Raw genomic sequence first — 57,640 nt, 5'->3', positions numbered from 1 at the left:
GGTCTTATAAATCCAAGTTTTTCGTTCTTATCTGATCCTCCATCATCAGGTTCATACCAAATGACATTATACATTATTTTTATTAAATCCTTTGAGATGAGTAATTTGTTTATTTTTTTTTATTTGTTTGTGGACTGTTATCCTCATTTTCATAGTTGTTATTTCACAACGTTTCAGAATAGTTGGCTGAAACGTCATGAAACAACTATGAAGATGAGGATAACAGTCCACAAATAAATAAATAAATAGATTTTTAGTTTTGTCAGAAATGGCATCAATTCATAATTGGTTTGGAATTCCAGTACTGCTGACTGTTTTCTTTCTTTTTAAAACTAAAGCCAATAGTCATCTCCTGTGTTTGCAATAATCATTTTCCATTCTTGTTAGTTCCTCTTACATCAAGTAGCTTCACACCTTGTATGGAGCGATTGTGTGTGTGTGTGGGTGTGAGAGAGTTAGTTCCCTATAGATTTGGAAACCTCAGGGCCGATTTTTCTGAAATTTGACAAATATTCTTGATGTGTCTGGCAGTGTTCTTAAATAGGTTTTGTATTGAAATGTCTTCAATAAGTATCGATAATCAAAACCATCTGATTAAAGAAACAGTTCGGTTTTGACCAAAGTTAGCAATGTTATACAGCCTAACATCACAAGTGCATTTCAGAAGTTTTATTACAGTACAAGCACAAAAGCCCAACATCTAAAAATTAACAGTAGATTCTTTCATATGACAGAGGCACATTCGAAATGAATGTTTCCGTTTCGAGCACAATTGAACCATGATACTTAATTTTTGTATTTTTAACCATTAATTCAAGTCATTATATAAAAATAATTTTATAAAATCAACAGTAGGTTCCATACAGTGCAATGTAGACTACAATGTATTGTGAACTAAGTCACTGTGGGGAGGCATGTGAAGTTTCATCCTGGTGGACCAGAGTGGGTTCCCAACTAAAGCAAGCAATTACTCCATTTGTGAACATTTATAACTAGCTATACCTACTAGATGTTGCCTGAGAATCGCTTTCTTTTTTGTTTTACTTTCTTTTTATTTTAAACAATTCTATTTTTTTTTTTTTTTTTTTTTTTTTTAGTTTTTTGGGGTTTTTTCTTACAAAATTATTTTTCTTTCTAAATAGGATTTTGAAAGTAAAATTTAATTATTACAGTAATTTTGGTTATTAAATTATTAATTGAACGAAATTTTGATAAAACCACTAGGCTACTTATGACGTCACACTACTTTTGGCATCTACCATCCATCCATTATGATGTCACATTATTATCCAGCAACTATCATTCATTTATTATGACGTCACACTACTTTTGAAAAATTAACATTCATCTATTATGACGTCATTCATTTTCAAATAAATACTAACCATGAGACGATCCACAAATTTATTCGTACATTGAAGATCACTAATTATGTTGAGGTAATGGTTCTTTAATCTCTATTTATACAATTTAAATAGTTTTGAAAACTTTCAATGGCTAACATTTTATATTTTGTTTTTAACCTGATAAATGAAAATTTCATAAATTTAAATGAAATTTAGTGAAATTTTTGGTGTACTACCAAGTAATTGTATGAAACTATTTCAATTGTCTTAGGCTTTAGTGTGGATATGTGTGCATGCGTAAATTTCATTTTTTTTTTTTTTATCTCCATGAATTAAAATTCCAAAAACTTAAATGCAACTTAATTTAATTTTTAACGTATTTCACTGAGGAATGGTTTTAAAAAAATAATTTATATGTCTGTAAATAACAAAAAAATTAATGCTTGAACAAAGAAAGGTGACAAATTGATTTATCAAAATAAGATTGCAGAAACAGATTGCAGAAACAGATTGATTTTTTAAAAAACATAGATTACTTTGATTTTTGCTTATTGTTCTTTGTTTAATTAAATTAAATTTTTTATTAAAAAATATAATATATTTGATTTTACGAAAACAACTGGAAATTATTCAAATGTTAATTAATTTAGTTAAATTATTGTTTGCTGTTTGTTGCTTAACTAAATTGGTACTTATGCACTTATTGTACCACCCTGAAGTAATAATGTTATTATTTAGAAAGCCATTCTTAACATGGGGAGGAGAAGAGTGTTTTGTAACTATTCTGAACTTTGACAAACAATTTGATTTAAAAAATCTCCCTTGTTTCACGATTTATCTACCTTGTTTGATCTGTCGCCTTTTTTTGTACAAGCACCAAAATATTTTGTAACAATTTATATTAAATGCCTTCAATTAGTTGCATTTGGTTCTCACGATAAACACAAGTTAACTCACATTGCCATTAGGATATCTGTGCTAACAGCTAATAAATTATTAATAAAAATTTAAGATAACGATTTCAGGATTTTAAATTACATATCTAAAGACTAAAAACAAAAATAACAATGAAATATTATGACAATAATGCGATAAAAATATCCTGCCAAATCAAAAAGGTGACTTTTTTTTTACAGAAATGCTAAAGCGTAATCATTGAACAGTGTCCATATTCAAAAATATGTATATTCAACTTCCCCCATTTTGAAATAACTTTTACTTTTTATTTTAACTATTTTCCTTTAGCCTCTTGTTTTTGTAACTTTCTTCATTTTATTGGTTATATGATTACAATTTCATTAAACTGTATTTGTCAAAATAAATAAATAAAATAAAATAAAATAATGAATCTCGAAAGTTTTCATAAAACTTGAGCCGATGACGTCAAAACAAACCATGTAATCTGGTTCTTCTCACAAATAACTCGCTTGATTCAGCTATTTGATCCATGTTCGAATCTAAAAGCAGTTCTTTTTATTTTAATCCTAAACAAATATGGGTGGACTTTAAAAATCTTGCACCCCTCCCTCTTTATTTATTAATTTTTTTTTTTTCAATTTCTTCAGCGGATTATTATCGGATGGCCATGGCCACTAGTCTATCAGATTATTAAAAAAAAAAAAGAAAAAAAGTCAATGTTTAAATATTTGTATGGGTGCTCAGTTTCTAATGCAAACGTTCTAGTAAATCGATCATCCATTTTAGTACCAATCAACGTTTTTAGGCCAAATTTTGCAAATTCAACTCTTTTTTTTAAATCAGTTGTAAGAAATTATTTCTCACATCCCAAATTTTACTTCTTGCAGAGGCAAAAGAATCCACAAATACAAAATCCATACTTTTCAAACTCCAAATTTATTCAAAAGTAACAGTAATGAAAGTTTATTGGTTCTAGTAAGTCCATTTGCAAAACGGTGGCCAATTTTGCCTCCATATGCATAGAGCCAGTAGTATAAACTCCTATTTTCGGAGTGTTAGTTTTTTGTACCTCGAAAGGATCCATGTATATTCATGGAGGACTCGGCGGGAATGTTGGCGCCTATAATTAGGCATAATGCGAGTCTCTTTGGACTCTAGTTGAATTGAGATAAGATCCAATATTTGGTAAATATAATCATCAAGAAATGTTCATGAATGACATCCTGTAATTAGGATAATTTCAGCCATATAAAATTGTCTCTGTTTGCAGAGATGTGATCCTTTGTTCACCAACAGTTTGGTGATACAACGTGAAGAAATTGACGTAGCTCCCTGCATGTGGGAGTTGCTGGTTTCAGTCCATCCCTTGCCGAGTTCCTGTGTGGACTGCAAAATAAAAGCATGATACAAAAAAAAAGCGCCAAGCAAATCACCTGACTTATTCAAAATTAACCAATGACGGCCGACCACTAAACTGCCTGGGTGGCCTGAACAAAAGAGATGGCAAATGTAAATGTAATTTCTCACACAGTTTAGACTTTTCTTTTAAGATTTTAAAAAGTGAAATTAAAAAGAGCTAAACTACTTTAAAACATAATTAAATTTCCATTTTTATATAAACCCGAATCAAATGGCCATTTTTGTTTCACTACCGCTGTGCATCAAGATTACCGAAACTAGAATCAAACTATTACAGACAATAAATCTAAAGAAAAAATTATAAAGAATAAAAATAATCATTTTACAAAATAAAAAATCAGAATTTTTGAAATAATAATGAAATAAGATTACTGCCGAGAATTCCCCCTAAATTAAAATACAAAAATAAAGAAAAATCTATATGATATACGTCCCCATGACGAAATGAAAATTCCAAAAGTCAGGTAAATCGATAAAGTAGTTTTATTTTTATAAAGAAAAACCTTTTTTTAAAGCAATTAATGGGAATTTATAAAAATTTACAACAAAAATCTTGCAAATTTGAATTTTTGTTGAGTTATCTCTCATTTTTTAAAAAATTATTTTCAAAGTGACAACACGAGACAGTAACTCCTCTTTTACTCTTTATAAAATCTGATTTTTTAGTTAAAAAAAAAACTATTTGATTCACTTGATCAGTTTATGTAATTTTTTCGAATGTGATTTTTTGTTCCGTCTTACAGATTTTGCTTTATTTTTTTCATTTTTTTTTTTAATATAGGGAGAATTCTGGACAAGAACCATAAATAAATATAAGTAATTTAAAACATATTTTTATTCTTTAAATTATTTAAAACTAAGAATAAATATGATAAAGAATAAAAACAATGATTTGCATAAGAATTCTTAAATAATAATTATAAATAAATATAAATTGAATTATTAATAAATATAAAATAATTTAAAGCAAATCAAATTTTACAACTAAGCGAGTCAGTCATGCATGATGAGATCCGATGAAAATACTCAACTCAAATCGATGTGTCGAGGTAAAAAATTAGCCTCATGTTCAACACAGTCGTAAAATCGCTAAAAATCGCAAATTTGGATTTTCTTAATTAAAAAAAATCTTTAATATTTCTAAGAACAATTGTAAATATAAAGTAAATTATCAAAATATATAAGAATAATTTAAAGAATAAAAATTAAGAATAAAAAAGGGTTACTTATAAACAATGAAAATAATAATTTATAGAATGAAAATAATAAATAAGAAAATAAAGCATTTCTGCATTCTTTCTTTGATTTTCATTTTTGAAGAATTCAATTCAAGCCAAGTGGAGACAATCGCGAAATTTTCTCTGGAAATGGATGTAATCTTTTGTAAATAAACTATTCGTTGTTTTAATTTATTTTGAAATTTTAATTTATTATGAAAACTGTTTTCAAAATAGAAAAAGAAAAAAAAGAAAGAAATCACACATTCTTCCAATCGTGACTGTTTTAAATTATTTTTAAATCTTTATCTATCTGGAAACTTTGTTGTTTTAATTTATTTTTAAATTTTAATTAATTACGAAAACTGATTGTTTTCCAACATTAAAAAAAATGTTAGTCATTAAAAAAATTTCATTTAATTCAATAAATGTCAGGTAATTAATGCTGTTTATTGTGTTACTCTATTTGTTTTGATTTTCCAAAAACTTCACAAAACTTCTGTAAATTTTGTGATTGTCTTCTCTTGCTACGAATTAAACTCTTCCAAAAATGACCCCCCCCCCCCAAAAAAAGCTAAAACGCAGAAGCATCGAAAATAATATTGACTAAAATTGTCAATTTTAATCTTAATATAGACTTACCATGATTTTAAAAATCAAACTGTTTAGTCATTCAAAATGAACAACAATTCATACAAGCCCACCATGAATGCAACCAAAAGTAATCAAATGAACGAATACATATGATCACTTCATAGATTTGTGTGCTTTCTCAATAAATATTTTATTTTAAATAAATGTACAACTTTATGAACTGATTTGATTTTTAATAAGGATTTAGCAAACTTGATTACTGGAAGTGCAAACTGATAAAATATATTGGAGTCTGTTATCAGACAGGAATGAATTTGCTTTTTTTTTTCTTTCTGGTTAATATCTGTCTACCCCCAAAATATCAGTTGGTACACAAAGAACCTTATTAAAATATCAAGATTAGACAGATTTTATTGGAATGTTCTCAGCCAAAATAATATTTTAATATGACATTCAATGTTTTTAAATTTATTTTACACTTTCTTTTTTTTTATACTTTTTACAAAAGAAAGTTATTTTCCAATGTCATCAGTATATTGCAGACCTATAAACACTCATATTTCACAGTTGAATGTATATATACATTATTTTTGTATTTATTTATTTATTTATGCCTGCATTTATTTTTCAAGAATGTTGGATTGTATATATAATTCAGTATATTGACTGACTAAGCGTTAACAAAACAGTTTGTCAAAAGTGATGTTGTCAGAAATGTATACAGGGTGGAACGATAAAGTTGTCGCCCTAAAGAAAACAACACTACAGCTTCATTTTAAAACTTTTATTGCGAAAATTAATTCAGATAACTTGATTATGTAGTCGAGCACTATTCAATGTAGCCGCTTTCAGCCTCAATCACCACCTTGATGCTGGTCAGGAACTGGGAGCATGCCTTTTCTACAAGCGTCAGCAAGAGCTTGGCAAATACTCAGCAGATGGTGGCGATCAGACTGGCTTTGGTGTTGTGGGAGGTTATGTTGGTGATGTTCTCGATGCATGACCAAACGAAGTAGTCCAGTGGTTCAGGTCAGAGGAAGAAGAGGGCCTGTGAGAGAAGGGTATAAATTCGTAGCACTCCTTCTGGTGCCAAGCCTGGGTTTCTTTGGACTTGTGGGCTGGCGCAAAGTCCTACTGCCACACCCAGGGTCTAAGAACGGCCACTTCATTGTATCAGAGGATCCCCACACTCTTCAGCACATCCAAGTACACTTTGGTGTTGACTTTCAAGCCAACTTCGAAGATGCTAGGTGGAATGATGTGGTCCTCACTTGAAACCACACCAAAGACCATAAGCATGGCCGGAAACTTTGTTTTTATCACTCTGGGCACATTCTTGTTATTTGTAGCATCCCAGCAATGTATTTTGAGAGTACTGGCAATGGTCCTGTTGTCATAACTTGGATCGGTAGAAAGCATGAATTGTCCAGCAGCGTATCTCTGATCTCGCTAGTTGAACATTGTCTCACTTTCAGACATAACAGACGGCTCCTATCACTGTTGAGATTTTTACACAACTGGCTAACTAGTAGATGGTTTTCATCACATGGAAATAGAATCATATCTTTTCTATGGCGACAATTTTATTGTTCCACCCTGTAGACATGGTTACTGGAATTTATATATATATATATATATATATATATATAATGTATGTATGTGTATGATAGTTATGGAATTGATACTTCAACATTATGAAAATAGGAAAACAATTTAAATTTAGATCCAGACTAGCTATTTTTACACTCATTTTCAACAAAACTTTGTACATTTATATTTATTCTGCTTCATGGATGCATCACATATTTTGAATTTTAATGTCTATATTTGTTGCGAAAAAAGAATAAAAGCATTCTTTTCACACAATAGACGCACCACGTATTTTCAAATTTTAACTTCTATGTTTTTCTTCAAGTCAGTCAGCTTGAGAAAGTCTTTGAATAAAGATGAAATAAACATATAAACATTTTTCGTTTTTCCTTTTGTTATATATATATAGTTTTATAATTATATATATATATATATACATATATATATATATATATATATATATAACTCAAATGACCTTGTAACGATGTATATAACCCACTTTCCAGTTTACGACATCCTGCACACTGAAATATTAACGTTATTTCGAAATTATTATTTAACATGGGAAGAGTTGGGTTTAAAACAACTTAAATGTAATACAGAAATGAACGATGTAAAAAAAAAAAAAGAAAAGCAGACAGTATTAACAATTGTTTATTTGGATAATTTAAACGTGAAAAAACAAAAACAAAAGAACAATTGGGACACTGAAATATTAACGTTATTATTTCGAAATTATTATTTAACATGGGAAGAGTGGGGTTTAAAATAACTTAAACGTAATACAGAAATGAACTATGTAAAAAAAATAAAATAATAAAATAAAAGCAGATATATCAAAATTTGAATTTAACTATCATAAGTATTATGGTATCTGTTCAGTGCACGTTTACCTATAAGTATGGCCAACCACTTATAATTCAGTAACTGTAAATTTTTTTTTTTTTTTTTTTTCAAAAAATAATCAATTATAATAAACAGAACGATTCATAGAAATCGATCTATATTCTTTTTTCATTTTAATATACTTTCATAGAAATATTTCTGTTACGTCAAAAAAAACAAAACTATTTTCTTTACGTCACAAGTGTCACGCTCATACATGAATTCCATAGCTAATATAAACTACTGACCCAACGGGTCACGGGTAGTCTAGTATATATATATATATATATATATATATATATATACATACTCACAAACACACAGTAAAATGGAAATCAATTGCAAAATTCGGTACTTGTACAATTTAATCAAGACATTAAAAAAATGAAAATATCGCAAAAAGGTTATATTGTATGTATCCGTTTTGAAGTGAAAATCTCTGAAAAAAATTTAATTTAATTTGATCGAGAAGTTTGTTTTTTTTTACTGCGGAAAAAACACGTTTTTATGACAGCACATTGAAGGTAGACATCTTTGAATTTTTTAAATTTTTGTTTGGATTTTAGAAACGCCACCGGGAGATAACTCAATTTAAAGCACCGACACTCTCTCCCCATCTTTAATACTAGCCTTTCTTCCTAAAAATCGAACCTTTTGCTCAATATCATAACAAATTGTTTTTTCACTGTAGAAAAAAAAAACTACTTGATGAAATTTTTTTTTCGGAAAACTTCATTCCATAACGGATACGAACAATTTAAACTTTTTTCGATATTTTCATTTTTTAATGTCTTGATTAAACTGTACAAGTACCCCAAATTCTTTTTGAGTTAACTGTAAAGATTTACAAAGAATTTGCACAGGCTATACCAACTCGATATTTCATTATATACTGATATATATGTGTATGTGCGTGCATGTGTATTTTATCAGATTTAAATTATTTTCAAATCATATTTAAACTAAAAAGTATGCACAATGGTATCCAATTCATTTACATATATTGTATAACTGAAAATAAAACCTGTCTTGAAACAGCTGTAAACTATTTGAATACTGTTTTATGTACTTTTTATTTGGAATATGATTTGAAAAGAATCTACTCTTTAAAAATACATACATCTATTCATCTATGCAAAAGTGGGTGCGTTTTTTTTTTTATATATAATATTCGCTTACAGATGTCTTTTTTTTTTTTTTTTTTTACATAGGCATCACCACATTATCAAGGCCCAGAGGCCACTCAAGGATAAGGGTTAAAGAGTGTACAGTAGAAATTGGACAATATAGTAATCATTAGTAATAAAAATTTGGTAAATTTGATAACTTATATGGAACGGCTCATCAAGAACTTATTTACTTTAGACTTGAACACAACCATATTGTAGTCAGCCGGAAAGCAGGAAAACGGAAGACAATTCCACAGGCGTGCAGTTCTAAGAAAGAAGCTTTGTTCATGGAATCTACGTTTAGGTTTAGGCACAGATAAAGAGTGGGGGGAATTATTGATAGTGTTTACAGCTAGACGAGTGTTTCTTGTGAAAGTTTTGCGAGGGGGGACCATAGATTGAAGCTCAGTCGAACACTTTCCATGAAAATAACGATACATCAGAGACAAACTCGCAACATCTCTTCTGTGAGATAGAGGTTGCAGCTAAGAGAAAAGGACATCTCCTACGAGGCTACGAAGTCTATTTTGAACTCTATCAAGGCAGGACAAGTCCTTTCTAGCAGCTCCTGCCCAGATGTGGCAACAGTATTCCATCTTTGGACGTACCTGGCTCTTATATAGATAGAGAATAGCATCAGCAGTGAGATATTTACCGGATCGATAGAAAGATCCCACCATTTTTCCAGCGGCCTTGGCAACAGATTTGATGTACGTGTTCCATTTAAGATCAGGAGTAATGGTCAAGCCCAGAAGCTTGTCAAAACTTGAGGCCTCCTGAAGACGAGAGCCATTCATTTCAATTGATGCCAAATGTGGATTAGAATGTTGATGATGTAAAGAGAGAAGCTTGGTTTTAGATGCATTAAAAGTAACTAGCCACTCCTTTCCCCATTGTACTACGTGCTCAAGATCAGAGGAGAGAGAATTGGAGAGAACTTGGTCGTTTACTGTCTTAGATGTCTGCAAGAATTAATACCTAGTTTTGCTTTTAATTTAATTGGACTACTTTTGCGAAAATGTTCTTTAAAAAAATTATTATGATACAAAAATAATCCAATTAAATATTTCCAGACTTGGATACTTATTTTTTTTTTTCTTACATGGAGGTCACCACTTATCAAGGCCCGGAAGCCACTTGGGGATAAGGGTTATTGCGTGTACAGTAATCAATGAGATAGTATCGTAGTAATCATTAGTATTGGATATTTGATATGGTGTCTTACTTAAGAGAGCGGTTTGTCAGGAATTTGTTTATGTTGGACTTGAAGGCATCCAAGTTGTAGTCAGGTGAGAAACAGGCAAACAGAAGAGAGTTCCACAGTCATGCACTTCTAAGAAAGAAGCTCTGCTCATGGAATCTACGTTTTGATTTAGGCACAGATAAAGAGTGGGGAAAATTAATGACAGTAGTTTCAGCTAGACGGGTGTTTTTCGTGAAAAATTGGTGAGGGGGGACCAGAGATTGGAGCTCAGACGAGCACTTGCCATGGAAATAACGATAAAACAAAGACAGGCTCGCAACGTCTCTTCTGTGGGAAAGAGGCTGCAGGAAAAAGAAAAGGGCATCCCCCACTAAGCCATGAAGTCTATTTTATACTCTGTCAATGCAGGATAGGCTGCTTTTAGCAGCTCCTTCCCAGATGTGGCAGCAGTACTCCATCCTTGGACGTACTTGGCTTATACACTGATAGAGAATTGCATCAGTAGTGAGATATCTTTTGGAGCGGTAGAAAGATCCCACCATTTTCCCAGCGTCCTTGGCAACAGACCTGATGTACGTGTTCCATTTCAGATCAGGAGTAAAGGTCAAACCCAGAAACTTGTCAAAACATGGAGGGTCCCCAAGACGAGCACCATCCATTTCAATTGATGCCAGATGGGGATCAGAGCGTTTATGATGTAAAGATAAAAGCTTGGTTTTAGATGCATTAAAAGTAACCAGCCACCTCTTCCTCTTATCTACCACGTGCTCAAGATCAGAGGAGAGAGAATCAGAGAGAACTTCGTCATTTACGGCCTTTGATGTGTTGCTATAGATGGTCATGTCATCAGCATAGATGTCAACGAATGATTTAAGTATATGTTTTGGGAGATCATTGATGTAGATCAGGAAGAGAGTTGGGCCTAGGATGGACTCCTGAGAGACTCCAGCATTAATACTGTGGGCCTCTGATTTTTGCCCATCAACCACTACTCTTATGAACCTATCAGAGAGAAATGATTTAATAATTGAGAAAACATATCGTAGCTGGAAATCTTGTGAAGTAAGCCCTTATGGCATACCTTATCAAAGGCCTTCGATATGTCAAGAGTAATTGCCCTAGAAAGGAAGCCTTTACCAAGAGATTCACTAATCCTATGAGATATAACCGTTAGCACATCTGTGGTAGATCTTGCGGAGCGGAAACCATATTGCATGTCACTAAGAAGGTTGTTTCTGCTGAGGTGGTTGACTACTTCTTTATTTAATATGGATTCCAACAACTTACTCATGACACACAGGAGACTTATTGATTCGTACTGAGAGGGAGATGACTTTTCGCCTGAATTCTTAAATACAAGGCATACTGATGAGGTTTTCCGGGGTGTTGGAAAGCACTTCTCCTTAAGGCAACACTTTAACAGTTTTGTAAGTATGGGGGCAAGTTCTGGTTGGAGCTTTTTCATACGAAACAAAATGAAGCAGTTTATTCAAAGTTAAAATGAAGCAGTTTATTCAAAGTTAAAATCATAAATCAATTTTAAGACTAAGAGTCATAATAAATTTTTCGATAGCGTTATTTTATCTACGAATGACACCCATATAGACAATGCAGTAGTTCTTTGTTGAAATAGAGTGCTCGACCCATTGGCTTAATCTGGTGTTCATCTATTGGGAGCATACGTTCACCCAGCTGCTTCATCGTAACCCTGTCAGATTATATGGGCTAATCGATAAAATCCCTTCAAAACGTATTGAGATTATATGAGAAAATAAAGCTGTGTACACATTACAAATGTTTCCTTTCTGTTTCTTACGTTACACATTAGTACATTAGGGGTCATTTCGAGTTAAAAGTTTATTTACTGTAACCATCTGAACTAGAGAAAATCATGATTAAAATGTGTATGTCTCGTGTAAAAAGCTAATGAAGAATATGAAATATGGGCGACGCTCAGCAGACGTTCAGTAGACCGACAGGTGATCAAAAAGTCAGATCGAGCGTACTGGAAGTTCTAGTTCAGATGGGTACAGTAAATAAACTTTTATCTCGAAATGACCCCAATGTACTAATGTATAATATAAGAAACAGAAAAGAAACATTTGTAATGCATACACAGCTTTATTTTTTCATATAACCTCAATACGTTTTGAAGGGATTTTACCGGCTAATCTTCACATGGACTGTAAGATCAACTCCTATAATATTTTGTAACAAAACTGCTGTCAATTGAAAGAAAAACAAAAAACAAAGCCCTGCTATAAACAACAAAATATTTATTTATTCAAGTGACCTACACCATTGGGTGTAGGTTGTCAGAAGTTTAAAACATTTTCATATTCATTGGATATTAATCCAACAAGGTTGGGATTACTTTATTGCCAATCATCTGAAGCTCCTCCACCGGGGAACGCTGACAGTTCTGTTCTTAGCTATTTTTCATACCCAACCAGAGAGCCTGTATATGAGATAATCTTCACATGGATTATGGACTATAACATTTTTGTAACAAACAGGATGATCAAACGAAAAAGAAAACAAAGCCTTTTTATAAACAATAATATATGTAATTATTTGAATGACTTACACCGTTGGATGTAGGTTGTCAGAAGTTTAGACAGTGAAAAAAAGGAAGTAATGTAGTTCAGCTACTGAAAGTATTTTCTTACAGTATTATTACTCAAATTGAAGACAGGCTCACTTGGCTGTCCAGTTGACAGAAGCAGGAAAGAGGATATCTTTCTTTGTAGATTCCAGGAAGCTCTCTGTAATTTCCTAAGGGTCTGGAAGTAGTCTTTCAGGGGTTCAGTTGAAATTAATACGCCCTGAAGTCTGATTGGTCCTTATTGATCAAATCACCTTGTAGGGACTGCTCTCCATGATTTTTATCCAGACTTGCTTACTTTTGTGTATTCACAACCAACTGATATAGATCGAGCAGATGTTCCCCTATCTGCAACCTGAGCAAGCCAGTGGATGGGAATTCTTGTCTCCACACCATAAATGTGCCTATGGAGATCTAGTCGGTATGATGAAAGAATGGAGTGAGGTGATGTGAACAAGTTGGGAAGATCTGTGACACTACGATGACTAGATGATGATAACGAAGATGAAAATTAGGGTGAATTCATTTCTGTCAATAAAATCCTCAAATGCTTATTTAATCACTTAGATTTAACTATTTATGTACAACAAATTAAGGCACGACAAGGTATGACAACTGGCCACTGCTGATGATGATCATTCTCTATCAGGTGATTTAGGCACATCTTTTGAGCAACCCAATTTCCATTGTCATATTCAGGCAACTGGGCTAGTTAAACTGAAGTATCTGTTATATTTCTTGTGGTATTATTTAAAATTAGTGGTTGGAACCCAGCCTTGCCTGGACATAAAATATGCTTAAATATATTTTATTTATGCAGATTTCTCTCTATTGAATATTATATATATATATATATATATATATATATATATATATATATATAATATAAAAAAAAAAAAAAAATATATATATATATATATATATATATAGGGTGTGAAAATGTGATGAAAAGAAACCATGATATATAGGGTGTGAAAATGTGATGAAAAGAAACCAAATAAAGTTCTCGATCGCAAATGTTAAGAGCTAAAATACAAATATTTATTTAAAAATTACTTTGGAATATGCATGTATAGTTTTTAAATAAATATATAAAATCTACTTTGGAATATGTATATATAGAGCCTTATTTATAATGACAGACATTTTTTTCTAAATAAAGAGCTGTTTTTTGTGTGGCGGCGGTGATCTTGAAAACGATTGAATAATTCTCCATATTTTGTAAATATCGAAAAAATAACATTTTTTACTTAATGTGTTTAATTTTTTTATCATTTCTACTTTTTCCTTTTTTTTTTTTTTTTTTTTTTTTTTTACTAATGAGTCAATATGTATTGAGGTTAAAATCTATTTGAGGGTATAAAGATTAATGAGATGGATAGATTGTTAGTTGAATAATGAAGAACGTTATGAGAGGATGTGTTGTTACATTTTCAATGTTCTTTATATGCGGTGCATTTATGCATCCTGGTCTTTTATGTGCTTTCCATTTTTCATGCAGAAAGGACACAAGGAGACGTTTGCTGAGTTTCATGAAAGTTTTATTTTTAGAGAAAATTGACACACAGGAGAGAGAAACTTGATTAGTAAACTTATCTTCTTACTTAAATGTAAGCAGATCTTAGGGATGGTTATTATTATCTTAGCAATGCCCACTTTCTTTGTACATTATTGACCAGCAGACTTGCATTATTCAGTGTCTCTGGTTGAACTTCCATCAACAGACTTCCATTATTGGTAATCTCTTTTGCACGGTTTCCACAGATAGACTTGTTTGAAAACTTGTTCTCTCTCAGCTCAACAAAACATGACATCACTCATCATTTACGCTCATGCTTCTGTTTTGTCTAACTGATCTACCATCTCATTTAGTTTTAACCTTACACGTCATCCATTTTTAATTCAACCCTAGGAATGATTCTGTTTTGCAAATTTGGGTCATCATGACATTTACTCAGTGCGACCCTTATCAAAATCTACATGAGCTCACTTACTCGCTATTGACACTGGTAATTTTACATAACAGAAGCCACAAGTTTGAATTGAGAGAATGATTCACAGATTAAAGGTAAATAGGCCGACTTTTGCGAAGAAACCCATGTTTTAACGTATATATCTTGCTCGTTTCTGTAATTATCCATTTTGTCTGAACCAATAATTCTTCCATTAAAATAATTCTTTGCATCTGTGTGGAATTAGTGATACACTGGACTCTAGACTTGCATTGATAATTCAATAGGTCTCAAATTTCCTTACAACCCACTGCACCTTCTATGAAACCACTCAATTTGCTCTTTAATTTATCATCAAAAGTTTGACTTTTAACTTTTATGTGACCTTGACTTTGGGCCTTGATAATATCTAAAGATTAAATCAGTTCTAAGTTGAATGATATTTTGATCAAGTTTGGTGACGATTGGTCAAGCTCGGCTGCATGTAAATAAACAAAATCGATCGATAATATAACATCCTTGGTGAATGTAAAGAACATATTGATAATATCTCTAAGTTTGATTACATAAAAATTTATATTTGATGACAGCAAATTGCTACAAGCAGAATATATCCTCACAGCAATATGATATTCACTTGGAATTTTACACATGAAAGCCTTTAATGGATGAACAAGTACGTTTCTCATAAACCTATGATGTGCTAAACACACACACACACACACACAAAACATATCAATAATCTATATATATAAAAATGTAATTCTTGGTTCGTTCAAAGTCGATAGAACCATATTTCTACATTACCAATTTAATTGAAATTTTCAGAAAATTTATCTGTAAAGTCAAGGAATGTTTGCATGTTATTAAAATAAATTAAGATCGTTAAGATCGTAAATTATAAAAATATATTAAATAAAATAAAAATATTTTTCGTAACTGCGAGACTGTCCGCCATTTCATTTCCGGTAGAAATGAGCCTTTCACATACACCACACGTTGACGACAACATTTAACTATCTAATGGTAAAAAAAAAAAATTTAACTATCTAATGGGTAAAAAAAAAATTTTTTAAATCCCTATTTTTTAAATTATATATATATATATATATATATATATTTTGTACTTTAACCTTACAATTGAATAAAAAAAACATATCATAAAACTTCAATTAAACTTGGAAATATGATTTAAAAAAGAGCGCGGATCGGTAAGTGCACTAGCACCATTTGTTTATCTTAATTTTTTATTTTTAAAAGCTTTCCTGGCGAAGCCTACCTAAAATAAATTTGTCTAATTCTTAATTTCTTATGTTATAGGAAAAAAAAAAAGAAGGTAAATATGAAGAATTACTCCAACTTCGAAAATTCCTTTAAAATTACCACTCTTCTAGGCTTTCGGGGTCGCTGAAAACGAAAATAACGTTTATAATTAAGGCAAACGAGTAGTTTCCAAGATATGAAGAAATGTTAGTTTAAAAAAGTGAAGGATCACTTTTAAAGTAAAATGATCACCCACTTTGTGCCCACGATTTTTTTTTGGGGGGGGGCTTTCTTTCTACCCTTGGAAAATCCTTTAAAATTACCTGTTTAAATTGGTTGGAGGGGCGGGGGTGTTTTGGCCGTCGCAGCCGCCAAAACACCCCCCACATACAGAAAAATGCCCCTCTCTCAGGTGGTCAGAAAGTGGGTGCTCATTCTAAGTTAAATTTAGATTGAAAAGTGATCACCCACTTTTCGAAAAAGTAATTTCTTCATATCATGAAAACTTTCTTTTTGCGACGGAAACGGTTTGCAGATTCGTTTTTAGTACACTGAAATCTACAATAAAATATTTCGTTATATACGAACATGAGACGGGCCTTAAAGTAAAATAATACGGATTTTTGAGGCAGATTTGCCGTTTACTTGTATAATATCCTCAAACTAGGTAATCACTAAAAGGGACTCTTAAAAGTCGTCACATGTATCGAGCAAAAGTTTAAAACCATTGATTATATGTCAGCCTACGTCACAGTAACATATATTGAGTGAGTTCCTAACAGTATTTTGTATAGTTTTTTTTAGTTTAAACTCATTTTCCTAAAATTTCCCCAAACTTAACGTGTTCGATACAGTCTACCGCCATTTGTATTTTTCAAATATACCGATAAACACTGCATGTTTTTGAACTGATTAAACATTATGCATTACATAAAAACACTACAATCTTATCCAGTTAAGTAGAACATTTACTTTTGCCTTTGATAACATTTATTTGTTATATATTTATTTTTTGACAACTTCTTTGTCTCCGTGTTTAGTAATACAAACCCTTTTCATTTAATGTAACGGTTAGTCGACTCGAAAAACAGTGTTTATCGGTGTATTTGAAAGCTACAAATGGTGGTGGACACTGTTGATTACGTTAAGTTTGAGAAAGTGAGTTAAAACTAAAAAACTATACAAAATACTGTCACAAACCCACCAATTATGTCAGCCTATGTCATGGTAACATATTCGGTGGGTTTTTGACATTGTATTGTATAGTTTTTAGTTTTCAACTTACTTTCCCAAACTTAACGTATTCAACAGAGTCTGCAACCATTTCTGTTTTTCCAGCCGATTAAACATTTTACATTACATAAAAACAATGGAAAGATCAGTAGGAAAGTACCTGAAAGAGCTCATTTAAGGAAACAATGAGAGGAAGAAGCATCAAATTGCCAGGGAGATGGTCAGAACACCACATTCCACTAGCAAGAAAATTTTTCTGCGAGCTGGAGCGCCCCAAATGTTGAAAACTTCAAGGTGCGAGATATTAAGGAGTCTTGGAAAAGTGAAGAGCTTGAAAAAAAAGCCTTCATTGAGCAAGAATCACGTGGAAAAGCATGTTTAATGGGTTGAACAATATCTAAAGATGGATTTCAAGAACATTGTCTTAACTGATGAATGCTGAGCGATGCTGGGTGGACCAGATGGATGGTTGTCTCGTTGGGCGTTGAATAGGCACTCACGGATCCACCGACAGCAAGGTGGTGGAGGTATAATGTTTTGGGCAGAAATCAAAGGCAAGGAGATTATTGGACCATTTAGGGTGCCACAAGGAGTAAAAATTGATTCCAAGGATTATTGTTAGCTTCTTACAGACTTCTTCATTCCCTAGCTGAAAAATCAAACTTTTATGGAGAGAAAATCCTTGGTATTTCATCAGGATAACGCACCTGCACACAAGTCCCATTACACACAGAGTTGGTTAAAGGATCACAGTTTCACAGAAGCCTCGACTTAAACCTAATCGAAAATTTGTGGGCCATCATTAAGCGGGGAATTTATGCTGATCGGACGCAATTTAACACCTTGGATGCTCTCTGGAATGCAGTAATGGAAGCCTGTAGATCAATTAAGCCGTGTGAAGTCCAAAAACTTACTTTTGTCATCGACAAGTGTCTTATTAAAATCCTCAAAAATGGAGGAGGCTATGTTGACTCGTAACTGTTTCCTTTGTTTTATTTTATAGTTTACTGTGTGTTCTATTCATTTTGATTTTGTATTTGTTAAATAAAAGCATTTGGAACAGAAAAATAATCAATTTTTTACCTTTCGCATAATCTAACCTGACATTTAATATTGTACAAAAAAATTATTATTGTATAAAAAAGTAAGTTTAATCAAAAATATTTAGGGTTTGATGCATAAGGACATGATAGTCTGTATAAAAATAATATATGTTTGCATATAATATATGTTTTAAGAGTAAATAATATATATTTGCAATAATATATGTTTGAGGAGTTACATAACAAAAGTAAGGTGTTGCATAATCAAGCTGCACCCACTGTATCTTTTCAGGAATGTGCTGTGATTTTGTAATGCTGCATAGTTGAAAGCACGTTGAAATAAACAAAATTATACAAAATGGCTCATTAATCTGATGACGTAACATTTTAACATTATGTATGACGCCATAAAAAAAAAAATCCATCTATTTATAGAAAAAATATGTGTAATTTGAAGAAAGTCATCTGTATAACAGTTTCAGTTGATTGTGGAGTGTTTATACACCCATTTCTGTCATTAAAAACTCAGGTTATTGATCATCTGTAGATAAAATCATTTGGACGCTGATGTGTATAAGAAAGGTTATTAATGGAGATACCTTGGATCATTCATGAACCCAGAGGGAAGGAGATAAAAATATTTTAATATGTAGGTTGTGGAGAGAGAGAGAGAGAGAGAGAGAGAGAGAGAGAGAGAGAGAGAGAGAGAGAGAGAGAGAGAGAGAGATCACTTGTCTTGTTAAACCTAATTATATTGTACATGACATGACTGCCCTCACTGGAGCTCCTTGTGGGAACGGCCATGTTGCTTCGGTTTTCTTAATTTATCAACCAAAAAGATCCAGCACATGTTAAACTCCTTTAAACTCCTGAAAATCTTAAAGAATATTTTTTCTCATCGTGAATCCACCAAAATGGCTTTCTTTACTGTACAAATATATGTTACCATAACATGAGCTGACATATATACGGTGGATTACTGACAGTATTTTGTATAATATTTTAGTTTTAACTCATTTTCCCAAACTTAATTAATCAACAGAGAGTCCGCCGCCATTTGTATCTTTCAAATACACAGATAAACACTGTATGTTTTTCGAGCCGATTAAATATGTTACATTAAATAAAAACACTAAAAAAATTTCCAGTTAGGAAGAAAAGTAACTTATCTTGTCTTTGATAACATATTTGTTTATATATTTGTTTTTTGACAACTTTTCGAATCTATGTGTATAGTGATACAAACCCGAAGGGAGTATCTTTCTGCTTATTTTTTTTAACATTTGTTGACAAAAAATAATTTGTAAATTTTGTGCTCATGTATTTTTGTTACTGTGCTATTTTTAAAGGGTTTTTACAAGTTAAAGTTAAATTTCACAATATACATATTTTTTTAGATGAACTAGCAGTACAGTCCAGCTTTGTACAGGCCCTATGTATTGTTCATGACTTTATGTGTGTGTGTATATATATATATATATATATATATATATATATATATATTAAAAAGTTTAATCCATGTCCAAGTAACCTACATTTAAAATTTCAAGTGTTTAGACCCCAAATTTGCTGAATAGTTTGCTAGAGACTGCAAAGGTTAAATCTTTTGAACTTTGACCCCTTGGTAGCCAAATTTTCAGCCAAAAACCGATTAAAAAGCTTGCCCTATGTCTGAATACCCTTTATGTAAAATTTCAAATGTTTAGATCAAAAATTGGCTGAATAATTTGGTAGAGACCGCAGAGGTCAATTTTTTAAAACTTTGACCCCAATTTCGACCCCTTAATATTTATTGTTTTGGGCTCAAATCAAATTAAAAAGTTTGATCCATGTCCAAGTAACCTACATCTAAAATTTCAAGTGTTTAGACCCAAAATTGACGGAAGAGTTTGGTAGAGTTTTTAAAAGTCAAATCGTTGAATTTTGACCCCTTGACAACCAAATTTCTGTCCGAAAACTGATTTAAAAGATTTTCCCAAATCTCAATACCCCTTATGTCAAATCTCGAGTCTGTAGACTGAAAATTGACAGTTATTTGGTAGGGAAATGTACACACACAGACAGACACTTTCACTTTTATAGATATACTAGCATGGGTGCCCGGCGTTGCCCGAGTGTTTGGAGGTGTGTGTTCAGCAAAAAAATTAAAAAATAATAAAAAAAATAAAGGAGGAAAAGAATGGGAAAAAAACCTGACGTCTTTGCTGTTACAACCACCGCCAAACTGGAAGTGACATAGGTTTAAATTAAGACAAGACAATCAAAAAGAAGGGATGACTTTCGAAAATATCGGTGGAAAAAACGACCCCTCCCTGTAGAAAAGTGCCCATTTGAGGGCGAAGAAATGAATGTTTTTAGCCAATTTTTCAGTATTTGTCGTCTGAAGGTTCGAGCTTTAAAATGATACTGATCTTGTGAAAATTCGTCGCCTCTGTCAAAACTTTTAGGCAGACATGCAAACATACATTTATATATTGGTAGCTCAAATTTTCGACCCAAACCGATTAAAAAACTTGCCCTATCTCTGAATACCCTTTATGTAAAATTTCAAATTTTTAGACCAGAAATTATTTGAGTAATTTGGTAGAGATCGCAGAGGTCAAATTTTTTTAAACTTTGACTCCTATTATGACCCCCCTTAAAATTTATTGTTTGGGGCTCAAATCAAGTTATTAAGTTAGATCCATGTCCAAGGAACCTATATCTAAAATTTCAAGAGCGTAGACCCAAAATTGTCGGAGGAGTTTGGTAGAGTTCTCAAAGGTCAAATCGTTGAACTTTGACCCCTTAACAGCCAAATTTCTGGCCGAAAATGGATTACAAAGATTTTCCCAAATCTCAGTACCCTGTATATCAAATTTCGTGCCTGTAGACTGAAAATTGACAGAGTTATTGCATAGGGAAATGTACACAGACAGACACACACACAGACATTTTCACTTTTATAGATATACTAGCATAGGTGCCCGGCGTTGCCCAGGTATTTGTATGTGTCTGTTGAGCAAAAAAAAAAGAAGTGGTAGTAGGAAGGCAGGCTCGAACCCATACCACGAAGGAGGAAAAGAACGGGGGAAAAAAACCTGTCGTTCTTGTGGTTACGACCACCGCCAAACCTGATTTGAATTATGTTAACATTTAGGCTAGACAATCATAAGGAGAAGATAACTTTAAAAAATATCGGCGATAAAAGCGACCCCCCCCCCCGTAGAAAAGTGCCCAGTTGAAGGTGAAGATATTAATGTTTTTAGCAAATTGTTTTGCTATTTGTCGTATGAAAGGTTGGACTTTAAAACGATACTGATCTTGGTAAAATCCGTTGCCTCTGTCGAAAGTTTTAGGCAGACATGCAAACATACATACATTTATATATTGGTATCTAAAAATTTTCGACCCAAACCAATTAAAAAGCTTGCCCTATCTCTGAATACCCTTTATGTAAAATTTCATATGTTTAGACTAGAAATTGTCTGAGTAATTTGGTATAGACTGCAGAGGTCAATTTTTAAAAAACTTTGACCCATATTATAACCCCTTAAAATTCATTGTTTTGGGCTCAAATCAAGTTATTAAGTTAGATCCATGTCCAAGGAACCTATATCTAAATTTCAAGTGTTAACACCCAAAATTATCGGAAGAGTCTGGTCACATTTTTTTAAAACTTTGACCCAAATTTTAACCCCTTAATATTTATTGTTTTGGGCTCAAATCAAATTAAAAAGCTTGATCCATGTCCGAGTAACCTACATATAAAATTTCAAGTGTTTATACGCAAAATTGGTGGAAGAGTAGAGTTTTCAAAGGTCAAATCGTTGACCTTTGACCCCTTGACAGCCAAATATCTAGCTGAACCGATTAAAAAGATTTTCCCAAGTCTTAAATTCCCTTAAGTCAAATTTCGAATCTGTAGACTGAAAATTGACAGAGTAGTTTGGTATGGAAATGTACACACACACACACAAAGAGACAATTTCACTTTATATGTATATACTAGTCGTTCCGCCCGGCTTTGCTCGGGCTCTATGTACTGTTCATAACTTTATGTGCATATGTATATATTAAAATGTGTGAATATGTATGGTAATGCCTTCTATATATATAAAAGGCAAAATGTGTGTGACCATTTCGTGTATGTCTTCAAAAGGCTTTTCGAGCACACGGTCCCGGGTTCATTACTATCGCTTAAAACTGTGTATATAGGTCCTATATAATAATATCTAGGAATTAGGAAACCGCGTAGCATATAGATTTATTTACGTCGACTTTTACAAAATTATTGCTATTTTGGCTTCTCCGTGTTGATGAGGCTTTTTCGTATAAAAAGTGAAACTAATTCAAAGTTAACAACGAACAACGTTCTCGGCATTGCGCCGGGAAATGTCCAGAAGCAATCAGCTTTGATCAAATCAATGTTGTACATCAGACAATTGTTATTCAATCTGGACAATTGGGAGCTGGTTCCCCTCCCCCCAACATCTGTTGGGGAAAAAAAACAAAAAAAGTCAAACTTGGGTAAACAACTGCGTGACTTCTATTTGACCTTCTTAATTAGGTCAAATGGAAGCAGCAGAGTTAACTTTTATTGCGCACGCCTCTTTTTATAGTTTAATAAGTAAATTCAAATGTAGGTCGCGGTGGCCTAATGGGTAACGTCGCCTGGTTTTTTTTTTCACACATTAATTTCCAACTCAAGGGTACGGGTTCGATTCTCATACTTACCTACCAAAACATTTTTTTTTATTTAACCCCCCCCCCCCCCGGAGTTTTGATTTACCTCAAGACACCCGAGCATCGCCGGGTACCCCCCGCTAGTTCTATATAGAAGGTACCATAGAGAAAAGTTGGTAGAGACCGCAGTCATCAAATTCTTTTTAAACTTTGACCCCGATTTTGACCTCTTAACATTTACTGTTTTGGGCTCAAACAAAGTTATAAAGTTAGATCCATGTCCAAGTAACCTATATCTGAAATTTCAAGTGTTTAAACCCAAAATTGGCAGAGGAGTTTGGTAGAGTTTTCAAATGTCAATTCGTTGAACTTTAACCGCTTGACAGCAAAATTTCTGGTCGAAACCAGATTATAAAGATTTTCCCAAATCTCAACACCCCTTATGTCAAATTTCGAGTCTGTAGACCGAAAATTGACAGTTATTTGGTAGGGAAATGTACACAGACACACCCACACAGACACACCCCTACACACAGACATTTTCACTTTTATATATACATTAGCATTTCAACCCGGCGTTGCCCAGGTGTTTGGACGTACCACAGAGGAGGAAAAGAACGAGGGAAAAAACCTGACGTCTATGCTGTTACGACCACCATCAAGCCGGAAGTGACATTTTTTAAAATTAAGGCTAGACAATCGAAAGCAGAGGATGGCTTTCAAAAATACTGTCGAAAAAAGCGACCCCCACCTGTAGAAAAGTGCCCAGTTTAAGGTGAAGATATTAATGTTTTTAGCCAATTTTTCAATTTTTGTCGTCTGAAAGGTCGAACTTCAAAACGATACTGATCTTGAGAAAATCTGTCGCCTCTGTCGAAAGTGTTGGGCAGACATGCAAATATGTACATACATACATTTATATATTGGTAACAAATATTTTCGACCCAAACCGATGAAAAAGCTTGCTCTATCTCTGAATACCCTTTATGTAAAATTTCAAATGTTTAGACCAGAAATTGTCTGTGTAATTTGGGAGAGATCGCAGAGGTCAATTTTTTTTTTTACTTTGACCCCTATTATGACTCCTTAATACTATTGTTTTGGGCTCAAATCAAGTTATTAAGTTAGATCCATGTCCAAGGAACCTATATCTAAAATTTCAAGTGTTTAGACCCAAAATTGTCGGAGGAGTTTGGTAGAGTTCTCAAAGGTCAAATCGTTGAACTTTGACCCCTTAACAGCCAAATTTCTGGCCGAAAACCGATCACATAGATTTTCCCAAATCTCAGTACCTTGTATATCAAATTTCGAGTCTGTAGACTAAAAATTGACAGAGTTATTGCGTAGGGAAATGTACACACACACACACACACACACACACAAACACTTTTACTTTTATAGATATACTAGCATGGGTGCCCGGCGTTGCCCGGGTCTTTGGAAGTGTATGCTGAGCAAAAAAAACAAAAAACAAATAAAAAAACGGTAAATTTTTTTTAATTTGACCCTTATTATGACCCCTTAACATTTATTGATCTATGTCCAAGGAACCTATATCTAAAATTTCAAGTGTTTAGACCAAAAATTGTCGGAGGAGTTTGGTAGAGTTCTCAAAAGTCAAATGGTTAGACTTTAACCCCTTACTCCCAAATCTCAGTACCCTGTATATCAAATTTCGAGTCTGTGGACTTAAAATTGACAGAGTTATTGCGTATGGAAATGTACACAGACACACACACACACACACACACACACACACACACACACACACACACAGATACTTTCACTTTTATAGACATAAAAATAGATAGATAGATAGATAGATATACTAACAGGCCACCTGGTATTGCTTGGTCATAAAATATGCATTGATATTATATTTTAATTCATACAGAAACCGACACATGTGTATGGTAGTATTATGTTTTTTCTAAACAGTTCACTTCTTGTAAGTAAAAAAAAAATATACTTGAGCCGAGATTGAAACCAAAACCTAAAGACAGAGAGGCAAGTACGATAACTATTAGGCCAGTTTGCCACGCCTTTAAACAGTGTTTTCAAACTTTCTTATTCTTAACATAAGGAATCTGTCATGAGAACGATGCATGCATGCATGCACATTCGTGAAACAGGAAACAGATAAAAATCCGATGACTCTCACATGCCATTTTTCAACTTTGACCCCTTAACAGCCCTTTTTTTTCCAGATGAAAACTGATTAAAAAGTTTCCTACATGTTTTCCTACATCTATATATCAAATTTCAAGTTTGTAGATCAAAAATTTGTTGAGTATATAGGCTGAAAAGTGTCTTCACACACATATCTTCACTTTTATATAAGTGAATCATCTGGACTCTGAGGGTTTTTAGTATGTAACTAAAAATCTGATGTTTGCTTATTTGTCACTGCATGTATATTTTAGATGGCGGGGGAAGGGTGAATAATGTAAAGAAAGTGTAAGTGGCAAAAGAAGAAATCGGACTACTGTTTTCATCTTCAGTGTGATTTTCACAACGTTTTGGTCGATGTAACCTCTGACTTTTTTAATGTGTATTTTGTGAAACTTGGGAATGTTTCTGTCAAACTCGGGAATTTGGACAGAATTTCGAGCAGAACCTGTTATTTACTTCACGAGGGTAACATGTTCTTGTTTCATCAGTCATGACCGGATAGAGGTCCCAAGTAATTCACAATTGTATTTTTCGGTCGCCCACACTGAGGATTGAACCTTCAACCTTCAGGAGAATATCACTTTTTACAATTGATTTTTCGGATCAAGTAAAGGTTAGATTCCCCTGTAGCAGACGACAAAAATAGGTGAACACTTTAAAGGGCACCGGTTGTTCGACCTTGACATTGCCGTTAGTTGTTTGTAAACAGGTCAAATAGCAGACATGTTCGAATGTTCGCGAGCAAGATTTTTCAAAAAATATATTTACTAAACTTTCAAAGATTTAAAAGAAAAAAATATATTTACAAAACATTTTCTTTAATATTAAATGTTTACAAAACTTTTAAGGATTAAAAAAAAACAAAAAAAAAACACTTTTTTTTTTCTATTTACGCAAAACTTTTTAATGTAAGTAATAAAACGACCGTATTTAAACAAAGAAAAATATTTAAATAAATGGGTGTCTTTCTGAGTGCGTTCTTTTTATATATTTACATAACTTTTAATAAAACTATTAATAATAATAGTAATGATAATAATAATAATAATAATAATAATATAAATAAATGGTAAATTTTTACGACATGCCCCAGCATATTATAAACACTCCAACCTCCCTATGTTAAGAATGGCTTTCGGAATAACCCCCTAACCTCAAAAGCCGTTATTTAACATGGGGAGGTTGGGACGTGTTTATTCTGAAAGCCGTTCTTAACATGGGGGGGTTATACTACTCTGGGGCAGGTCGTAAAATAATACTAAATCAATAAATAAACCGAGGTTATAACTGAGAATTTCGGATGATGTCAATTAAAAAATACATAATTTTAAAAAAATTGAAATAAAATTATTATAACCAAACTTTTTATAGCAGAAACAAATATAAAATAACTGACTTGTTCGGATTTTTGCGACCAAGATTACTTTTTATATACAGTGTGTGTGTGTGTGTGTGTGTGTGTGTGTGTGTGTGTGTGTGTGTGTGTGTGTGTGTGTGTGTGTATCTTACTTCGTGCGTTTTGATACAATTCAATATTTATTTAAAGTGCTATGTATGTAGGTGGTCAGTGGAGGAGAAATCCTTCTAGATAGAGGCAATTTTTATGCATAATAAAATCACAAGTATAAACAATCGAGATTTTTAAAAATATATTTTATTCACATATCTTTTATAACTTTTATTTTTATAAAGATGAAGTGTAGTATCACAAGATACAAATCTTTATATAATTTTTATTTTTGTTAAAAAACAAAACAAAAAAAACTTGCTATTTGCTTACTTCTCTATAAAGACAAATTAAGTGCAAGTAAGTTTAGCGTTCGAAAATTTCAGTTTCTAATGTTTTGCAATTAATATAGGTCATTAATTTTATTTTTATCATAATTATCACTATTAGTTTTATTAAAGTAAAGAATAGATACCCCGTAGCAGACGACGCAGCCTGGCGGTGCCAGGCGCACAATTCAACTAACACCGGTGATTCGACCTTGACATTGGCACAAGCACATGGCGTCAGTTGTTTTTAAACACGTCAAATAGCAAACATGCTCGAATATTCACCAGCATTTTTAAAAAATATATTTACAAAACCTTTGAAGATTTAAAAGAAAAAGAATATATTAACAAAACATTTTTTTTAAATAAGTAACGAAACGAACGTATTTAAACAATTTAATATTTATATTTATATTAAGACAATTCAATATTTATTCTTTAAAACATTAACTTCAGCGACAATTAATATATTTTCAAAATAATATTTTTAAATATTACATTTTTACGAATATTCGCGAGCAAGATTAAAAAAAAAGTTCAAATAAAGACTGTTTGAATAAAACTTATAAAAAAGGGTTCATGCTATACGGTTTTGGCCATTTCTTTTTTGTGCGTTTTTGATACAATTCAATATTTATTTACAGTGCGATGTATGTCGGTGGTCAGTGAAGGAGAAATCCTTTTAGGCCGAGGCAATTTTTTATGCATAATAAAATCACAAGTATAAACAATCGAGATAAAAAATATAGTTTTATTCATATCTTTTTTTTTTATAAGTTTTATTCAAACAGTCTTTATTTGAACTTAATGGACTGTTTTTATTATTATTATTATTATTATTATTATTATTATTATTATTATTATTATTTATTAACTGTTTTATTCTTTTTATCAAACAAAAATAGAACTTTTATAATGAAATATATATTATGGACTGTTTTTCAAACATCGAAATTTTAAAATTAAAGTTTTATTTACAACAAAAAAAAAGACGCGGTGTTTTTTCTTTTCGAGATATTTTTTTTCACCATTTATTACTTTGAAATTTTATTCACCAATGAAATGATAAAAAAAACTTTTCGTTAAATATATTTTTAAAAAATTATCATAAAATATCTATAAAGTCTATTTTTATGTCTGTAAAAGTTTGTTGAAAGTTCAAATAAAGTTTATAATTTAATTGAAAAAAAAAAACACCGTCTTTTTTTTTTTTAAATCTTGCTCGCGAATATTCGTAAAAATGTAATATTTAAAAATATTATTTTGAAAATATATTAATTGTCGCTGAAGTTAATGTTTTAAAGAATAAATATTGAATTGTCTTAAAAACGCACACAGAACCCCCCAAAACACGGCACATAAAAATCAATCTTGGTCGCAAAAATCCGAAACAGAAAGAGACACCCGTTTATTTAAATATCTTTTATTTAAATACGTTCGTTTTGTTCCTTATTTTAAAAAAATGTTTTGTAAATATATACTTTTTCTTTTAAATCTTCAAAGGTTTTGTAAATATATTTTTTAAAAAATGCCGGTGAATATTCGAGCATGTTTGCTATTTGACGCATTTAAAAACAACTGACGCCATGTGCTTGTGCCAATGTCAAGGTCGAATCACCGGTGTTAGTTGAATTGTGCGCCTGGCACCGCCAGGCTGCGTCGTCTGCTACGGGGTATCTATTCTTTACTTCATCCAAGTTCTGTAAATATATTTAAAAAACGCACTCAGAAAGACACCTATTTATTTGAATATATTTGGTTACATTTACGTTCGTTTTGTTACACAAAAAGTTTTGTGTAAATAGAACAAAGTTTTTTAACCCTTAAAACTTTTGTAAATATTTAATATTAAAGAAAATGTCTTGTAAATATAACTTTTTTCTTTTAAATCTTTAAAAGTTTTGTAAATATATTTAAAAAAAATCTTGCTCGCGAACATTTGAATATGTCTGCTATTTGACCTGTTTACAAGTTTACAAACAACTAACAGCAATGTCAAGGTCGAAGAACCGGTGCCCCTTGAATTGTTCGCCTATTTTTGTCATCTGCTACGGGGTATCTAATCTTTACTTGATCCGATTTTTCCAAGTAAGCTAACCACTGCATCACAGGTCCTTACAGAAAAATCAATTGTAAATAGTGATTTTTGTCCCAAGGGTGCTCTATCCTTGTCACAAACTATTTGACTAAGATGGGCATCGACAGTTCCTCACCTAAGATAAAAATAAAATGTAATGTCCTCAGACGTACGTCTCCATCATACAGTATATTGATACTCTAAGGCTGACTGGGATAGCTTCCGTACATTTATATCAGATCTACCTCTGCCTTCCATGTTTAAAAAGGATGCGCCCTCTATAGTTTCACACCTGACAAAATGGTTAATTATAGATATAGACCATTTTATACTCTCGGAAAAATTCCAGCACAAACCTAAACGCCAGCCGTGGTTCTCTCCAGAATGTGCTGCTGCCATTGCACACAGAAATCATTTTTTCCGTTGCTTCCAACGTAACAGATGTTACGTAAAGCCACTTTCAGGACTGCCAGCAACCACTGTAAAAGAAGAATGCGAAAGATATGCTCAGTCCGTTAAATCCAAAGTGGCTGAGTAGCCGCTTGGTTCCCACCAATTTTGGCAAATAGCAAACAGAGTCCTGAACAGAAGCGTGTGCTCTATCCCAACTATCATCAATGGACCTGAGGTAATCTCGTCAGCATCAAACAAAACCAAACTCTTTGCCAAGAACTTTGCAGCTAATTCTACTCTATGCGGCAAAGGCTGCAAACCCCCAGTATTTCCTCCTCTTGGGATAGAGGACCGGCCTCTCTTCAAGACTGTCATTCGCCAAAACTGGTAGGAACCAAGCCGCTGCTCAGCTACTTGATGTACTGAGCATACAAATCTCTTGCATTCTTTGTTACTTTTTTGCAGTGGTTGCTGGCAGTCCAAAGAGTAGCTTTAGTTTCATAACACCTATTCCATTGATAGTAATGGAAATAGTGGTTTCTGTACGCAATGGCAGTAGCACATTCTGGAGTCAACTTGTGGGCGTTTGCTGGAATTTCCTGGAGGGTATGAAGCGGCCTATATCATCAATTAACCATTCCATTAGGTCTGATACTATAGAAGGCACGTTTTTTTAAACATGGAATGCAGAGATATATCTGATATAAATGTTCGAAAGTTATCCTAGTCAGCCAAAGAGTATCAACATACTGTACGATGAAGAGATACATCTGAGGACTTATTACATTTTATTTTTATCTTAACCGAAACAACTGAGTAATAAGAAGATTCCAGTGGGGACAGAACGGAAGATGAGTACAGTTCTGGGCAAGTTTTAAGAAAAAGGTCTAGAAGGCTTGCATACTGTGTCAGTGTCGGACATATAGGTGGGTTTGTGAACAATTTGTGTTAGTTCATAAGCAATAGAGAAATCATGACAGTACCTCCCTCATCATCCGTCTTGTTTGAGTGGGCTAGCCATTCAACATTGTGAATATTGAACTCGCCACAGATGTGAATGTTAGCCAAAGGATGCGCAGACAGAATGTGGTCAATTTTCTCAGAGATACTCTCAATGATAGTAATTTCATGGTTATCTATAAAAGCAATAGAGGACAAATATGAACACTGTACTGTGAGCAAGTGCTACATGGAAGCACTTATACAGCAATTTAGGATCTTCTCTGGAGATGTCACTACAATATAGAAAGCCATCTCTAATGTAAGCACATATTCTATGCCCATGACGATCTTGGGAAGGATCAAATTTTGATGTCAAGTTTGAGTATCTTTTAATCGCGAACTCATCTGGGGGAACAGTCAGTCCAATGCCAGTTTCGCACAGAAACAATAGGTCAGGTTTGGTCTCCTGCAATTGGATTTCAACCACTGTAAGGTTGGAACATATGCCCCTGATGTTGGAGAAGGAGATCTTGTAGTGCGGATTTACATTGGGAGTTAGAGTTCTGGGTTTAATCTTGTTTTGTCTTCTGAATTTTTTCATTCTGTAGTATGGAGATATGTGGAAGAGGTCAACAGTGTTGTTATAGCAGAGCAGAAAAGGTTAAAAAAAAAAAAAAAAAAAAAAAAAAAAAGTAGGAAGATTTTGCAGGCCATGTAGAGGAAAAACTGTAGGATTTACCCACTAATATGGCATTGAGAAGCTACTGCATGGTCCAGAATCCATTCTCCAAATGGTAATGCAGCAGTCTGATAGGACAGCCTTCTTGGGGGTTAATTCAAAAGGTTGACTATCAGGTGGATAACATAAGCCTAGGTAAAACGTTTACCTCCAGCAGCATTAATAGTGATATGGCCACAAAGATAGAAATAGAAAGAGAAAAATTAGGATATCTCAACTGACTGCTCATGAAAGACTACCGGCCTAGTATACAGCTTTTTCACCTCCCTTTCTCAGAAATATCATTCACTGCGAATAGGACCAGAATAAAAGGAGCAAGAGTTGCGGGACTACCAAAATCTCGTCCACAACATGTTTCCTACTCTTCTTTAAAAAAAAAAAAAAAACAAGAAAAAACAAAACTAAATATTTTTCCAAAATGAAAATCTATTGCATTTCAAGTTTTGTAGTTCAAATAATTACCTGACCAGAAATAAGTTAGTTTGTAAGTCAATCAATTTGTGAACCGGTAAGGGTCTGCAGGAAAGACAAGTCTGTATTTAGTGGGGAAAAAATTATTGAAAAGAAAAATGAATACAGCAAATAAAGAGAGTGGTTATACGTCAGTTTGACTGCCAAGTGTGTATAACGTGTGCATAACACCGACATGCATAATCGGCCAGTCTTTATAGTAAGAGGAAGAATTTGCTACTGTGGGCACCACAATACAATTTCTAAAAGCAATCGAACACATGCTAGCATATAAAATTTATGTTAAACTAATGATTGTATAGCCTTCTGGATCTGACTTATTTCCAATTCTTTCCTTCCCATTTCTTCTGCATTCCACACTATTTCTTCTGGTGGCATTGTGTCTATAGAAATACTATATATACCAAAATTCCTTATGTTTTTAGAATCGATTTTGCTGCATATTCTGAAGATTTTCCAAAAGCTTGCATTATCTCTCAGTTATAATATCCGATTCTGATCATTCATCATTTAACAAAGAACTTATATGCAGGATGATCTCTAACTATGCAATATATCAGAACTGCTTTTTTCTTATTAAATTTGTTACATTTCATTCATGAAAAAAAGGAAAACTTGAATTCACAGAGCCATGAAAAATATACTATTTGCCCCTTTTTTTCTTCTTTTTTTATAAAAATCGCTCCAGCCAAGGCATCATGTAAGAAAAAAAAAAAATAATAATATTGAAATGTCAAAAACTAGCCAACAATAAGTGTGACATGGATAGATTCTGACCCAGAAAACAGCAGTTCTTCCTGCTTTGTCAGAAACATTGCTCATGGAATGTAAAAACTAAAGGATAAAATAAGAGACGTGTGTTACAAAGCTTCTGAAAGTAAACTTAAGATCTATTTTCTGCTCTCCTTAGTTCTTTGAGACTAAATAGTTACTGTAACCATGGTTAAGTTCATTTAGGTTTTGCACTTGTGTAACCAGACGTGCGCCCCCTCGACAGATCACCAACTCCCAACATTATGCATTGTGGATTTTTCGTTCATGGCCGGATCGTCATTTTCTCGCTGGCGACTGTTGGGGGGGGGGGGGGACGCACGCATGGTTTCACAAAAGTACAAATATGAACAAAGAAAGGAAAAATACAAACGCCAATGTTCACATATAAATTGACTGTTGGACTTGTGAGTGTGTGTGTGTCTTCTCCCTGTTCTATCGATGTTACATTTGTCTATCTCTGTTTCACAGTCAACTCTGAATGTCCAACTGTAGTCGTTATCAACTCCCATCGCCATCAAGGGCATCTAGTTGTCAACTCTAAAATGTCCAACTTCCATCCGCCGCGACGGGCATCTAGATGTCAACTGACTGTTACCTCTCTCTTGGTATCTCAGGTCGCCCACCCCACTCCAGCTACCGGAAGCTGCCCTTCTGTTTTATCAGTAGGTTTCTATTGTTATTGTTTGCTACTTCCTATCTATTGTTGATTGTAGGATATTTCCGATTTCTTTGTTTATTCTATTTCCTCTTCCTTTGTCTATCCCCCCCCCTCTCAACACTTAGTGGCTCAAATCCACCTCAGGACCACTTTATAGTATCACACACCTCCCATGCCTAACTTGTCATTTATTACATAAATTACGAAAACACAAAATCATATCAACATAAATTACATAAAATTCATACATATTACATGAATAATGAAACACCAGAGACATATCCTTCACTTAAAAAAAAAAAGAACCCCCCCCCGAAATTCGGCGTATCATTTCCAACACAGGACCACAGGTGTGCACCCAACTCTGGTATTCCTGGGGTATTTGAATACCCTTAAAAAACAACTCTTCAAAGCAATTCCTTTTTTGACTGGCTCCAGACAACTGGTACAGCTTTTCATACCCAAGAGGGAAAATCAACCTTGTCCCTCAATCGAGGTAGAAAAAAAAAACAAGAGGAATTTTAACCACCTCCAAAATAATAGGCATTCCGCCATTTCGCCCCAACCTCCCAAAAATCACCAGGAGGAATTTTAACCACCTCCACAATATTTCGCCCCCCCCCCCAAAAAAAAATAACCAAGAGGAATTTTAACCACCTCCAAAATATTTCGCCCCATCCACCCAAAAATAAACAAGAGGAATTTTAACCACCTCAACCATAACAGGCATCCGCCATTTCGCCCCACCCTCCCAAAAATAAACAGGAGGAATTTTAACCACCTCCAAAATATTTCGCCCCACCCCCTAAAAAATCAAAAAAAATCATGAGGCATTTTAATCACCTCAACAATAACAGGCATAGTGCCACTCTCCTCTCCCCCCCCCCCCCAAAAAAAAAAAATCATGAAGATTTTTTTTGTTGTCACCTCTCACCGGGGAAAACCTTGTGCACACCCCCTGAACCTGTCTGGTCTCTGGCCATTTTTTTTTCAATAAGAAGGACAATCTTATACATTTTACTCAAATAATCACTTGCAACATTATTAAAAAAACAAGTAACATTTTAACAAAACGAAATTGTTTCTCTACTGTTTCTGTTTTCGACAACACTAAAACAATATAATTCAACACAATAAAACCCACAACCTGAAAAAAAATAGCATTTAACAATTATAAGTCTCTTTTTTTTCTTTCAAATTTTTCTCATTTCTTGTACTAATCAATTAAGAAGTCCCTGCGCAATTTTACAAGCAAGAAACATATGTAATCTTCATCGTTAGAAATACATAAACATTCACGCAAGCAGTTTTCTTTTTTTTTTTTTACACATGACCAAAATGTTTTTCTTTAAAATCAAGATGAGTCTTTTTTTTTCTATTCTTTTTAACAACAATTAAAATATAAAGTCCGAATGCAAGTGTACAGAAAAATTTGTTTAAACAGTCTCCATCTTTTTCTATAGACGACAATTTTAATAAAAAGAAATTTTCTTTGTGACTGTCTATTTTTTATTTTCTTTTCCTTATTTTTTTTAAAGTGAAGGGCCTTCTCTCTTCCCCTCTGCACAGATCATCGGTCTGCGTCTCTTAATTCTACCCCTCTCCATAAATCGTGAACATTGGTAAAAAATATTAAAATTCTTGGCTGACCTCATTGCAATCACTCATCGCATCAACTTTGATCTTCGTCAGTAACTCACTCTGCAAACATTAAACTTTCATTTATCCATGTTCTCGACGTATGTTAAATACATCCACTCTAAATACAATTTCTCAATGGTTCTTCATCTGCCGCCGGACCATAGAACCAACGTACTCCACGTGCCAGTGTGTCATATCCCTAACTATCTGAATTTCTGGATGCTTCTTTTCCTGCATCCCACAAAAACTCATGCTCCGTTTTCTGCCAACAACCTGGCCAAGTCGAATCACCATGACTTAATTTTTTTTTTTTTAACTATCACCTCAGCCCCCATCACCTAGCACGCGACGTAAGACAAATCCCCGTTTCCACAACAGATGAAGTTCTCATGAAATTCCTTAATATCGACGCACATCTCTCATAAAATGTGTTATGCTGCTAGAAGTCCTTGTAAACCATGAGTGAAAAGATGGGAGAACGCCGCATTGCCACAAATATAGAAGACCTCTATATGGACAAGAATTGAAATGTTTAGCACTTCCTATCCTAGGCTTACATTTCCACAAAGTAACAAAATGATGCACCCCCATGTTTTCCGATGCCACTTTAACACCGAGTGAACACAATCCGTGCATCAGGAGTTGATGCATGTGGCCACATCTCATGTTGCTAGTCAACACATGGGGAGAAAAAACTTCACAATATGTAACTTGCTCCCCTCACTTTTGAACTTCTTCAATACAAATCACTATCTTATATCAAACTTTCCCGAAATAATTATCATCTCTGAGGCTCCCCTCCCTCATGGGAGATCTCCACACTAGCATGTTGCACCCCATCCCTACTCTCATCTCCACCTGGAGCGATCTTCCAAGAAAGAGAAAAAAATCAATCCTAACAACAAAAGAAAAAAAAATGATCCACGAAAGAGAAAAAAAACATGTATACAAAAAGAACGACATTGCTTGTGTCTTTCTTTAAAAAAAAAAAACACACACACACAGCACATTTTTCCCTATCTTTTTAAGCATTAATGTAAAAAAAAAAATATATAAAAAAACTGCGACGAATCTCAATATATCAAGTTTTTGTTCACACAGATGTGCGTGACCACGCTCTTGCTCCTCATATTTCTTTATCGATTACCCCCTCTCTCCCATTGAACTAAGCTTCTCCATCCAACATTTTTCATTGTAGTCGCCAATCTCCTGACACCCCTATCTCTTTTCTTCTATCTCGGTTGACTTCCCTCACTCCGTCACTCCCTTTTTTTTCATTGTCCGGCCGCTCCTACCTGATTTCCACACTGTCTTCTTCAAAGTCACCGCCGCTAGGATGCCCCTTTCTCTTTCTCTCTCTCCCAATGAATCACACATGGAAAAGCCTGTATTCGCACATTTCAACGAGGCAAGAAAATATGTTTGTTTAGTTGATTTTTTTTTTCAAAATGGATACGGCCGCTTCAATTTTTTTTCTGCGTGGCCCTTTACGTTGTGAAATCGCCTGAAGGTCGACAGATCGCCAACTCCCAATGTCGTTTATCGTGGATTTTTCATTCAACTATTCTTCTCATAGCCAGATTGTCATTTTCCTGTTGGCGACTGTCGGTGGGGACACACGCGTGGTTTCACAAAAGTACAAATATGAACAAAGAAAGGAAAAACACAAACGCCAATGTTCACATATAAATTGACTGTTGGACTTGTGAGTGTGTGTGTTTGTGTGTGTCTTCTCCCTGTTCTATCAATGTTACATTTGTCTATCTCTGTTTCACAGTCAACTCTAAATGTCCAACTGTAGTCGTTATCAACTCCCATCGCCATCAAGGGCATCTAGTTGTCAACTCTAAAATGTCCAACTTCCATCCGCCGCGACGGGCATTTAAATGTCAACTGACTGTTTCCTCTCTCTTGGTATCTCAGGTCGCCCACCCCACCCTGGCTACTGGAAGCTGCCCTTCCCTGTTTTATCAATAGGTTTCTATTGTTATTGTTTGCTACTTCCTATCTATTGTTGATTGTAGGATATTTCCGATTTCTTTGTTTATTCTAAGCTATTTCCTCTTCCTTTGTCTATTCCCCCCCCTCTCAGTGGCTCAAATCCACCTCAGGACCACTTTATAGTATCACACTTGTACTCTTTAATGTCATCTAACTTTACATTTTATTGTTACTTTCAAATTGTAAATGGCTTTGACCATTTCAGACGTCTTCTATAAATCAAAATTGGAAAATTTGGATCAGTGTGGTTCTTCGACTATAGAAACATCTGAATTTATTCTTTACAAAAAAAAAAGTTAAATGTATTCCAAATGAAATGTCAAATATAAATCATTTAAAAGTCAAGTTTCCTACCCTACTCAATGCCTTACCATTGCAGTGACTCAGCTATTATGACTTTTCTAAGGGTTACTAAGGGATTGTAACAGAGAAATGCATAAAGTGAGCACAAAGCATAAAAAAAAACTTGTCAAAGATTTGAATAATAGCAACTAAGTTCAAAGTTGAGCCAGGCTTTACTGATGACATCTTGATGCAAAAAGACTTGCTCTACACAATTAAAGCTTAAAAACTTCTGTGTATATAATGGGCAATAAGGCTGGGAAAGGAATCAACAACTTAGTAATACATCACCTGATGAAGTCTGTAAGATGCATCTAGCATAAATAAACAGAGCAGTAACAACTGGAATTAGCAATGATCTCTGAATGTGAGGAGCAATAGAGGGATTTCTTCGAACATGGTCAAATGTTAATGTATTAGAAGTTATGTGAATTATTAACCAATAAAACCATACTCTACAAAAGGTCAATTCTAATCCGAACTGAAGAAAATATAAACCATTGTTGCTCTGGTTCATGTACTTTCTGGTTATATTTAATAAAATTTGTCTATCTAATGATAAATATTAATGGCATAAATATTATATAATCATAAATATTAATGGCATACACAAAGCTTAATATAGCTTTGTGTCTGTAATGGCCAAATTAAGTTTTCTTTTTTAAATCAAAACACTAGTCAAAATTTCCTTGCGTTGGAGTCAGAGTTTTTAAACTTACAGCTCTGCAGTTGAATATTTTGGCTACCAGCTCCATTGCCTAGTTTACATCACAAAAAAACTGACATTTTAACAATATGTATCATTGTGTAGACTTTTACATCAACTGTATTTTTGTTACACTACATATACATACCTTGATATATTTTTTTCTTAAATTTCAGGTTGAAATATGATACACAATTGGAAACGGAAATTTCTTTGACATGCAGATATGGTAGCTGCTTTTAAATTTGGGATTTATGTGCTCTGGTGTTGAAGTGGCAAATTATTCCTGATTACAAGATACCTGGAACCATTTTTTTTAACAAAGATGTCCAAGAAATAACATTCAATACTCACATTAAAAATGAATGAAGAAATTATGAATTATTGGAAGAATTTTATTTGAATTAAAAAAAAAACATAAAATCAGTTCAAATTTATATTTGAGAAATAATTTGGATAAAATTTTAAAACTTTGTTGTAACCTCTTTCGAAAAAAAAAAAATTTTGGATTTAAAATTGAAAAACTATTTAAAAAATGAATATATATAAAAACATTAATTGACTATGGGTGCCAGTCAAGTTGAAGAGACGAGTGTCCAGGCGCAGAAACTGTACACATGTGAGCACTGCCAAGTGACATTTCTGCGACCGGTGCATCTGGAACGACATATGCGGAATGTTCACTCCCAAGAACAAGAATCAGAATGCAAAGTTTGCCACAAACTCTTCCAGAACAAATACTATCTGTCCATCCACATACTGAAACATGCCATGGACAAGGAACTGGAATGCCCTCTTTGCAAGAAGCGGTTCCCAGACGTAGACACACTTAACAAACACAAAGATTCTCACCTGGGCATCACCATGAAGAAAGCAGTCAATACTAATAACAGACCATTTATGCAGAGTATAAACCACCAATTAAATGGTCAACCTGATGCTGAGAATGTAGTTCATCCATCTGTTTCTTCTACTGCAGAGTCTAAATTAATGACAAGCGCTTACAGTGGGGATGACCAAAGAAATACTTTTAACTGCACAGATTTAAATTCCTTAAATTTGAAAGTCAAAAATTATCATAGGGAACAGTCTGCAGTCCAGAATTTGATGTGGATACCACTGATCACAAACAGTACAGTTAGTTACGATCTGCATCTTGGAAACATTAATTCTTTACATCAGAATGCTGCAAATTCCATTAGATTACCCCAAAAGCGCCTGAGTAACGAAAGCAACGATGTCATAGTACTTGGCATCAGCTCACTAAAGAGACCTTTCAGAGGTCAGGGTCTTTCTAGCACCAACATTTCCAGAAACCAAGGGTCGACCTCTGGTTCTGCACTCGTCTTGACTGCCAACAAAACTGCAGTTTCAGGCCTCTCACAACCATCGTCTCACAACATCTTCTTACAAAACCAGTTCCGAAATCAGAATTCCATGGCTACCAGTCAACGTAATGCTACCAACACTATGACCAACAGGAATGTGATGAACAGGATATATTTAATGTCTGAAGGTGTCAGCAGTCAAAGTACTGTGGGATACAACCTCCCGGCACGTATCAGTTGCAACAATCGTAAGCAGTTAGCTAACCACCTCACTCCAAATAATAGATTTGCTGGCAACAGTATTTATTCTAACATTAGTCAGAAAAGAAATCAACTTTTGGCAAACAATAACCAGATGAACCAAAAAAGCATCGTCGACTGTGATCTGACACGCAGCAATCATGTTACCATCAACCGACAACCAAATTTACCAGATAGGAATACCAGCCAGCAAATCCCAAATGTCACAAAGGAAGTGGATAGCACCGGAAACTGTGACCTCATTATTTCAAACGTTTGTTCACTGGACAAGAGTCAATGGCCGACTACTAACAACAATGTTTCTCATTCTTCAGCATTAACAAACTATGGCCTTTCCACACATCCTTTTAGTACAGTCAATTTAGACTGACCATGGCTAACATTAAATGTTCTCAAGAGTGACCAGTGCTTACAGACTGGTCAAATATTGGCTCCCAGCATTTCAACAATCCGGCGAACAGCAAACACAGTGAATTGCGATCTCTCCATAGTTAACCAGTCATTGATAAAAAGAAATAATCCCTACTTGAATAATGGTAACCGTTTTGATTGCCTGAACCTGAATGTGATGTCGAGCAAGAACTCTGAGATGGTACAAAACAGTCAACTGTGATTTGACAACCAACAACCTCAACAACTTGAACCATCGCAACACTATATGCTATCGAGCACAAAATCAACAATTCCCAGACAGAACAACCAACAATCAGAGTGTCTGCCTAATTCTAACTTCAATGTTCACCTAAGTAATTTAAACCTACGAGCCGTTAACAATATTGTGGCAGGACAATCATTGCAATAGCAATTTTACCCAGTACAAATTTACGCAAACACTCACCACTCAGCAGTTCTCAGAATAATGCAGCTACTTTAGATAACCACACTATTGTATGGGAAAGCCATTCTATGCATTAAAATAAAAATCCATACAAAATTACATGTAAATGGAATGGTAGGATTAAAAAAAAACGCAACACCATTATTCAGTCATATAAAAGCAACTTATTGGTTTTAGAGGAGGCTAGAATACCCATCCCAAAACAAATAAAATAAATTTCATACATAGAACATTTTTGCATCAATTTTGTGTCCCTTTGTAAAGATTAAAGTTAAAAGGGTGACCTCAAGGCTCCCTTGGGTGTAAGAGTGCACCACTTCATTCTCAGAATTACTCCACTTGCCTTTGATCCTTCTCTTATAATGCTGAATGTTTAGCAAGAGGGCATCAAGTACCATTTTTTTTAAGTCTTTGGCATGACTAGATTGAGGATTGAATCCCAGTTTCCCAGCCTATTAGCAACCACTTTTACAGTTATGCCAAATAGGCAAGAAATAAAGATAACATATCTTATGTCTAAAATCCTTATTCTAACTTTCTAAAATTTAAGGCTGAAGATTAAGAAGTATTAACAAAAAAAATTGAAATTCAATGAATCTTGTTTAATTGGTGTCTAATAACCAGATCAAATTCAATGCAAATCTGAAATATTTAAATTTTCAAATGAGAGAATATACCGTTATTTTTAAATATATTTTAAAATCTTTTGAAATGAGGTTCCATAATTTATGCATTCATTCTTTTGCGGACTGCTATCTCCTCTTCATAGTTGTTATTGTTTCACCATGTTTTGGTCAACTCATCCCCTGGCCTTCTCAGGTGATTAACCGCGATCGGATAGGAAGACAAAGTCTTGTAACTGTACTGTGTACTGAGAATTTGAAAAGTGAAGTGTCGAATATAATGATAAAATCATTTTTATTTACTGATTTTTTTTTTGTAAGTCCTATATTTCGCTAATACATAGCCTCATCAGGGTCGAAAGTCCGGTTTGTGAATTCTTTTTTCTTTTTCTTCATTTTGGTGTTATGGCTAAGAGAAGAGAATTTACGTGCTGTTCCGGTGGTTTCAAGTGTGTAATGCTCTTCTCTTCGCCATAACATCAATATGAAGAAAAAGAAAAAAATTCATAAACCGGACTTTCGACCCTGATGAGGCTATGTATTAGCGAAATATCGGACTTACAAAAAAATCAGTAAATAAAAATGATTTTATCATTATATTCGACACTTCAAAATTTTCAAATTCCCACTTAAATTTTACTTTAAAAATAAGTGTCTTCAAAAAGTGTGTGACCATCTTTTACTTTATATACATTTACATTTTTATGTCAGAAAATTTTCACTATCTTTCACTTAGTTTCTTATTTTCTAATGTTTTTCTTGGAGATCATAGACTCAAACAGAATTATTTTTAGGATTCTTACTGTCCCTTTTAGCCCAATTATTTGTATCTTATTCACCGGTTATAAGAGTGTACTTTTGTCTTGTTAAACAGTTTCAATAATTTTTTTTTTTTACATAGGCGTCACCACTTATCAAGGCTGAGAGGCCACTCAAGGATAAAGGTTAAAGAGTGAACAGTAGTCAAAAGGGCAATATAGTAATCGATATTAATGGAAGTTCGGTAAATTTGTTAACTTAAATGGAATGGTTCATCAGAAACTTGTTTACGTTGGACTTGAAGACCACCATATTATAGACAGCTGGAAAGCAGGAAAACAATTCCACAGACGTGCAGTTCTAAGAAAGAAGCTTTGTTCATGGAATCTACATTTAGGTTTAGGCACAGATAAAGATTGGGGGGAATTATTGAGTGTTTTTAGCTAGACGAGTGTTTCTTGCGAAAGTTTGGCGAGGGGGGACCATAGATTGAAGCTCAGTCGAACACTTTCTATGAAAATAACGATAAAGCAGAGACAAACTCGCAACATCTCTTCTGTGAGATAGAGATTGCAGCGAAGACAAAAAGGACACCTCCTACAAGGCCACGAAGTCTATTTTGAACTCTATCAAGGCAGGACAGGTTCTTTCTAGCAGCTCCTGCTCAGATGTGGCAACAGTATTCCATCCTTGGACGTACCTGGCTCTTATATAGATAGAGAATTGCATCAGCAGTGAGATATCTACTGGATTGATAGAAGGATCCCACCATTTTTCCAGCAGCTTTGGCAACAGATTTGATGTACATATTCCATTTAAGGTCAGGAGTAAAGGTCAAGCCCAGAAGCTTGTCAAAACTTGACTACCCAAGACAAGAGCTATTCATTTTAATTGATGCCGATGGGGATCAGAACGTTGATGGTGTAAAGATAAAAGCTTGGTTTTAGATGCATTAAAAGTAACCAGCCACTCCTTTTCCCATTGTACAACGTGATCAAGATCAGAGGAGAGAGAACTTGGTCGTTTACTGTCTTAGATGTGCTACCATAGATGGTAGTGTCATCAGCAAAAATGTCTACGAATGATGTAAGGATATGATTAGGAAGATCATTAATGTAGATCAGGAAAAGAGTTGGGCCCAGGATGGACTCCCGAGGGACTCCAGCATTGATACTGTGAGCTTCTGATTTTTGCCCCTCAACTACTACTCTTATCAGAGAGAAATGATTTAATAATTGAGAAGACATTTCCAGCTATACCATAGCTGGAGATCTTGTGAATTAAACCTTTATGCCATACTCTATTAAAGGCCTTTGATATGTCAAGAGCAATTGCCCTAGAAAGGTTATCTCTGTCGAGAGATTCGCTAATCCTATGAGTTATAACTAAGCACATTTGTTATAGATCTAGCAGAACGGAAACCATATTGTGTGTCACTAAGAAAGTTATTTTTGTTGAGATGGTTGATTACTTCTCTATTTAACACAGATTCCAGCAACTTACTCATGACGCACAGGAGAAATATTGGCCTGTACTGAGAGGGGGATGAACGATCACCTGAATTCTTAAATACAGGGCATACTGATGAGATTTTCCAGGGTGATGGGAAGCAATTCTCCTTAAGACAACATTTAAACAGTTTTGTAAGTATGGGCGCTAGTTCTGGTTGAAGTTTTTTGAATACTATAATTGGAATACCGTCAGGGCCGGTTGCTTTACTGGAATCAAGGTTTTTGATTAGCTAAGCAACATCACGAACAGATATTTGTATATCACAGTGTGTTTTTTGATACAGGAGGAAATATTGAGGGTTGGCGCCCTTGGTCGCAAAGGGTAGAATTAGCTGCAAAGTTCTTGGCAAAGAGTTTGGCTTTGTCTGATGCTGACTAGATTACCTCAGGTTCATTGATGATAGTTGGGATAGAGCACACGCTTCTGTTCAGGATTCTATTTGCCAAAACTGGTGGGAACCATTAATATTAATAACCAAGAATCATTTTTTATTATTTGTCTTTAATTTTATTTCCATCTATCACCATCCCAATCAATTTTTTTTTTATATAGCCTTAGAAGTTTTGTTTCACAACTAATTCAGACATAAAAATTCAAAATCAAACAACTGACACCAAATTACAAACATCAGTTCTCATGCAGAGTTGTTGGTATGGTTGATTGGAATTGGAATCAAGCTTTTGAAAATGTTAATTTTTTTTTTCACACTTTTTAGCTACTTCTGCAGTTTGCAGAAGTAGCTAAAAGCAACAAGCTGAGATACCTGACCAGTCTATTACACCAAATAAAAAAAAATTAAAAAAACATTGATTTTTTGCTTTTAATTTAATTATCAATGTTTGTCAGTATTGTTCTTAGCAAAAATGTTTTCATTTTCAAACATTTTTATCAACCCTATAAATCAACTGCATTCTTTTAAAGATTACCTAGCAAATTTATGCAAAGTTTCATTGATTTTTTTTATTTACACAAGTAAAATAAATTTACATTGTATGATATATAGATTTTATATTTACTGTTAGTTTAAAAAAAACGGACAAAAACAATTTATCACTAGTAGCAGCAATAAAAAAATCAATTTAAAAAAAAGAATTGTTTTTGAAATCAGAAATTAGGCTCAAATTTTTCTGATTTCAATATCTCTAAAGGTTCCAAATTTTATTGCCCCAACACTACTATTTATTATTAGTGCTGGGAAGATTACTCAGAATCTGGAATTAAAAAAAAAGAAAATCAGAACTTTTTTAGGCATCAGAATCAGTTCTGGAGGCTAATTTCAGATTCCAAAAATGTTAAAAAAATTTTTGTTTGTTTAAAATTTAATTTTCAATTCCTGATTATGGTAAGAATGGCATGAGTAAATAAAAAAAAAAGAATCGGATTCTATAATTGTTTTGAAATCAAGAAAATATTGGAATTGTCCCATCACTAGCATAGATGGTTTATGATCATGTGGAGTGTTTGACTTATTGGATAAATCATTGCATAAACATGTCTTGAATTGCAGGAATGTTGGCTGGCCAAGGAAACTTGGAAGCAAGTAATTGCACATAGCTGTACAGAGTTTGAAGAGAGTCGGCCGATTGAACCGTACAGATAGGAGAGTGAGTTTGTAAAATATCAAAAAGATGTTGGATATCTTGACAAGGGAAGAGTGGCGTAAAATGAAAAGTGAGAAAAATAAACCAATGTGTGCATGTTTTTTTTCAATTACAAATGTAACAATTAACAATTTTTTCAGAATTTATTTAAGAATTGCATATTTTATAAAGAATACAATTTCCCACATTTAACATCTGTAATTTCCAAAAGAAAGTGGAAGTTTTGTTACACAATAAAGATTGAATTTCAATTATTCCAAATTATAAATTGTTTACTTTTGTTCTTGTCAGTTGTAAGTTTTTTTCCCTTGAAGCAATGAAACAAAAATGACTTTATTTTTACTTCATTTCAATCACACGATAACCAAGCTTTTGCATAATCTCTATCACTGTGCATATTCGTTGCTTCTGTCAGATTCCATCTCCCTAGATCGAATCCGTCTCCTGGTTTTGTTTATCCATTCCCTCCTCAGTTTACATCACATTAGATTTTCTGACCCACATTTCCCCAAATACTAATTGTTTACCTAGTTTCATCAGAAATTCAGATCACATTCCTTTAAAATCATTTTGATGAATTCATAATCCTTATCTATGATTTGCCTTATTGATGTTAATGTTAAAGAAATGTTTTTCATTTTCGATATACCTCCAAAAGTAATCCTTTCAAGTTTTTTTCTTGTTATTTATTTTTATATGTACTTTCAACTTGAGACAACTTTGTGTTTTTAACCTTTGCTGCCCTTGATCTGTGTCATTATTAGTTTGACCGGATTTTAGTTGAGACTAGATTAGCACACATGAACAGTAAAGTTTCCTTTTGTATAATTTTTAAAATAAATATGTTATTACTGTTAAAAGTGACATTTTAAGGGAATCAAAGTATTAAGTTAAAATCATGGATTGGAGAACACCCATGTCAACAGGTTTGGAGGTAGATAGTTCAAGCCCTGAGTATGTACATAATAATCTAAGATTGAAAAAAAAAAGAAAATAATTAGGTAATTATGCAGTATAGTTAAGAAAATATGTTTTAAAAAGAAAATTTACAACAAATAATTTTTTACCAAATGGAAGAAAATTTAATAATCTATTGATCTGCATAGTTTTCCAGTTGTAAACTTTCTTTTAAGTGTTTGTTCTTTCAGATTTTCTACCATGGGTGGGCACATAACGTAAAATGATTCATTATAGTGCAAAGTAATTTGTATTATAGACAAGTGCATTGTCTTTAATTTTATTGTCCATAAATAAAAAATAAATAAAAGTGCAAAGAAAGAAAGGAAGAATTTAAAAAACTGTTTTAATAAGTTAAGAATCTACAGATTGGTCGAAAAATAAATATTCAACAGACTGTTGACAGTTATTGTATTTTATTTTAATTTTCAACTTTTAAAACCTATGACAGCAAACCTTTACATCATGTAAAGAAAATGTGATTCTTGAATCCATTCTTTTTTTTTTTACAATATTTCTTGACTGTGATACAAAATCTAAAGCAACACTGAAAAGTTCCAAAACTGAAAAGCTATACAGATTGATAGATTAAATTTTCTTGCATTTAGTAACAGTTATTTGTTGTAAATATTTTTTTATCCATCTTTTTCTTGTTAACAATGCTGCACAATCACTAATAATTTAAAGAGAACTTTTCTGCATGTCAACCATTAAGAAAATGGAATCTGTTCCCGTTTTTGGAACTTTTGTTTAAGTATTTATTTTATTTTTTTTTTTCAAATTTTGTATCGCAGCCAAGAAGTCTCATAAAAAATAGGGATTCAAGAATTACATTTTTCTTTGTGATTCGAAGGTTCGCAGTCACTTTTTTCAAACTGAAAATAAAAATAAAATACAATATAAACTGAAAACAGTCTGTTAAATATTTCATTTTCAACTGATTTTTAACTTACAGAAACTGTTCTTAAGTGCTTTATTTCAAAGTACTTGGCACTATTATGTTTATAATATGGATTACTTTACACTATACTGAACCATTTGATCTCATGTGCATATCCACGAGATACAAAATCTGAAAGAACAAACACTTAGAAAAAAGTTAAAAAAAAAACTGAAAAGCTATGCAGATCGATGGAAGATTAAATTTTCTTGTGTTTGGTAAAAATTATTTATTATAAATTTTTTTTCACATCTTTTTTTCTTATTAACAATGCTGCACAATCACTAAAATAATAATAATAAAAATAAAAAAATAAAACTTTGCTACATATGAACCATTAAGAAAATAAAATCTGACGTTTTGTTACAATTTTTGAGGAGAAACTTTCTTGCACGTCTTGTTCAACAAATGTCTTTTTACATTATATTTTCGTGAAAAGACCATGCCACAGAGGTGACAGTTGAAAAGGTCCTTTTTTGCGTGGATCTTTATGTGCAGATTACATTCAAGTTGGCGTGAGAAAGAAGAGCTGCACTGGTTGCACTTAAAGGGCTTTGTTGACATGTGCACAACTTTGTGCCGCTTGAAGTTGAAGGGGCAGCTGAATTTGCTTGAGCACTTGTCACAGTGGTAGTCGACTTTGACGGAATGGGTTTTTATGTGCCTCTTTAAATCGTTTGATTGACGAAAGCGTTTGTGGCACTGTTCACACTTATACGGCTTCTCTTGCAAGTGTATTCGCTTGTGTTTACCAAAGCTCGAACTGTCAGCAAAAACTTTATCACATAGATCACAGACTTTAGAGGGCCTTGGCTTGTAAATCCGTTTTCGTTTTTTTGCCTGCGTTTTATCTGGCAGCTTCTTCGTGATCACATCGTCGTCTTTGCCATCGTCATTCATTTCATGTTTTTTGCCATCGTCATCTATCCCATTTTTTTTGCCCTTCTCATCTATGCCACATGCTTGTGATTCTATCTTTTTGTCACCAGATAAGGGAGGCGTGTTTCTTTTGTTTTTTCTGTTTGCAAACAATGACAAAGAAATCTTTAAGGTGGGCTTAGATTTGTCACAAACATGTTTCTGTTTCTGGGGTGCTGTCCTGTGAGGCTGGCTCTTTGCATCAAATTTCTCAACAAAATTTCTGTTTTTGCAATCTTGCAAGTTAGCATTTTCATCTTCACAGTCTTTTGAGATGTCATTTGCACAAGCATCGTCAGATTTATTTTCCTCAAAAACAAAAAGTGGTTCTTCTTCTGGCATAATACTGTGAAGCAATCAGTAAAACAAAAAAATAAAAGGAAGAAAAATGTTTTTGTTTAATGTCAGGTAGAAGTCACAAAAAGTGTTTTTCAAGCAAATCTTTTTTTCCTGCACTTGCCAAATAATGACAAGTAAAAATTCAGATCTGAAAAAAAAAAAAAAAAAAAAAAAAAAAATTCTTTCTTTCAAATAATTTGTATAAGAATTAAAGGTATTATTGGAATGTTAATATTGAAATAAAAATGAGGTTCTACTGTTTCTAGGCGATTACATGTAAACCGGGCAAAAAAATAGAATAAAAGTTTGGTGTATTTCTGACAACTCTTTTGGGCTATTTCTATAGCACACTGATTATGTCTCATTTGTAAGACAATCTTGTTCAAAATATTTGGTCAGTTTTGTGATGGAGGATGTTTGTCCCTATGAACAGTAAAGGAAGTCATTCACTTTAACAGAGGTGAGAGACATCAGGAAAATCTTAAGATGTCATCCTAGTAGGAAGATCCTTTATGACATCATAAATTTTAAACTGGGTAATTTTTATAGTTTATTTATGAATAGTGTTTCACAAAAAGCTAATTCTAAAATTATATATATATAAAAATAATTAGTTAATGTATACAAAGCACCCCCTCTCAAATTTAGATTTTGGAGATTTAATACAGTTTTGATTACTAATCTATAAAATAAAAATTGGTGAAGAGACTTTCTTTTTTGTTAACATGAGAAGGATCTTTTGCTATTTGCCTGCAAAATTATAAATCCCAGGACCCATACAAAACAGTTACCCACTGAAAATTCTTCATCATTTCATCTTTTTTAGGGCAACAATTTTATCGTTTTACCCTGTATATTCTTATCTCTTGTATAAAAATGTTTAGTTATACAGTTTCGTTTTCACAATTTTCATTTACAAAACTGTTCATGTTTAGATAGCATTTGCCATCAGTGATCCTTCTATTCTCTTAAGGCTTCATTTATTTCCATTTTTCTAAGTATACTTTGCATGTAACGTCCATATACATCCATTCATTTTCTTCCTTCGCCAAAACATAACTCTTTGTACCCAATTCATATTAAATGTTGGTGTAGTTTTTGGCTAAAAACAAAGATGCTATCATCATTCAGAATGGCCTCTACCACAGCCAAGGACCATGTCACAGTTAACAAAATTTCCCCTTTCCATATTAAGAATGGATTTCTAAATAATGTTATTACTTTAGTACGGTTCATAAATTGGAGAAGTACCAACTTTTTAAGTTAGAGGAATGTGCCATGCTTAGGCAGGGAACATAAGCTTGTACTTGGCTCCTCAGAAGCACAAACTAGAGTCATGCACTCATTTTTTCCAATCACATCTGATTTTCACTTGAAGCTGATGTTTAAATTAAACAACCAGGTCTGGTCCAGCCCCATGAACCTCACTCATTTAAAGATGAAACCCATGTCACCATTCTTGCTACAGCTAGGATGGAAAGAAGCACCATTTTCTTCATCGGTCACAGAGTTAAGTTGTGCATGAGAAATGCTACATTCAGAACTCAGATGCTCAGCATAGATGCAAGCCATTACCTTGTTGACATATTTCCAGAGTCACCAAAGTTTGCTATAAATGAAAAACACGTGCTCAAACGTTTCTTCTTCATTACCCTCTCAGTGCAAGCAGTAAGAGTCTGTACTCACACCATCTCTGGTCAGTTTGCCATAAAGAAGCAACATGTTCCAGACAAATCGCCAGATTAGAGAGTACTCAGAGTTGTTGAGATAACTCTGGCTTTACATCCAAATTCCTCTGAGAGTGGATCTAATCCTTCAACCATCTCAAGCGCTACTCAAATAGAACCTTCCACTAGATCCATATATAATCTCTTCCTAGGCTGTGCAAAATCCATGATCTCTAACATTTTAAACACCGTTTGACATTCAGTGAAGAACTCCTGTCCACCCCCACCCTCAATTTACAATAGGTTAATACTAAATTGATTTTAATTCCAATATGTTCAGCATGTCATAATCTTTTTAAAAATATGTAATTTTTATCGACTATACACAATTTTAGGTACTTGTGCCAAACAAGTACTATACTATTGTCAAAACTTTTCGGTCAATTCACATAAAACACCAAAAAGGTGCCAAAACACTGAGCCAATGAAATCACAGCAGACAACATCATTTAAGAAAACATTCATCTGCTATCATTGGTTCTTTACATTAAAATAAATATTTATCTTGATTTGAACAAAAAAACATAAAATCAAAAACATTTCTTACTGATCAGTTTGTTATTCAAAAAATGACTTTGTTCAAGTACAATCTTTGATTGTTTACAAAAAAATTACGCTTGTTTTGTGCAGACTGTTCTGCTTCATATTGAATGTTTGGAAAAAGTCCCTACTGATTAATGTTTACTAGTTTTAAAATATTCTGAAAAAGAGTCAAGTTCGTTTGCTTCAGGAGATTCAACATGAAACAGAATGATCCACACGAAACGGAAGTAAATCGTTTGTGAACAATCAAAGATTGTACTTGAACAAAGTCATTTTGGAATAAACAACTGATAAGTAAAAAATGTTTGTTTCTGTTCAAATCAGCATAAATAGACAGAACTTAAACAAAGCCCAAAAAATAAATATTTATTCATGAAACTTACTTTACAGTGAGTGTTTCTTTTTCTTGATTTGAATTTTAATTTTCTTAAAGTTTCGTAAAAATAGTCCAATAATTATTCATGGTATTTTCTTTGTAAGCAAAAGAAGTTTTCATTCTTCAATCAATTTTTTATTGAATTATCTTCATAATAAATGCTTTTTTTTTTTTTTTTTTTTTTTTTAAAAACAAAAATCCAGTTTTTGCACAAAAAAAAAACAAAAACAAACAAAAATCACAAAACTTTTGTTCGGCACTTTTCAGTGTTTTATGTAAATCAACAGAAAATTCCAACGATAGCGTAGTCCTTATTCTGCATAAGTACCCAAATTTATACCATTTTTTCAAAATAGATTAGTTCTTATGTGAAAGTGCAGGACACAAAATGTCCTGTCTATCTAATATAATAGGTAGGTACAGGCAAAACGAATAATGTATAAACATTTTGACCCCTTCCCCTTTACTTAAAAAAAAAAAAAAAAAAAAAAAAAAAAAAAAATCACCAAAAATCAGGAAATTAACCAATTTTAATGAAATTTTCAGCATTTATCAAATAATTATCGCGGAATACTGAACTAATTATTTTTATTTAAATTTTAGTGCAAATGTATTATTTTTTTTAAACAAAAAATACCTTTACTAACGTTATGGTTTTTGGTAGTAATTATAAATACACAAAAATCTATTTTTGCTTTTTTATATAAATAAAGCATCCTAATTTGTAACAATAAAAATAAAATAATTTTTGCAGGAACGTTATGAAAAAAGCTCCTAAATCCGTATTAATGAATTCAATATAACTCAAAGAAAAATGAATTTCTCAAACTACCGATATTACCATTGAATTAAGCATTGTTTATGTAACATTTTCACACACAAAAAAAAATTATAATTGCAAAAAATATTTCTATTTTTTTTTTTTTTAATTACAGGTTTCGCATAATTTTTATATGCAAGATTTTAATAATTTCCTTGCCTGCAAGAATGTGAAACTTTCGGTGTAACATACTTGTTATATAATATTGAACAATAATTAAAAAAAAATTAATTTAAAAACAGGAACATAGAAAAATAATTAAATTAAAAATATGGATAAATTTATACAAACGGTCAGAATAGTAATGTACGGATTCAGTGTTTAGAAAAACTTTAGTTTGTTGCATTTTGTGAACGAATCACTCAGTTTTAGGCTAATTAATTTATGTTTTGTACAGACAAGGTGTTTTTTTTTTATTTAATTCAATATCTTAGGACTTTACTAATTATCTTTGAAATAGACCAAGAAAACCAATATTTATCTTTTAAAGGATTTTTACAATGAATTTATTTAACTTCAAAAGTTAGCTGAATTGAGTAGCTCACCGTGAAAAACATTTTTCATAATTTTTTTTTTCACATATTTTTTTTCCTTTTGGAAATTAAGTTTAGTCCTTAATCTTTTAAATGCAATCAAAAAATAGTCGGAAACCTACAAAAAATTATGATAAATCGGCTTTCAAAACTAGGTTCCCCTATCGTTCTCCGCCCATTTTTGCCCATACCTAATAATAGGCACTTTCACTTGCAATATAATTGTCGGATAATTGTCTGTCTCTTAAATTTTTCTTGTTTTTGGATGATTTAAATTTTTAAATTTTTCTCATTATGTACCGAATATTTTTTAATGAAACCTGCATAAAATATATTTCTTATTTCCTTTTAAACACATTTTTAGAGTATTTAAAAATATTGCATCTAAGAAATGTTATTTGCAAGTTTCTGTTTTTAAATTTCAAGACGTTACATGCAATGATGTGGTTGCATGGTAGTAGTCTGAGGTGCAATACAGATGAAGAGAGAGAAACACACACACACACACATACGAATAGAGTGAAAAACTATATTGATATTAGATATTTATTTATATCATTAAAGCATTTCAGGTGAAAACATTATGTCATATCGAAATTAGTATAACTTTCAAAAATTATGAAAAATGAGTCAATAGATAAATAATTACCAGAAAAAAATATGGTGTTTGTGTAGATTGGTGATCTTTTAAACCAATGCGTTTCAAATGAAAACATTATTCTGTCATTGTTATTAATTTAATCAAATTGTTATTAAGTCATAACTAATTCTGTCATTGTTTTAATGTCTACTTATAAAATTACTATATGCAAAAGCTTTTTTTTTTAAATTTTTTTTTTTTACACAGTGGTCACCACTTATCAAGGCCTGGAAGCCACTCAGGGATAAGGGTTATTGCAAGTACATTACGTTAGTGTGGAGATTTGATGAAGTGTTTACTTAAGGGGGCGGTTCATTAGGAATTTGTTAACGTTGGACTTGAACACATCCAAGTTGTAGTCAGGTGGGAAGCAGGGAGACAGAACAGAGTTCCACAGGCGTGCAGTTCTAAGAAAGAAGCTTTGTTCATGGAATCTACGTTTTGATTTAGGCACAGATAAAGAGTGAGGGAAATTTTTCACAGTGGATTCGGCTAGACGGGTGTTTTTCGTGAAGGACTGGCGAGGAGGGACCAGAGATTGGAGTTCAGACGAGCACCTACCATGGAAATAACGATAAAACAAGGATAGGCTCGCAACGTCTCTTCTGTGGGAGAGAGGTTGCAGGGTAGAGAAAAGAGCATCCCCCACTAAGCCACGAAGTCTATTTTGTACTCTGTCAAGGCAAAGATTTTTAGACACACCCTCTTCTAAAAAACAAAAAATGCACAAAATTTATTTCTCATATTTGGTTAGCTGCCCTAAAATGTTATAATTTCCTGGAAATGGGGGAGCATTATATGTTAAATTTATATATGAAACTGATCCCCCCCCCCTATTATAAATTCTAATTTTTTTCAATGTGTTATAATCACCTAAAAAAGTAGAATCTCATTGGGGTGGTGTTAGCTAATACCAAAAACATGACTAGAAGATAAATAAAAAAGAAAAAAAAATTTAGTTCAAATTTATTTACCTTATCTTCAATTGTTGGTTATTGTCTGTTGACAATTTTACTAATTGTGGCTAATTCCTATTTCAGTCACCTAAATTATGTCGAGTGAAATAGGTTTTGGTATTTACATCCTAACAAATTATTTTTACTTACAAAAGTTTCAGATGAAAACATTACCTATTTGTCGTGTCGAAATTAATATCAATACCAAAATTATGGAAAAAAATTAATCAATAGAAAAATAATTCATCTTCTAGGAGTCTGATTAGAAACTTAGTTTTAGTAGTGTTTTTTTTTAATACTGGTTTATTATTTATGAGCCCAGACATCAATATAAGCCAAACTCTAGATCAATAAATAATTGATACAATATGACACTTGGTAAATATTAGTATAGCTACATAAAATAGTGCTTAATTCTATAGATGTAACAAGTGCGTGCAATAATGCAGTTGGTGGTTCACGTGTATGAGCGGTACTCCTCCATATATTTTTATTTTCATCTTTTCAGTGGATTATTATCAAATGGACACTAATGTATCAGATTATAAAAAAAGGAAAAAGTTAATCTTTAAATATTTGTAGGGGTGCTCAGTTTCTAATTCAACATTCTAGGTAAATCGATCACCCATTTTAGAATCACCTGCTGTTTTTAGGCCAAATTTCACAAATTTAGCCTTAAAGCAATTTGGTCTTTTTTTTTTTTTTTTTTTTTTTTTTCAATTTCGCTTGAAATTTGCCATTTTCTGATTATTTTATATACATATTTAAGGTTATCTTCAAGTTTTGTTAACCCGAAATTTACAAAGATTTTGCCCAGAGAAATATTTTTCTTTTCTTTTTTTTTTTAATATGCAGTGTTCAAGTTTCGTCACCTGCAGTTACAATTTTTAAATTAACAGGAAAACTCTTTTGTATACTTACGTGTGTGCACAATAAATCGAGCCCTTATATTGGAACTACTCGATGAGAACGCGCACACTCCTTTTACATAAAGGATTTTTCATTTATCAATCTAAGGGCAATAATAATTGGTCAATGTGTGCTAGACCTTTAAAAAGTTGACTTTTAGTGGTATTCAGGTCTGTTGCCAAGTTTGTTTTCATGCGCATACATTCAATTTTTGTGCATGCAAAATTTATATACAAATTCAATTGAAATTAAATTTTTATATTTTACTTTGTAAAGTTTTTTTTTTTTTAATTACATTTTCACCCCAAACAAAGAAGTGCCACTTTGATGTAGGGGGCTACTATCAGGGACATAAGTTGAAGGGATACTATGTAGGGAGTTGAGCAGCAAGACGTCTGTTCACATTACACTTGAACTTCTGCATGTCAGTACAGTTGGGGAAGCAGGAACTCAGAAGGGAATTCCAAAGTCTAGCAGTTCTGGAGAAGAAACTATTGGAGTATAAGGCTTTCGTACATCTAGAGGTCTCTACTGTGTAGGGTTATGACTTTGCTGCTTGTCGGGTTTGTTGGGGGTAATTATGTTGAAAGGGTACAAGGGATTGTAGTTTGTCGGAACACCCATCATTAAAATACTTGTAAAACAGGTAGAAGGATGCAACATTTCATCGATGGGACAGAGGTTGAAGCTTAGATGAAATTTCAGGACCTATCAGGTTGGCGATTCTTTTTTGAACCCTGTCCAGGAATGAGAGACTAGTAGCAACAATACTCCATACATGGGCGAATGGTGGCCTTGTAGAGGTACAGGATACTTTCAGGCATAAGTAACTTTCTAGCATGGTAGAGAGAGCCCACCTTTATCGCAGCATCCCTGGCAATGCTCTCGATGTATCTGTTCGAACTCATCTTCCCTATAAATGCTGAGAAGTTTGAACAAAGTACTTTCAGGTAATGTATCTTTAGCGATAGCTATTGGTGGTTGAGAAGGTTTCTTGTAATTATTAAAGGAAACAAGCTTAGTCTTGGCAGGATTAAACGTTATCGTCCATTTTTTTACCCCATTTCGAGGTCTTCCTCTAGGGTTTCCACCATTGCCTTGGAGATGTGTTCATTCATTCAGTTTATAAACAAAGACGTTTAGGAAATTGACCCCCCACCTCTAAATTCCACAAGTTACACTTTTTTTTCTTCTTTTTTCTCATCGATTACAACTTAACTTTCAGATTATAAAAAAATGTGAAAAAAAATATCAAAATATTTAATGATTTTTTTCGTCGGCAATCAGTTTTTAATTATTAACACGTAATCACCGAGAAAAATATTGCGACTCTCGCATAGACAGTCTTAAAAAAGGGGGGGGGGGGTAGGAAGAGAACTTTCTTAACCCTCTTTCACCCCTTCTCATCTGATCTATTTCATTCGCATCGTCTCGCTCCAACCACTATGTAACCCGGGTATAAGAGACCCCCAATATAAGAAAAACGGATAAAAGATAAATTTTTCTCTGATCTCAAATTATTCGAATATAAGAACGCTGTAAGGGCACTAATTAGTCTCTTATATCCGGGTTACACTGTATAAGAAAATGCCCACTCCAAGAATGGACCGTTTGCAAAATTTTACGGAAAATAATGTATTACAGGAAAGTTACAGTAAATTACAGTAAGGTTAGACAGACACGTTTGAATTGTCAGATGTTATTACTCATAACCCCAGAAAAGTGTTTTTTTTTTTTGTATACAATTAAACTTTGTATTCAATTCCGTTTGAATTGAAAATTTTTCCGACGCAAAAATAGGACATTACTGTGATGTCCATTTACAGCCTACTCGAAAACTTGTCAAAGTCCTCATTTGGAAAGAGAGTAAAAATTTACCATACCCACTTATTTTTATAGACGGGAATAAACACCGGTCGCGTAAGAGAGTCGCAATATTTTTCTTAGTGATGGTCACAAAGTACATGTTCAATTTGGTAGAACGTTATAATTAAAAATTGATCCCTAACGATAAAAGTCATTTTTTTTTTTTTTTAATCTAAAAGTTAAGTTTGTGATCGATGAGATTAACGTGCAAAAAGAAAAAAGTGTAAATTGTGGAATTTAGAGGTGGGAGTCAATTTCCTAAACGTATGCCAAAAAACATTTTGTTTAACAATTTTCACGCTTTGCAAGAAATGCTTTTCTGACTTGTATATATGTCACCAAATTTTTAGCTTTGCTTTTATTTATTTTCATACATTGGACAAAACTTCCTACAACACTATAAAAGTAAAATGAAACAAGTTAATGGCAAAGTTGACTCAACGGTTTTATTTTTACTTTTTATGAAAGCAACAACAAAAATTAAAACACGCCCGGTATTAACCTAAACAATATTAAACCAGGGCCCATATGTTAACAATAAAGATAGAAGAGAAAAATAACCCGACCGTTATAAGTTAATTTCGTCAGAATAAATTTTCTAAAAAAGATAAAACTCTAAGAAAAATAGAAACAAAAACAAAAAAACCCTCAAATATTTGTTACAGTTGAAGGTTACACTTACCACACACAGAATAACAAGCAAATGAATGAGTTTCAAAAAACACGTGTGTTTTCCAACCGGTGTAAGTCGAAATTTGTTTCCGTTTGAGGGGGGGGGGTAACTAACTAAATAAATAACTTAACAATGCGTTTGTTAAGTTATCAATGATTTATTTTTGTTTTGAATTTTAAATAAAAATTCGTACAACGCACAGTCCTCACATTTTTATACCGAATCTGGCTTTTCTACACTATTGGGACGAAATTTTGTATGGAGGGTTTGTTTTTTTTTCAAATAAAAAACAATATTTTCAACTGATTTCTTTTTTTTTTTTTTTTGCCAATTCTAATAAGTTACAATTAGTGGCTTTCAAATTATGCAGTCGAAATTACCTGAATTTTACTGAATAATAATAATAATAATAAAAAAAAACTTTAGGTGAAATGTTACTTTAACTACAACAGCTTTTGGTCAAGATCAAAGTGTAGTATCTGTTCTTCAGGTGCTGCTGCTGCACTTCTATTTCTTGTTCTCTTTCGGTGGAGGAGAAATCCTTCACGACTGAGACAATTTTTATTTTTGTACCTTTTCGCCACATTAAAAAACGACCCTGGTGTCTAACTCTGTCCCGTGGGGAGGCATAGTAAATAGGTACAACAGAATACCGACAATTTTAACAACCGGTTCTTGGCCTTCGGGACAAGATCAAAGTGTAATCCCTTGGCCTTCGGGACAAGA

General features: G+C 33.1%; 2 protein-coding genes across 2 annotated transcripts; one reads left to right on the top strand and one right to left on the bottom strand.

The window, feature by feature from the left end:
* The first annotated feature begins 200 nt into the window (after positions 1–200).
* Positions 201–40,321, top strand: LOC145277743 (uncharacterized). Its single transcript, XM_080129458.1, has 2 exons — positions 201–1,439; positions 37,972–40,321. The coding sequence occupies exon 2, from the start codon at positions 38,360–38,362 to the stop codon at positions 39,752–39,754; it is 1,395 nt and encodes a 464-aa protein (XP_079985584.1). The 5' UTR covers positions 201–1,439; positions 37,972–38,359; the 3' UTR covers positions 39,755–40,321.
* Positions 40,322–44,846: 4,525 nt separating this feature from the next.
* On the bottom strand, positions 44,847–57,011 carry LOC145277744 (uncharacterized). The gene is made up of 2 exons (XM_080129459.1): positions 56,924–57,011; positions 44,847–48,019 (listed from the first exon to the last, which is right to left on the bottom strand). Exon 2 carries the CDS (start codon positions 47,872–47,874, stop codon positions 46,978–46,980), a length of 897 nt encoding a protein of 298 aa, XP_079985585.1. The 5' UTR covers positions 47,875–48,019; positions 56,924–57,011; the 3' UTR covers positions 44,847–46,977.
* Between the last annotated feature and the right edge of the window lie 629 nt (positions 57,012–57,640).

Source organism: Euprymna scolopes, chromosome 6 (assembly GCF_053919585.1).
Source record: "Euprymna scolopes isolate OS-2025 chromosome 6, ASM5391958v1, whole genome shotgun sequence".
NCBI lineage: Eukaryota > Metazoa > Mollusca > Cephalopoda > Sepiida > Sepiolidae > Euprymna > Euprymna scolopes.
This window is presented reverse-complemented; position numbering and strand designations above follow the sequence as displayed.

Coding starts and splice junctions, on each gene's coding strand:
- LOC145277744 (XM_080129459.1), bottom strand. CDS start 47,874: ATGCCAGAAGAAGAACCACTTTTTGTTTTTGAGGAAAATAAATCTGAC.
- LOC145277743 (XM_080129458.1), top strand. CDS start 38,360: ATGGGTGCCAGTCAAGTTGAAGAGACGAGTGTCCAGGCGCAGAAACTG.